This window comes from Falco cherrug, chromosome 14 (assembly GCF_023634085.1).
Source record: "Falco cherrug isolate bFalChe1 chromosome 14, bFalChe1.pri, whole genome shotgun sequence".
NCBI classification, from domain to species: Eukaryota; Metazoa; Chordata; class Aves; order Falconiformes; family Falconidae; genus Falco; species Falco cherrug.
In genome coordinates, this window is record NC_073710.1 from 14,247,333 (window position 1) to 14,319,421 (window position 72,089).

Consider the following 72,089-nt stretch of genomic DNA (forward strand, 5'->3'; position numbering starts at 1 on the left):
TTGCTTGCTTATCTTTTTTGGAATTGAAAAACAAACCCACAAAGAAACTACAGAGCAATGACTTCAAGGATTTGTTTGAGAAGGGACTTTTCTGTGGGTCATACAACAAGGACAAAAGCACTAAGCGAGAGAAAGTCATAGACATGTTCCACTTGATCTTTGGGTAATCTGATACGATATTGTGTGTAAGGGGAACGATTATAACATTGGTGCTGCTGAGCTGCTTGAGTGGATAATGGACTGGCTCAGTTATTAAAGACAAGTGCTTATAAAATAATTCACTTCAGAGCAGAGGGAAAAATACTAACAGTGTGCTATAAAGATCAATACCAGACCACTTCTGTTTGATTTATTTAATCAGTGACCCCAGAGAAACAACATGCAAGGAGAAAGAAAATCTGCTGATTGTAGAAAACCAGGGTCAGGCAGAGAGACAGAAGGAGGGTGGGCTGCCAGCTCCACTGAAGGTGAACGGAGCAGTCGGCTCGGAGGAGCAGAGAAAGCTTAGCACAAATTGCCAAGACAAAAGAGTTAAGGGTAAGGAAACGAGCAAGTACACATCTTGGGCATGTAAAACAAGAAATGAAGTGTTTATAAAACACTGTTTTCAATCATATGATAGAGAGATTGAAGTAATCTTTCTGTTTTGTGACTTAACTTCTTACTGTAGCTCTGTCTGTATCCAAGTGACCAAAGATATGGAGGAGACTGACAACAGTGCTCACAAACAGAAAAAGTTTCTGCGGTTGGGAAAAGGGTACATGCTCCTTCATCACTTATGGGAAGAAAAACCACAAAAACCAACTTACAGCAATAAAGTTGGTTGGTTTTGGTTTTTTTTTTTTTTTTTTAAATCAACAAAATTTCTATTAATGAAGTAATAGAAATTGTTTCTAATACTCTATTATTTAATGCAGTACCAAACCAGACAGCTTGAGGAGATTATATGCATATTTTGTTACAGACTATATACAAACACCTGTCAGGGATGGTGGTGTGACTATAGCTGATCCTTCATTAAGGAATAGATCTGCTAAATCATGTAATGAAGTTCCTTTGAGTCCTAATTCCTATGATTGTATTACACTGATAGAGAAACTACCAAAGACTCATGACTTTGAGCTTAACTCTAGTAAAAACATTATAGTGTAAAAGAGCATGTCTAAAAAAAATTATGGTAAATAAAGAAGTAAATATAAATCACAGGAAATTATATTACTACTCTGATGTTAGTGTTCTATTAAAAACATTTGGAAGGTTGTTATAAAAAACATCAAATATTTAGAATGTGAGTGAAGCAAAGTCATGGAGAATTCAAGAGGCTAACACTGAGGCTAACAGAGCTACCGTAGTTACCATTAAAGACATGCTTATTCAGTGGGTCCACTGGAAAACAAAAGAGAAATACTGGAGTATGAAGAGGAGGTTGTGGATCATATTCACTTCACTGTGCTTTTTTTCTTGACAACGTAACAGAATCTTAAAAACTTATTTTGCTTAACATGTGGACCTGATATAAAGACTTTTTCAAGCAGAAATCCATAATTCATAAAGCTGCTTTTTACACCAATTATACACCATTTTGCACATTTTTTAATTGCATTCACCACAGATGCAGTTTTAGACCAAAAAATATTGAAGTACTCGTTCATACCTACAGAATTAATCAAACACTTGTTTTCAAAGCTCACTGTAAAAATTTAGTAACCCATTAAACACTTTTTTCCCTTAGCAGTTATTTAGCTCATCATCTCACTGTGCTCCACTGAGTAGCTAAAAATAAAAATGCAACCTCTAATGTAGAAATGTCTCAATGTAAAGTCAGGGGCTCAATTCATTACAAATGTTTTGCCAAGGTCTGAAGACAGTTTACACTTTTTAATTTGCAGAGCCGCCAAAGTGTTAATTGTATTCTTAATTCATATTGGATAATTTACATGCGGGTCACACACTTTGTTGTGTGTGTCGGGTTTAATGCCATTATGAAAGTGTCTTCCGAGAAAGACAAGAGCTGAGAACCCGTTCCATTTTGGTCTTATATGCCCAGTAGTCAATTTTTATCTTTAGTTTGAAAGAACACATGAGAAACAAACAGGAAGATACTGGGAAAGCATGAAAAAAGAATATGTAATTTTGGCACTGATGAATTCACAGAAGGGCAAGGCCAAACACATGACCTTTATCATGTACTATTAATATTATTGCATCACTAAAGGTATTCCACAAGCACAACTATGGTGGCTCTCACTAAGCCCTGGAGCATATAGCACAAGCTAGATTCCAAAAGAAAAGCTACCAGAATTTCCAAATGACAGAGCCTGGCATCAAAGCACACCACTCAGCTCAACTGAAACATGTTATATCTCAATGCAAAAATAATAATAAAAAAACACACAGAGGCTGTGGCAGGTTTGAAAATTCAATGTTTCACTTATTTCATGTAAAATACAGTGTAAGGTAAAAACTAATGCCCCAGCGAAATATCAAGAAAAGTAGGTGTTACAGATAGTGTTCAAGGGAATCCTACTAATGCTGGTGATAAAAGTATCTAATCTAATATCAGTATTTTCTCAAATATAGTCACTCAGAGGTTATATAGCAAATCTTTCAATAGGCTATAACAAATGTATTATGTCATTTATACCCATGCTAGATAGTAGTTTTATGGGAATATGAAAAAAAATGTAATAAATTTTAGTCTCAATTTCTGTAAGAATTAATGTATATTGTGTTGTTTCCTGTGGTAAAGTTCATAGCTAGCGCAGAGCACAACAAATCAGATAAGATCATATATGCTTCACATATTCAGAGAAAGTTAACAGCAAACCATCTTATATTGACATCTTTAGTGGTCTGTAATTTCATTTGTCATTTCCATTTTCTTTGTTTATATGCTTAGTATCTTCTAACAGTATGGATAGTCACTAAAAAAACCAAGGAATATTTGAATTAATAACTTAGTGTAGGAATCTCATTTCATGCACTATACCAGAAATGTAAACTCAGTGCCCTCTTTAAACAAGAACAGAAGTGAGAAAGATGCATTTTATTACGAATCCTGCATATAATTAGTCATCTGCCCCCCAAATTACTTCTACTTAAAGTGAGCAATATTTGTTGTATTTTCAAATAATAAAACAGATTTTTCCATCTTTTTGCTCAAAACCAAACACAGTTTAGTCAAGATTAACTGGAATTTCAAAACCTCTAGGATATGATTTTTGAAGTCAGCAATAATTTGCTTTGCAACAGAGCAAAAATATGAACTTTTGTATTCAGCTTCATAAACCGAACTTTCTCTATTATATTGTCTGCTTTCAGGGAATTCCTGAATTCTTGTCAAAAGAAAGCAAAATAAACTTGAAAATCTGTGAAGTATTAGAAGTATCATTCATTTAAAACCAAATTTTCAACACAGGCTGCATAATTATAAATATTGGCAGGGTTCACATGCCCCAAGAAGAAGGAAATCATAACAAAAGTAAAGCTTGTTATACAATGAATCCACTTGATTATAATTACTCAAAATACTCATATCCCTTTGAAAAACTATTATTCTATCCAGCACCACATACCTAGGTAATGTAGATTTTATGGCCAGGGAATATTTTTGTGCATAGTTTTGAGGCGAAGTGCACAGAATGAGCAGTAACTTCACTGTTACAATGAAAGATGAATGTAAGATCTTCCCATTTGCTAAATTCAAGTTCTGCCAACTGAAGTCTAGTCACAACACTATTATTACAAATTCATTACCCTTTTTACAGTTTTGAAGACAAAGGAACCAATTAAATGATGTAGTTTGATTTCTGTGTTTGTTCTGCAGTACTGCTTATTGACAGGACTATAGCACATGTTCAGATATCCACTAGTCTTGAAACTAGATAAAACTTCCTACTTCTAATGAAGCATTAAAAAAAAAAAAAAAAAGTATGACAAGAAACCAAAGAAAGGGATGTAGCCACCCTCATCACAATCCACATGATTCTGGAAAATCTACTCAGAACCACCACTTCAAATGATAACACAGGATAACTGTATTGCAAAATATATGATTCTGTTGTATTCAAGCAGTAAGCACTAAGACATGTAGGCAATGCAATCTGTTTTGTGTATTTTCAAATATGTTGAAAATACAGGAACCATGTATTTTCAAATAAGTTAAATTATTTCTGTACAAATAAGGGATTCTTATATTCAACACATCAAAGTTAGAAATCTAATTCCATTCTATGACCTTCTAAAATCTGTTTTAAATCTTCCCTGACAAAGTGCCTGTGGACCTCCTCTAACTTCTTCAAGATCTTTTGCTGTCTTTTAGAGGTAGGACGGCCTTCTGTGGGGCTACTTTTTCATTAGAATGTGGCCACTTGCACTCTGCCCCCCAAAGATCACCATCATCATGAAGCCTGTTGGTACCTGCCAGCTCACGTGTATCTTGTCACAGATGCGGATGAGATTATGTAATTATACTTCCCATTACATAAATCCAAGTGTGTAATAAAACGAAACCTGGTTAATTTTTGTTTCCAAATTTACTTTATATCCAGTTCAGGGAAGATATTACGTGTGATTCATAAAAAAAAATTGCAATCTAGGCATGAGCTAGCATATTTATAGAATCATACTGCATACCAAATTAGGTACTAAATTCAAGTTTAGACATGGCAATTTCCCTTGTGATGACAATATGTGGTAGTGAATATTAATCCTTAGTCAGACTATACAAATATACTGTGATCATTAAAAATATTAGATAATTTCTGTCACAGAAAGAAAGAAAACTTTCATAAACTTACAGCATGGTAGAGTATCAGAAGAGGGACCATTTGAGAAACACCACCAAAAAATTTTGCTGCTTTAAACTCAGAAAGGAATGCATTGTTTTATTAAAAAAAATAAAATCCTTAAAGCCTCTGTTAATTCTCCAGACAAAACATTCCTTTTTCATTCTTATTTATCTGGCTGTAAAAAAAAAAAAAAAAAGAATGGATTTTTTTTTTTTTTATCTCTATCAAAATAAGAAATCTTTTTTTCATACTAGGTTTTGGGAATCAAATTTTCAATTTTAAATGTAAATACTAGTTAATGTCATTTTATTGTAAAGATATTTTAATGGATTAAACTTACATTCATTTAATTCTATCAAAAGCATCCCATTTAATTCAATTTCTATTAATGGAAAGAATCACTCATGAAAATAGAAGCTGAATAGTATAAGACATGGGTTGCAAACAAAAGTAGTATTGGACAGCTACATAAATTCATATAAAACAGTCCTATTTTTTCCATCAGTCCTGGTTTAAAGATATTTTTCATATATGAATAATGCAGTTCTTTATATAAATACCTATGTTTTCTTCAGAGGAAAACATTTCTACAAGGCTAGAATATTCATCATTTGCTTATGGCTTACTATGATTGATTTCCTGTTTCTCATCTATTAAAATCTCAAATCATTATCAAGCAGAAAACTAAAGAAAATTTTCTGGCACAAATGAAGCAACAGCAGTAGTGAACAAAAAAATAATTCAACAATGATTCATGTATCACTATACCTGGCAAATAATCTGTTTGTTGAAATACATAAACTACTTGGCAAATACTCTATAAAACTGTACCCAACTGGGATCAATCTGCGAGTAATACACAAGGGAGAAGACCAGGAACATCATCCAAAGACAGCTATTCAAAGAGACTTTTTTTTTTTAATGTCAACCTTAATGGGCTTCCGATTAAGCTCTAAAAAATGTATGATAAACCTAGCACACTGTGCTCAAAGGTGAACCTTAAAATGAAATGTATGCTGTGCCAAGAACAACCCAGGAGTTCTTCAACTGGAAGTTTAATACATTACAGAATAAAGAAATTTAGATATAAAAGGGTGCTATGGAGAAGTAATTACTGAAATACAAGCAATCTTTTAAAAGGCAATTGCATTCTGATGACCAACAATAACTAGAGTCAAGAAAAAAAATATATATCAAAACATCTAATTAATGTCTATGCAAATACTATCCATTGTCAATAAAAGCACCAACTGTAGTCAGTCAAATTCTGTGGTAATCGCTAAAGACTTTCTGAAGTCATGGGGACAGAAAATAGACGAACACAAGTGATCTGAATGAAAAACTGAGCTCAGAAGTTACACATTTGATGTGATGGTACATCAAGTATCTACTCTTCCTGTCCTCATTTGTTCTGTTCAATGAATATGGATTAGCAATTAACCACTGCTACACTTGAAGTTACGATGTATTACAGGGATAAATTCAATGTGGATTATACGACGTGAACTTCTTATTGATCAACCTGCAGAAGATGACCTCAATACTACTGCCAGCCTTATACAATTGGCATTACTTGTTTTATTGTTGTTGTATCCAATTGCATTAGATCTATCATTATAGATGTGCTAGTGCTGCTAGGAAGCAATTAGGATTAAAATGGTTGCAGTAATTTCACACATGCTCTTGCCAACAGGCATTCAGTTTTCTTCTGTTCTTCTGCATGGAGTACCTGAGAGGAAAATGGCTGCATCTTATCCAACTGACTTCTTCTGGTACAAAAATCATCGTGCAATTGCAAATAGAGTAAAACTTAGCCGCATACATTGCAGCTTACATAGCTTTGAAATGAGAAATCCTTATTTCAATTAGTTGCGAGTATTCTATAGAAAAATAACAAAACCAAGAAGTTTTCTTTGCTGTGGAAGAATCATGAGCCTATGTAAGATATTGATGTTAGGACAAGCGCAGACCTCTGATCCCATAACTCTGAATGGCACTGAGCCATGCTGTCAAATCAATTAAGACAACCAACCACAAGAAAGGAATTGCAGAAAAATTATACCCAACTTTAAACTCTAGAACACTGAATAACTGGAAAAGGTTTAAACAACACACTAATGTGTTTGTCATGAATACATACCAGGGAAAGCAAGCCACATTTGGCAAAATAGTTCCTTGTCACTGACAAAGCAGACACTAAGGCCCCTACTTCTAAGAAATCTTGAGCAGAGCAGTAAAATTACAAAACCAAAAAAATATGTTGCAATCACAATCTCAACTGGGTAGAAATTATTTACAATGGAAAATAATAAATCAGTTCATCTTTTGGATACTGGGCACCCTTAAGGGGACTAACTCATAACCAAGATCTGTAACGAAACACAAGATGACTACAAGCATCAGAACAAATCCTTGACAAAGCAATCAGAAATTTATAAATAAATGAAGTTACCTATTTCAGAATGAAACTTAAGTGTCAACAATCCTTTGATCCTATCAAAGCTACACTAAGGAAAATATTATCAGTCTGACATTTAGGAAAAGCTGTCCTGTTGCAGTTTTAGCCTCATTTTCAAGAGCACCAGTAGAGCAAGCACAGCAAAGATGATGATAGTAGTAATACAGATTCAAAAGAAATATTCATATGAACAAAGAACTCTATAAAAGTTATGTACAGTGTAGAAAAGGTAAAGTTAGTGCACAGACAATTCATGTGACTCCTAGTTAATAAGGAAAGGGCATTAGTCACAAGTGTCATGAGCAGCCTGAGATCACGCAAGAGGAAACAACTGCCCTCTGAAAGCGAGTACACAGCACAGGCTGGAGTAAGCCTAGCAAGCACACAGCCAGAGCAAAGCCCTGGTAGTCCAAATGCCTAAAGCTTTATTTAAATTTTACCGCTCTAGCAATCTCTGATACTGCTTGTGGCAAGATCATGAAAACAAAACCACCATGATAATATAAACATATGTCAAGGTCTCTAATACTTGGAGAAGAACAAAAGACAACATAATTTGAGTTCCAGGAACTGTCATTAATCCATGTATCTACAACCAAGACACAGTAGAAGAATCTAAAGAGAAAGCCCTACTGTTAGATGAAGTGGTGACTACAGAAGGCCAAGTTCTGCTTTGTGTTTTTTATTATTGCTCCTAATATCAGCAGGTTTAGGTAACATTAGGTAACAAAAAATAATTTAGGTAACAAGCAGGATTTGTAACATGCCATTTAAAAACACAATGCAGTAGAATTAGGCTATACTTTGTAGAATTTTAACAGCATCATATATTTCATTTCAAATGGATTTCCAGTGCAGAATGTAGGAACACCTCCTCAGTAGCATCTCAGTTTATCTACTACCATCCCTTTAGGGTGATCCCTGAAGTGGCTTTTTCAGCAGGTCACTGCACTCTACCTTTAAATACTTGGCTGCACAAACATAAATACTGGATTTTATGTTTATAGAGTAGTATTGAATCTGTGAATATATGGCTCTAAGTAAATGTCAGTCACTGATCAATACCAGTCCATCAGCTATAATAGTACCTTGAAGAAAAACTGTTTAAAAACACCTTCATAAATAAGACTGGAACTGTTGCAATGATGAACCAACCAGTCAGCCAAGAAACTCTTGACCACAGCTGTCTAAAGTACAATTGAATTCAAACAATTTTCCACCAAAACCACTCAAATTCTAAAGCACTGTTCATCAAAGAGCACCTAGAAATCTAGAACTGCCTGAGGTTTCATCTAAATTATTCAAGTATCATAAATTAAACAGCTGGACATGTTTCAACCTGCTCTGAGCTGATTACATAAAATGGCACCATATGGCTACTTGAGCATTCCCAGGCATGTCTCAAAGGTTAGATGCTGACAGTCAGGCAATGCTGATTTGAAATAATGAAATAATCTTCACTGTTTACAGGTCTGCCTTTGGCAAAAGAAGGGTCATGTCAGTTCTCCCTAAATTAAAACCAAAACCATCCTTCGTTCTTTTACAAATAGGGACTTTTTGCAAAATAATAGAGAAAGTAAAAAGGACTAAAGAGATGCAGTAACCAAAGTTAGAATAACATCAGACTACAACATTTATTTTTAATGAAGTAATCAGTTCAACAAATCTAAGATTTTCCAAATGACACTCTACTTTACACTCAGATATTTTAACTGCAACATTTCTTAATATTTAGAATAAAAATAAATGCTGAAACACTGTAGTATTTGTGGAGGCAGAATACAAATTCTTCACTTAGTTATAATAACAAGGTTCATACAAAGAAAGTAAATACATTGGAAGGCAAAATTATTCCCATTCAGGAAACTTGATAGAATATTGAAGGATTCATTTGAAACTGATGCCAAAACGGCACAGAGTAACTGCTCAGAGATGAATTTTGTCTTTAAGCAGCAAAGGTATTTATTTCGTGCAACAATGGGGAGCTAGCCGATTTGCACTGGACAAACTAGCTCCAGAGTTTCCAGTGAAAAAGTCAGGTAATTTATACAGGTTTTGTGAGAGGTTACACAACATCTTTACATACATACTCATTTGATTTTGATACCTAATCATTCCATTCCCAATAGGTGGGATCTAGGTGGAGTAGACCTTTCAGTTTTCTTTGTTCAGCGATTTCCTGACTTGATGGTCTCCTTATCTCCTTCAGGTGCCCACCTTATCTTTTCCAATTATTCAGAGTACAATCCTTTCTCAACACAAACAGAGCATCACCCAGAGCATTGTACCAAACTCATCCAGACTAATGTTTTTATTTTAAGACCTTGTTCTGTTTCAAAACTAGGCACCAAAACTCTATCCCTAACAGAAACCACCGTGCCCCAAAGTCCTTTGATTGTTTTTCTATATTGGACATTAGCCAACTTTTTTAAAACTACAAGCAATCCATGTGATATCACCTTTGAGGTAAATCATTAATAAAAAAAAAAAGGGTGGGGTGGGGGAAGCCCAAGTGTTTCTGGTTATCAGTTTCTTCTCAGATGGAGTTGTTTTTAAATGATCAGTAAGAATAAAACTAATTAACCTGCTGGTAGTTAAGTTATTAGGTCTTCTTTTGCTCCATCTCCTGTATTTTCTTCTACTCTTTTTGACACTGTTTCATGGAAAATAGCAAGGGTGGGAAATTGTGCTGAATTCTTCCATTATAATGAACAGTAGTACATAAGTAGTCACATCAACACAAAAAATTAGGCATAATTTGAATATTATAAGTTATTGCCCTTCTGTGCCCTCATGAAAATATAGTTCAAATAGCGGCATTACTATTACTTTTTCTAATCATACTGAATAATATCTAATCTGGAGATGGAGCAGACTAAAGCACAGAACAGACAAAGAACTCTATGGTGAATTCAAAGGTGGAGCCCATAAGCCATAACCAAAGAAAAATTGATATATGGGGAGCCAAACAGTCAAGTTAAACACTGATTTACTACTCAGTTCTTACACACAAGCAAACAGAATGAAAGCTGGTCTAACTGCCACTAAAATGGAAAAATCTTTGCTTCTGAAGCAGTTTTGCAATGAAATCTTCATGTACTGACAAGATCTATGAGAAAGGTTGAAAACAAAAAAATCTGTGAAGCCAACCTCCTATAATCCTGCATTTAAGAAATCAGGTACAGCTGTTTCCTTCCTGCTAGGTAACCACTATTAGTCTCATCCTGTCAAAACACACTTAACATTCCCTGTTTTACTGCTTAAGATTTGTTCTGTGCTATCAACAGTTTTTACAAAAAAAGCAGTGTCCACGTTGCTTTTAATTTCATTAATGCAGCTGTTAGTAGATAATACTTAAAGTCTACCTGTCTTTAAGAGAAATTAAAGTGTTACCTTAGCAGAAGAAAACCTTCCAACAAATGGAAGCCATATGAATATAAGACTGCTTTTCCAATTTCAAGAGTTTTTTGTGGTGTTTTGGGGGTTTTTTGTTGTTGTTTTTTTCTTTTTTTTTTTTAAGGAAAAAGATTCTACAACTCTTAGCTATAGTAGTCTTCACATTAACAAGGCCTGAACAAATCCCTTCTGGAAGGCTGAACTTATGCCTTATAACTTATGCAGCATAACTAATGCCAAGTTATGCTGCCCAATGGTCAAGAGGAGAAATTGCACAAACAACAAATTCAACTGCCTATTTGCATTTAATTTTGTTTGCACTTTCACATTAATTTTTTAAGTGTTTCTTTAGAAGTAATAAGTCATTCTGCAGAAGCAATTTACAGTCTTTTGGTTGGATGGCCCTACTTTTCTTTTGCTCATGTAAAACGCTCATTAAGGCAAGCTCAAAATTCCTACTAATTGTTAAGGTCTTCACCAGAGGGTTCACCTGTCTTTGGTCAGGATGAGAAGATGGTGGAAAGAGAAAGAATGTATAGATATGACAGAATGACCGCATAATCCTTAATTCCTTAGAAACAAAAGTACAAAAGCAATACTCTAGAACATATGAATAATTATCTCAGCTGTCCCATCATCCTGGTGGAATTCTTTGTGATGGGATTTTATCCACAACTTTCCTCAGTCTTTGGCACTATCCTGTTCCAAAATTTCAACCCTGGAAACTATCAGGCCCCTGTTGGAAGAATAAACCTCCAACCTCAGGTTGTCTTGATTGTTTGGGGTTTTTTTTTTATTGTTTGTTTGGGTTTTTTTTTATTCCATGTAATCTGTCATTTTCTGCCCCTGAACCTACATTTGCATACATTAAAAATTAAGATCAAAAAATTCATAACTTTGCTTCAAAATAAAGAACCCTAGAGCACTGGTTTTATTTAGTGCCTATCAGACAATTTTTGATTAAAAATACATAGACAATCAAAAATTTATTTACTTTACACATAACATTTAAAAAAAATAAAGCTAACCACTATAGATAAGCATTATAAGTTAGTACTTTCCTGGTCACCTTATAAGTATTCTGGAACACTGAATTATTTTAATACTGTGTAATTGCTGTATGTTCAAACAAGGTAATACTAATGACTAATTGACATTCTTACAATTATACCTAATAATCTCTGAAATATCAACATGGAAGTCAACAGGCAGCTGTTACCATGGCATCAAAGCTCTAAACACAACAATACCTGCGTTTAAAGTAAAACAAAAGCTTTTAAAGGTATACGAGTAAAACAAGTCAGTTTTGTTAGGCACAGGTTGCCCAGAACAGCTGTGGCATCTCCAATCTTGGAGCTATTCAAAAGCCATGTAGACATGGTCCTGAGCAACCTGGTCTAGGTGGCCTGCTTGTGCAAGGGAGTTGGACAAGACATCCTCCAGAGGACCCTTCCAACCTCAACCTTTCCTTGATACTCTGAACGATAGCCTTTTCCCCTAAGAGGCAGCTTTCATTCACAGGGGAGGGACAAAAGTGATTATTTCATGCAGCTTATGGGTTTTGAGATGACCCCAGTCTCCGTTACAGTTAGTGGGGAGCATCATAGCTGACAGCTTTCTCTGGAACACGGCGTGATAACCCACCTGGTAGGGCAGGGAGCCTCACCGCCCAGGTTTCACCCATCCCCAGCAGGCTGGCCAGCGAGGAGGCAGGCAGAGTCTGCCCAGAGCCCAGGTCACCACAAGTCCGGTCAAGAAGTCAAACCAGAGGTCAGGAACAACCAGGTTCTGGAGTGACCTGGAGACTTTCTCCATTACAGCTCCCGGGAGAAACCAATAGCCCAGGGCTGAGCTTAGGTAGCCAGGGTGTGGCTGGGGCCCCAGGTGAGGCTGGGCAGGGTCATTAAAGCCACCTGGTGAAATCAAGATTCTACCATGATCATTTTGTGGCTAGAAACACTAAGTACCTTCCTTTCCACAATACTACTCATGTGCAGTATGAATACACGTAATTGCTTTTACCCACCCATTTCAAGTACTGCTAACAAAGGTTATCTAAGGTCAATACATATGCAAAATAAATGATAAAGTTAAATTTAACATCCATGCATGTTTATATACATTTTATTTTTATACAAGTACTCTGTAAACTCTTCAATAATAGTAAACTGTAGTCAGAAGAAAAAAAAACTTGAAGTAGATTATTATATCTATTGGAACAGAGTTTGTACCTAGAATTTCCCAGAGTATACTGAGGTAATTTGCCGAATTTACTGATTTAGAGTTTAGTCTATAGATCACTGCTAGAGTACAGTAAAGTACCTACAGTCAATATACTTTTTACACTATCCATAATCAAGATTTTGAACTTTTTTTACTTTATCTGTGTAGTATAAAATATTTTTAAACTTTACTATGCATTTCCTATGGGGTTTTAGGTCTGGTGTTCATAGGCAAAGAACACACAGTACTGAGGTTCTGCACCAGAAGTGAGAACAGGATTATTGATAAATTAGAAACAAATTTGAGGCAAAAGGTAGACATTTTTCCTAGATATTAAGGATGAGTCCAGTAAGATGTAGGTATTTTATGTTATTTCAGGAAAAATTAGCAGAGTTCCTGTATTTCCCTCTCACAGGTATAATGTAATCCTGATTCTCACCACTTGCAAGCCAGACCGTCTTTGTGCTAAAGATGAATTTGCTGATAAATAAAGATTCAGATACCATGACTTCTTTTTATATTTATTTTTTTTAGCAGCAGACTTGTGTGCTTTCTCAGCTTTTTTTGTCACAGCTGACTTTCATGACTTCGTGATTTTAAAAGTCGATCCACATTTTTCAAGGCAACTGTTCAGACCAGCAACAATGCAGATGAGAGCAGTAGGACTTGTGCCTTGCTTCTTTAAAACATCCTATGCTTTTGAAATATTTTCTGTAGTCAGATCAACATCCACCATTCTCATTCCCCCACAGTCATACTTCATGTTCAACGAATAGTAAGCATATTTTATAGTGCGTCTTTGGTAGGTTGATTAGAGTCATCACTGCAGAACTACACTAATAGTTGATATTTCACATTCCAAACTACAATACATTAAAGAGATTGCATTTTCAAGCAAACAGCCATGCCACTTAGCCAGTATAAATAACAGGCTCTGCTGTGATCTGAACAGTGTGTATTCAGCAAAGGTCCCCCTTTTGGCAGGCTTCCCCTAGCATTTCCAGTAATGCTGAGGGATTTGGGTTTGGTATGTTCAGCTGCGTGCTTTTAAAGAGGAAGTTTCGAGTTAATTTTTCTCTATATTGTAAAGCTGTTACATTAAAAGTTTAAATATAACATATTATAATAGGCTGGATTTATTCATATTTAATCCTTAGTAATATGATTTATTTGCCCCAACAGTACTGAAAGGATTACTCAGCTCTGTGGTTTGGGTCTTTGTGTTATATTTTATTCAAAATCTTAGCAATTAAAAATAGCTCAGGAACACAATTTGGTACATGTTTCCACTTAGCATTAACCCTCAACTTTAGGAAATGTCCCACAAACGTTAGGATCGTATCCTGATTTATATATTGTATATGAAGGAATTTACCATTAATTATCCACTGAAGAACTCTCAGAAATTATGTATTCTGGAAAATGATGTAGTTGAGCAGAAGACTCTCTTATGGGAATGTGTTATTTTTAAGATTGAAGCACAAGTCCTTGTAAAAATTTGAACTTATTTGGCTCCTCGAGTTTCCAATATCTAATGGAGACATGCATGACTGCTCACCCCAATCAAAGGTGTTTTTTTTTTTTTTCTTCTAGGTCAAGAAATAGGAAGTTAAGCCAAGATTTTATGAGTTTTGCAAGTAATCTATTATTCTAGATCAAATTTTTCCATTTCCAGTGGAGTTAAAGTTAACATAGACCACAAAAGTAGAAGACACCACAGAAAATTCAAGATTTCCAGGCCCTATCAATTGTTTTTTACTTAACTCCAAGAAATACCTACAGAATGCAGCTCTGCAAGTTGTACTTACACGGAAGAGAAAACTCCAGATCGTAATTGTGTAACCAGATTTCTCCATTTACACTGAGGTATAAGGCAATAAATATCAATGTGGCTGTGATGTAGAAGGGCATTTGAATAACAGAGTCTATAAAAAGGTGCGTTGGCATTCCTTTAAGAGTGTGATTAGACCTAACCAGAGTAATTCTTTATTGACATTTCTGCAAAATGTTAGTCCAGCTTGTTGTATGTTTCTCAAAGGAAGATAAGAGCCCTGCAGGAAAGCAGGGTGTGCTAAAAGGAAGCAGGAGAGGCTATTTTTTCTCTGTTCTTATTATATAAGAGATATATTACATCTCTTTTTTTACAGGAAGACTGGTCCTTGAAAGAAATTTGAGTCCTATTACAGTAAAAACAATAGTTAAAAGTAATATTTCAGTAAAGCCTTCTGGATTGGTCTCTCAGTTATTCCTCAGTGTTTTTAGCATTGGGATAATAAGGAAGCCCAAATGCTTGATCTGGCATCCATGAAAACAAACAAACAAAAAAAGCCACAGCTGTTTCCTTTTTTGGAGCCATAACTGAAGCTGTACTTACCCTCCAGGGATCACCAAAATATTCTAAGCACAATAATAAAACTTTCTTTAGGAATTATAATTCAGGTGCATATCTGAGATGTCTCAAAACTCCAGTAGGCTGATTATATCTCTTCTTTTTCCTGATTATTTCTAAACAAGCCTTTTTTTTTTTCAATATTAAGTCCTTGTTTAAACAAAATCCAGCAAGACAATCTCACTAATTTCTGTACAGTTGGCAAGATAGAAACAAACTGTGGCTTAAAACCAAGGTACAAATGAAGATAAGGAAAAATTCAGATTTTCAGATCCCATTCATATATCGTGTCACAGCACATTTTGCCATAACACTTCTCATTCTTTTCTAGTCACAGAAAGACTGCAAAATTATAGAATTGTAGGTGGCAGATAAACAAAGTATTATATGGTAAGCAGCTTTGAAAATGGAGGAGACACTTGAATGACTTGTGATTTTCCTGCAACAAAACCATGTACTGTATATTTATCCTATCACCTAGAATAGATAACTAAAATTCTAATTAAAAAACCCAAACTTTAGGAACTACTATTGACTCTGTGTTTGTACAAAATATGGTTACAATAAAGTCTCAACCAGGTTGAAGTGCTCTGAGTGAAAATATCATGTAAATAGTAGCTCTGTACAATACAGTAATATAATAATTGAAAACCTTCATTTAGAAAAATAATAATTTCATTTTAGAACGTGTCCAACATTCAGCACTGTATACATGGAATAAAGGTAAAGAAAAGTACATTTAGAATGAGAGTCATGGATTCCATGCCTAAATTGTATGATTTTCTTGTTACTTGTCCATCCTGTATCTTCATAACTAAAACCTTCCTTGGGCCAAACCAAACTCATGGCTTTTTTTTTCATAGAATCATACAATCATTTACGCTAGAAAGGACATTTAAGATCATCAGCTCCAACCATTAACGCAGGACTGCTAAGACCACCACCAAACCGTGTCGCTGAGCACCACATCTACATGTATTTAAAATACCTCCAGGGATGGTGATTCAGCTACTTCCCTGGGCAGCCTGTTCCAATGCTGGACAACCCTTTCCATGAAGAAATTTTCCATAACATCAAATCTAAACCTCTTCTGGAGCAACTTGAGGTTGTTTCCTCTTGTTCTGTTGCTTGTTGTCAGGGAGAAGAGACGGACCCCCACCTGCCTGCAGCCCCTGTCAGGTATTTGTAGAGAGTGATAAGGTCCCTCTGAGTCTCCTCTTCTCTAGGCTAAACACCCCCCAATTCCCTCAGCTGCTTCTTACAGGACTTGTGCTCCAGACCGTTTCCCAGCTCCGTTCCCCTTCTCTGGACATGTTCCAGCACCTCTATAGCTCCCTTGCACTGAGGGATTCAAAACCAAACACAGTATTTGAGGTGCAGCCTCACCAGGGCAAAATTGCTTCCCTGGTCCTGCTGGCCACACCATATCTGACATGACCCAGGGTGGTGTTGGCCTTCTTGTCCACCCGGGGAACACTCCCGGCTCATGTCGAGCCGACCATCAACCAATACCGCCCCGGTCCTTTTCCAGCAGGCAGCTTCCCAGCCACTCTTCCCCAAGCTTTTAGTAGTTGTTAAAACACTGAAATCTATCATAATTGTAGGAGTTCAGCACCTCTAAGAAGATGCCCAGCATCACCAAGAATGAAGCCTCTAAACCGAGACTGTCTTATCTTAAAGTAACAGAATATGATTTTATTGGATTTTAAGTTTCAGTAAGGCAAAAATTTAATCTCAAACCTTTTTTTTTTTTTTTTTTTTGGCTACACCAGAGGACATATTCCAATTGACATTTAAACAGAATTTCATCTTTAGGAGGTCTTTGTATTTTAAATTGAAAACCCTAATTTCTAAACTCACTATATGACTGAAAAGAAATATTACTTCAATTGTCTTCAGTTTCTGAAATTAATACTGGCAGGCTCAGGATAGCTGCCTGCATGGTCTTATAATATATATAAAAGTCTACTAAAAGGGCAAGAAAAGTTTCATGAAAACCAACAAAGCACATTAGAATGTGTTTATGATGTTTTATGTTAAATTAACGACAGGGATATTTTTAAAACCTCTAAATCATGATGATACAGCTTTTCAGGTGCTATTGCACTTCTACAAAACATATTCAAGCCCTATTGCACTTCTACAAAACATATTCAAGCCATCCCTAAAACCCCTAAAACCATAAAACTAGCCCAGACTGGGAAGAGAAAATGATCCAAAGCTTGCTTTACTCCAGGATATTGTGTACCATCTGGACAAAAATTGCTCTGGTTATCAGCAAGCACCTATACTGCAGTAAGGGGATTAACAGAAAAAGTTCTTCACTTTTGTTCATGAGTTGAAATGATTTTAGAAGTTAAACTTTGATTGAATTTTCTTTAATAAGATTTCTGTTAAATGCTCCAGTTTGCATTTACCCAGGTTAAAAGAAGTTTGCACTTCTTCAGTGTTCATTTAAATGTTTTTGGAAAGATGAGCTGCCCTCCCACAAAGGGAAAAAAACTTCATCTGATTCAAATCTGTCCATGGTGTACACAGGTGCACTTTCCTTCACACCAGTGCTCTCTGAGTCAGGCATCGGAATGGTTACCAGATGCCTGCAAACAGATGTGTTGATGCACATTGCTCCCACATTGGGTTTGTTGGGTTTTTTTTTCCTTTGTGTTTTTACTAATATTTAAGTGATATCAACATTTGCAAACTTGACTTCTTCAGCATAGAAACAAAGGAAAGCTTAGCAAGTGCACCAGTTAATGGAGATGTGTCTGCTTGTTCCTAGCTACATCCACTGTGTGGAAAAGGACCTCAGCTGGCCACTACAGAACAGGAAGGAATTAAATCCGTGTGAGTGTTAGTACAGATGACATGCTTGTAGCTGGACTTACAACTATTTCAATTTAAGTATACAGTACAGATAGTAAAAAAATATATATTAATAGTTATTACAGTCGTTACATTAGTAGAATTTTAATATATTAATAGTAATTTTTATTCTGACTGTAGCAAGGCCTTATGAGGAATATTTGTATGCATAAGAATACAAGAAACTTAGCACTGGAGGAAGTTAAAGTAATGGCTGTAAAATGTGAGTAGTTGATAGAATTGAGTAAAAGTGAGATGGGAAATACAGTAGCCCCAGTGGCTGAAGTAAAACAAAGGCTGCTACCTAAGGAGGCATACCAATAACATCTGGTTACATATTTAATTGAACACATACTCTTTAAAAAGAATTTATCACTAAAACCTGTTTTCAAATTGCCAGAGTGGGGATACCATAAATAAGATCATTAAACAGAAATGTTAAGATCTCAAGGCAAGAGGGCACTAAAAGAGCAAGTACCAACAAAATAGAAGAAAAGTGAGATGGCAGAAATTATGATTTTGTTTGTGGTTTTGTTTTCGTTTTTTTAAAAACTTCAAAAGCTTTTCAAAAAATGCTTTAGCATTATATAGTAGGTACAATTACTTTTTTTTTTTTTTTTTTTTTTTTGAAAGAACATTAGCAGTAGTGGACAAAGGCTGGATGTTTTTTATATCTCAGTGAAAGTAATGAGGTGGTTTTTTTTTTAAAGTTGGTGCTTTTATCTAGAAATCTTAAAGAAAGAAATCTTATGCAATTCAGTGTAAGCTCCACACTTAAAACAGAAAAAAGCAAGTGAAATACAGCACAACACATGGCAATAAACTTTCTCTCCCAGAAGATACCAGCACTGAGTCCCCACTCTGCACAGTATAATCTATACCATTCAGGGTTATTTAGAGTATTATAATCACACAAAATCTGTTTAGAGTTGATGTAACTCAAGTCTCTCTCTGAATGTGTCTCCTACATGTAAAGATTCTTATGTAGAGAAAAGCTAAGTAAAGCCTAATACACCCTCCAATAACTGATTGACCTGACATGTTCTATAGTTTGACATGTGTAATTCACATTTGAGAATTACACAGTAGCAAACCCAGTAATATGCAGCTTTTTCCTTTCCCACCCTTCAAGAATCTGAGGCATAAGTATAACAAGCATTACAAATGGCTCAGTTTTCAGCCCTCTCCTTTCCTCGTATTGGCTGAGATAATATAAAATGTCTCAGTCTCTTTATTTTCTACACAACCTTTATTAAAAATTCCATCTCACATAAAAGAATATCACAATAACCAGACAAAAAATCAACATTCTTTTGTAGATTTTAGAGATCCTTACCAAAGAAAAATGTATTCTGTACCAAGATGTGACACTAAATGAATTGGAAGGAAAAATATTTTGGAGGTGGTATTACCTGGAAATAACTGTACAAAAATTCATGTGGGAAACTTACTAAGTGACCTAATTGATTATCTGGAAAATATCCTGGGATTAGTTGTGCTTTTTCAGATCTCAAGGAAAGAAAAAGGAAACCAAACCTGTAAAATACAGGCAAGTTATTTTAAAAGCTGTGTGAGAAAGACCAAATGGGCAAATAAACTTGTCACATAATTAGAACGAAAGAACAAATGCTGCGTACAATATGCAGACCTTATAAAAATACAGGAAAATATAATGCAAAACACTGGAAAATACAACTGCCAAAATGCTAAACTGCTGCAGAACTTCTACAGCTTCCCACTCATTCTGTTCTTTGTTATTTGAATGACAATAGATAGGCAGCAGAGTGAGATGACTGTTTATCATACAGCTCACCACTGTCGGCATGAGGTTAACGTAAGGGTTCACATATGTCTCAGTGTCAAAGCTATTCCAAATACAGTCGCACTGGCACAGTAAACAGGGAGGGCTTTAGCCCACATTATTGCAAAAGAACATTTCCATTACTGCAGTCTCTGAACAAATTTCTGTCATACCACTTGTTCAACAATGAAAAAAAAAATGCAGCACAATTCTTCCTTAGGTTTCACAGACTAAATGGTAATGTAACAACAACCAAACAACTTACACTTGCACAAGCCTGAAACACTGAACTTTTTTAGTAATGTGTGATGGATAGGCAGGACCGTTTACTGAAGAGTCTGATCATGATTAGACCTGACCTTTAGTGCACTACACAGTTTTGCCCATTGAAATTTTAAGATAATTTTCAAAGTTCTCTCATTACTGCTGCTTCCTTGGGTGACTTATAAACACATTCCAATATATGGTCCTTAATTATATCACAGACTGCAACAGTAATGTTCAGTTAGTTCAAAATCCAGTTTATGAGTTCAGGAAGGAAGAGGCTACAGAAGAACACATTATTACAGTTCTCAGATGTCAATTGTGATATATCAGTGTTAGAATTCAGAAAATGATAACAAGTAGGAAACTAATCTGAAAGAAGAAATGAAGAGTATTGAAACTGAAGGATAGATGCTAACTAATGTAAATTTAAGGAAAACAAAATAATCCCAAACCTCAAGTAGCATAATTCACAAAGCTATGAATGAACAAGCTAATTTTATGCATCTTTTATTTGTTTTGTATTACAAGGGCTTATAGAAAGTTCATATATTTCAACAGCCAATGTAGTATCTTTGTTAAAATGGGAAATCCCTAGCTGTTCATTCTCCAGTGATTGACTACACAAATAATCAAGACATATATTGCAAAACAAAAAAAACTAATGTCAGATTGTAAAAAAAAAGAAATCACATAAACATAACAAACATCATTCTAATAAGTCAGCTGACCAACTAGCTGGTAATTCTGTGCTGAAAAATAAGATTTTAGTGAAGGAATAAGCTCCTAGAAAGACTTAATAATTGTGTTTTATTTCCTTTTTTCACCATCTTGAAAAGATACTCAGGGATTAAACCCACTGTTCCTTCTGTATACTTAAGCCCAGTACTCATTGTTTTCTCCAAAGACTTTGTAATGGCGAGTACAGGTGAAGGGTGTCTTTACAGGGGCATCTTCTACACCCACATAGACCACTGAGCTTCATCAAATGCTAGTTGTGACCAAAAAAAGGACACTGATTTCATCACAGAATGTTGCTTCATGTTTCTCCTACTAGCTTCACAAATCTGAAGGTTACAGGAAACTATAGCAGAAATTCCCCAAAACTCACAATTAAGTCAACCTGATATGAAAGTAGGATAAAAGTATCTGTCTTTTGTTTGAGATGGCAAAAGGCTTCTGTCTTTACTCAGGTTAGAAAAGAAAACAGGACGTGACTAATAATGTCAAACTGAATTGATCAATGAGATATATCTTCTGCTGTCTCAAAGCAGCTCAGTCGTATGGTGTGCTGAGCTTTCCCCAAGGCATCAGGCTCCACAGTTTCTAAGATTTCATTGTCAAAGGAAACAGACTTTCCGCCTTATTACATTCTCTCTTAGTATATCTGAAATACATTTATTTATTGCATTCTACATTTATACATTCTCCTGAATTCGTAATTGATAGAATAAACAGAAAGCATGCTCATTTCTTCCTAATTCTTAACTTGAGCAAAGTCTTAAAACTGAAATCCAAATGCTTAACATGCAGGAGTTCAGTGCTACCTGCTGACAACAAAAAGGGGTCAATTCCCCTTCCCCACTCACCAGAACATACCAGGACTGGTCCAAGGAACATTGCAATTAACCAGAATAAAAGACAAACAGTAGTAAGATAGTATTACTGTCTGTTGGGAAAAATACAACTAACCATAAGTGACCTAGAGAATATTCCTTTGCTGCTGCTGAGGGCTACATTTAAAGACAAAGTTTGGTCTGAGCTAATTAGCACAAACAAGCAAATGCCTCAGATTATTGGCTCCTGTAAATCACATTCTTGATAGGAGCTACATACAATATAGTGTGCTACAAATAGAAATGCTTTTTCATTTCAGTTGTTAGGGTATGTTTTGTTGCATATTGTAAATCACAGCTAGAATTCTACCCTTGCATAGCTCTTGGCACTGATAAAGTAATCCTAAGAAATTATCAGTAAAATTTCAGCAAATGCTAATGGCACAGTGTTCCTAAATTTAAAGAATCCTTGGGTTAAATGAATGTTGCTTGAAGCAACAATTAATTGGGAAGTAAAGGTTGGTAATCATCACATATAACATGTGATGCAGATGTTGAATGATAAGAAAATCAGACAATAATTCCACTCAATCCATGCCATGTGATTTACTGACTGACAGAAGGATATGCAGACCTCAGATTCCCAGGCCAGAGTGGGGAAAAAAAAACCCTACTTGGGCAATCTCCTCTCTCTTGAGATAGTAATTCAACAGCCTTTCATGCCAAGGAAGATTCCAGGTAGCCAACCCGTCCCATCCTTCCAGCCAAAGTGCCTGCTGCTCAGTCCTTTCAGTGCAAATGATCTGCAGCTCCCATCCCCAGCCCCCACAAAGAAGCAAATTTCCTACAGTTTTTACATAATTGGTTTATTAGTGCTGGAGAAGGGACTTAAACCACTGTTCCCACTGAAAATGTTCCTCTTAGAGTAGCAGGAACAAATCTATTTTTTGTCTACAGCAGGTGTTATTCAGAAATCTCAAACAAAAAGGTTTAAAATGCTATAAAAGTAACAATTTCTAAGTTAAGTTTTATATAGTTTTATGCATAAATTATATTAAAATATTTTGCTCCTGCACCTGCCTACTCTTTAGATTAGCATAATTATTCATATCTTAACAAATACATAGGTGGCATTTGGTTATATGAAGAGAAAAATAGGGGCTTTGTCCATCTGTTAAGCATCTGACATGAGGAAAACTGGTTTTTAATTATTAAAAAAAAAGAAAAAGAAAAAAGAAAAAAAAGTTGGGTTTTGTTTTATTTTTTTTTTTAATTCAGAACTCCCAAGAAATAGTAGGTCTTCTTTCTTATTTTCTTAAATGTCATCTAGGAACCACATGGTCTTATTAAGCTAAGATGCATACTATGATGAATATTTATCTAAACCATGTGGTTACAACCACATCTACAGTAATCACCATAGCCAACCACAGTGGCTACGGGCTAACATCATTATGACCGTTATATGATCTTCAGTTGAAAAAGTTTCCTACTGGAAGTATATTTATTTCAAGACATGACTACAATGGGAAGAGGGGACATAATTTCTAGAGACCTTTGGACATGTGTAGCCTCTGTATAAAGGTGACACAATATGCACTGGCTGCAGAAATAAATCAGTTGGTTGTACAGAAATTTTATGCTAGGCAATTAAAAGCTTTTCATATGGATATAAATTCAAATGTATGTTAGAAAGCTCTTCACATTGGCTAGAACTGGCTTCTGGATGTTGTGGACATGGTAACTTTTGCAAAAACACTTTACAGCCATGTGGAAAACTCTCACAGGAGGCTTAGATGCAGAAATGGCAGAAAAATGTATCTCTTCTGCCATCATCTCAGTGTTGGACCAGTATAAGTATTTCTATTTGAATGGTATTTCAACTTCATCACTTTCATGGGAGATTTGTTCAAATCTATCATGAAGTTCAGCCTAGGAAGGGGAATAGATGTTTAAAGTCATGTTACATAACGAACAATGCCTCCGAGGCTGTGGCATGAGGGTATTAATTGATTTGAATGATGGCTTTGTAATACTTTGACATATTTCTGGAAAGTAAAAAAGATTTACAATATGGAGCAAGAAATGCCAAATTACTTCGTGACAACTAAATGTGTAAGTGTGTTTATACAATTTCAAGAACATTTAAAAGGAAAATTTAGGACAGGGGACATTTTAACTCCAGTGCCTTCAACATTACAAATCAGAATTTATCAGAAACATATACTCCTCTGGCTTCTCTTTATTGTTCTTTTTTTTCTGGTATTACAGCCTACTGTTTGGATTGTCAAAGATGTGTTTTAAGAAATGTGTCAAGCTGACACAAAATATTTTATAAGGCTTTACTTTTTCTAGTTACTGTGTATCTTATTTGGGAAGCTTTCTTATGACCCACAGTGAATTTTTAGTTGCTAACTTTTTCATCATCCAGTCTTGTCACATAAAAATTATGCTAAGAACAAAATCTACGTCACAGTTGAGCAATAAATTCTGTAATCATTTCAGCTTTCAGGATGGATCAAACACCTTGATAATTAGTAGTTCTAGCCAATAATAATGCAAAGATTGTTCTTGGAGTTAGTTTACCAATCACTTCATCTTGATTTACATAATATATGTATAACATTAAATATTATACAAGCAGAATAATAAACACCTGACCCAGTCAAGTGTTTTGTTCCACCGATTTGTACTAGTTTGTATCTGAAAATGAGGGTATTCAGAGTCTCTCAGAACTGACATCTAAATCCCCAGAGGCACCTAAAGTAGAAAAATGATTTAAAATCTGACACTTGTTGTTTATAACTTTGCATGCAAGAGTAGGGAGATCTGCAGCAGAAACAAAACTACCATACTATAAGAACAGCTGCATTTCTGGATGGGCATGTATCTATAGGTAATAATCTCATGGCTCAGCCTCTGAACTCAAAGCTCCACGTCACTAACCACTTCTTGTAACCACTATGTACTCCAAAACTACAACTCTAACACAAATAATCTTGAAGTAAATAGAGCATAATCCAATTAAAAAAAAAAAAAAGAAAAAAAAAAGAAAAAACCTATATATCTTTCTTTCATTTCTAATTAAAAAATGGCTTTTTAGCCTAAAAAAAAAGAGGAATTATTTTCTATTTTTTATTTAACGAGAAGCCTTCATTTCTGCTTACCTATGACACTCTGGCTGAAAGAACTAATACCCTGAAGATAGCATGGTATGTTATTTGGGAAGTTCTCATCAGGAAATTGAAACCTGAATTGTTAAAACTCCATTAGACACCATACAAAATGAATGTTCATTAGCATCAAAGTAATTTGACTAAAATAAACAGTTAGTAATTTCCTTTGGTTTCTGCTGTCTTGTGTAATCTTCTAAGCTAGAGCAAACTTTGTAACAAGTCATTCTTTTTGCTGGTCATCTCAGTATTGCTCCTTTATTTTTTCTTCTTTTTTTCTTGTTCCCTGAAAGCCATATCACTGAAATAAGCATTTGTCCCAAGGAGTTGTTTTTAATCACATGATTATGTTAGACATTTTATCATCAAGACCTGAGAAGGCAGCCAACATATTTTGCTGGTATTTTCTATTTTCATCAGCCTCAGATCAAGATTGCCTGCAAAAATTCAGAGCATGCAGGGAAGGGTAGGACTTAATATTCCTTACACTACTAAGATAAAGCTTTAATAACAAAATGTTTAATTAGTTCTCCTCTAAAACCCTTGAAAGTCAGCAAGCAGTGGTTTGCAAGAGATTGGTAACCTAAAGAAATGGTCACAGTGAGTCAACATTCCTGAATTTAAAAAGGCTTTAATTGAGTTGATCTTAAAATTTCAAGTGCAAGATCGCAACTTAGCATATAAGAACTGTATGCATATTTGTAATATGTATTCAGGTGACCACTTAAAAAGATATGTTGAGTTTATAAAGGCAGAGCCATTTGCTAAGGTTAAGCTTCTCTTCTATGAATTCAACTTCTCAAATATCTGCTTGTATCAAAACTAGTCTTTTTTCACAGAATTTAATGTTAAACACAAAAGTTTGCCATCGATTATTTTGCCAAAGCACTAATACAGATATGTAATGGAGAGCACAAAATTAGTTTTGAAATAAAAAGCAACTTGCCCTCCTACACATTTTCCTATTCTTTACCTCTTTTATTACTTACTTTCACTAAGTACTGTACATTGTTCAGCTGGTATTGCTCAGCTGAAGGTATTTTCTTTCCGTAGATTGCATGTTTTCATATAAAACCAGCCCATAAAGATAATTTTAGATCCCAAACAATTATGTTTCTTTTAAAACAAATGAGTGTTGCCTGGCAACAACAGGTATGCTTTGAAGAAAGTAACGTTAACTGGATTCCAAGTGCACTCTTCCTAAAAATATTTTGCTGACCTCTTGAAAATCTGGCAGTATTTATCAAATTGTTCCTGCACACATATGTCATCTTTTCTATAGTTATTTTTTTGTGTGCATACACACAATCATCTTCTTCTATGTTCATGACTTTCACTGTAGTTGAAGTATGCTGTATGTTATGAATCAATGTCAGATAAAAATCGCCAATAGATGTGACAAAGCACATCCAAGGCTTCTCAACCTATAAACCATTTTCAGTTTGTGGCATTGACTAGGGTAAGCAGGAAAGCATGGCAGGGATCTAGGGGAAGACAATGGGAGAGTAGGCTGGCACAATGTTGGGTTCCAGATAGGTAAGAGTAACTAAGAGGGGCTGTGAGAGACCATAAGATCATAGCAGAGTCATGGGCAGGACTGGGGATTTTTTTTCCTGTCTCCCAGTTTTCCAGTACAGCTTCTATCCTTGAGCCCTTCTCATCCCACTCCACAGTCTAGCCAACCCTTTCAGAAGGCTTCCTTTAGGATGCTGAAAGAAGCAGTTTTGTTTCTTCCAGGTCATCATGTTGTAGCCTCTTAGTGGTTTGGGAGGACGCCCCTGAGGATTTTGGGGAGTTTTCCTTGTTTTATCTCAGGAGTAGAGGCAGGATGGTGATTGCTATTCCCACTCCCCAGCCACAGGCAAAGAGCTAATGTTACCTCCTGCAGCCTGCTAGCTGCAGCAGCTCCTCTCATTACCATTAAATTGGCTGTGCTGTAAGAGGTGACAACGCTGGGCCAATCTAACTCTCCTTGTCTGAGGAATGGTGCAGGGAATCATTAACAAAAAATTATTCTTGTTATGGGAAAAATGACAACAGGGGAAAATGTCAGCTGTAAAATGCACCCAGTCACTTAGAGAGATTACCCTAAAAAGGTAACCATCCTTTAAATAAAAGTGAAGAACTGTAAAATTATTTTAATTATCCCATGATGTTTACTTACTTTGTGTAATACTATACATTTAATATTTGATTTAAAATTGAAAAAAGAAGAAAATTACTTAAGTACTTGTTCTCATCAGTTTGTAACCTTCCTGTGCTAGATTTGAATTTTATTTTTTAAAATATAATTTCATGTTTCTTTTGAACCCTATTCTTTTGAATACTATGCAGTTCCATAGGTACCAATATTATAATCATCAATATAATATTTTTTTTCTAGTAATCTATATACAGTGGCACATATGAATCAGTTTTAATGACTAAAAGCCTTACATTAATTCAGACTTGGGATAAAATGTCTCTAGCTGCCTATATAAAGCAGAATGAGAATCCTAAATGATTTAGTACCAGTCATGAAGCTAAGACACAAAACTTTAAAAGCTCACAGGCTTCAAACAGATTTGTTTCTTTTTCTCTCATGATTTTTGCATACTTTTGACTTCGTTGTGTAACTACTGAACCACAGGAAAGAGGGGAAAATATCCCTTCAAATGAAAACAAAAACCTTTAAATACATATATGGTTAATGGTTAAATTTCTTGCTTAAAATCCATATTTTCAACAGCCACCCATTAATAGAAATCTTGAAGCTCTATCTGCTCACATGGGGAAAACGCTTTTGTTTAGAAGTCAATACACCAGAGGAAAATTGGAGAACAACAGCATCATGAAGGAGGTCCATAGGGAAAAATTCTGACAATGCAGTCAATTTTTCAATCACATGTATCTCAAGCTGTATTCCTAAATAAAAACCATCTTATTAATCACTCCTGATTAACATCCAAAACCTGACACACTAATTGTGCTGCAAAAGAATTCTGAAATATCATCTATATTTTTCCTTTGTTATGCTAATCAACATCAAAGAATATGTTACTTACTTCTACCAGTACCACTTGCTAACTGATAATCAATCTGTCCATTTATTTTTTCACTTGGACAAACACAAGAAGACTTTGAAATTCTCTAGCCATTATTTATCAAATCAAAGAGACCCATCTTGTCCTGAGATGAAAGGTAATTCCTTTTCTTGTTCACATTGGAAATTTTCCCTTTTTGAAATACATAACCTGAATTACAGTTCAGAAATAGCATAACATTTGTGGGTTAGTATTCCTGCTTCTTAAACTTTTCTCGAGTTTTTATTATATTTTTTTTTTGTGATTCTTCAATAAAAGTTAAATTCACATTTATGGTGGTTTTCCCTCAGCAGAATTCTTTGAACATCCATTTCATTAATATTATGACAGCACAAAAGTGATACACTCTGTGTATAACATTGGATTAAATTCAAAGTTATTTCTTTAACAGCTGTTTGGTTTTGTAAAAACCGGTATATTTTAAGAAAGTGGTTTTGAGGCAGACAAAATTCTTTTGACTTAATCATTTGGTTAAATTAAACAGCTTAAAAGGGACACACTATAGCATAAGTCCATCTGGTTTAAACACAAAAGAGTTTCCAGAATAAGGTTGAATGATTTCCTAATGGGATGTTATTGTTCATAGCTATAAGCATATAATCTTACAGAGCTAATTGCCTCAGACAGACTTCAATGGATGTTTCTTTAAGGAAAACAGGGAGGATTTTATGTATGTACAGTACGAGTAAATTGCCCAACATTCCTGCTAATAGTTAGTTTTTTTATAGTACTACTCAATTTGGGCTGAAATGTTCCATCTTCTTATTTGAAAAATGTCTATCAAAATTAGTTAATCTGTTTCTGAAAACAAAAGTAAGGAAAATAACTTTTCCCCTTGTTAAAAAACTTACAGTGACCTTTTCTTCCATCACCTGTGTCATTTATAATTTTGAAATTTGGCAGAGGTTACTGTGCATGTCAAGGGTGGACCTTTTGCCGTCCACTTGAAAGTCACCTAAGTTTGACAATTACAGCTTTGAAAACTGCAGCTTGCCTGTGCCCAACACATAATTACTCATTCCCCAAACGTGAATTTCTTTAAGAATTCAAATATTACAACTCTGGATAACTGTAGGTCAAGTTGGATATTTTAACTAAAGAGAAGCAACGTGCTTTTCAACTTCTCCCAGCAAGGGAAAAAAATAATAATATTGAGGGGCTAAGATCAAAGTATCAAAGTATCATAAGTATCAAAGTTATGGGACCAAGTACGGTAGGTATGAAACAGTAAAAAATGGCACAAAGTTCTTTGAAATGAGCAGACTCAGGGTGTCGGAGAGAGGCAAGGACTTGTAACAAATGGAGATTGGAATATTTTTACAAGGAGATATATAAGGTGTACTGGGGCTGAAGAACGAAAAGATGGTTACAAGAGAGGTACATATCAAAATGTACCAATGGAAAAAGACTGAATATGGGAACCAATCAAGAGTAATTAAATCCTATAAGTTAAGGAAAAGAACTGTGGTGGAACAGAGCAGATCAAAAGCTAGGTGGAAATGAGAAATGACCTCGGGGCAGGAAAAGGCCATACTTACAAACAGAATAAGGCTCTCTGTGTAAGGTTAACGGAATGGGAGAAGAAGAGTGGAGAAAACACAGTAGTAGCAGGTTAGAGGACATGAAGCATAAGATAGGAAGCCAAAACTACAACAACAACATCATCTTTGTTTGTTAATGAAAATATTCCATAACAGAGCCTGGAAAATAATCTATTATTACTATCATTTTCCTGTCTGTGAAACCTGTTGTCAGAGAGTTACAAACCACATCAGTGGTGTGTAGGATGAGATCTTACTGTGCTGGTTGCTCGTGATTTGCCAATTCCTTACATGGCCAGCATGGACATAGAATCACAGAATTATTTAGGTTGGAAAAGACCTTTGAGATCATCAGCTCAAACAGTTAACCCAGGACTGCCAAGTCTGTCACTAAACCATGTCACTAGGCACCAACTCTATGTGGTTTTTAAACAGTGAATCAAATACATTATCTTACTGATAATACCCTTGGAAGTCATTGTGTTGTCATATTCCAGCTCATTTTTCTTAAATATAAGAATATAAACACTGAAAATCACTACTCCAGTACAATTAACAAACTTAACATAGAAATGTCATCATTAAAATCTGTGCAACCGATAGCTTGGAAGTGATCTACATTTAGGATTGTAGCATACCACATTACATGTTTTTCCCACTATTTTTCCCCACAGGACTCATGACATATTTTGTTGACTTGCTTAATTAAATTACACTGAAGGATGTTGTTCATAGGACTTCTGCTTCACTTGTTGTAGGAGGTGAAAAAATGAATAATGAATGAGGCAGGAGATTCCAGAATCAGAAAGGCAATTTTACAACCTGTATTAGGGTTACAGAAATTGAATGGCTTCTGACAGAGCTAAGTTGCTTGTGCCGCAGGCAGCTATTCGTGGCTTGTCCAGAGGATCACTAGTTGTTTTGCACTGCCTAGAAGCCAAAGTAGAGGCCTTAGAACTGCATCAAAAAGCAGTGGAAGTCACTGAAAAAACCCTGAAATGAAATACTGTTACGGACTAAATCTGAATATCTGAATACAGTGGCATTTCAGTTAGACTTCCAAAATGTACCAAGCTGACTTCAGTCTCTAAGCACCTCAGGCTTTCATCTATTAATGATGAATGATAGTATCACCTCATCCTCACCTCATCTTAGAAGCTGTTCTAAAAAAACTAGCAGGCTTTTAGAGGTTGTACAGATGATCGTTATAGAAACCCAGAATCACAGAATCCCAATTTCAGGTTGGAAGGGACAACAGGATGCCACCTAGACGATTCCTTCAGCCTATCTAAGATCCACCAAAGGGTAACTCTATCCTGGGGGACTGTTTCATCCAATTGTTGTCACTGCAAACTCGATTATCAGCAAATATTGATATTAGACCCATATTGTCTAAGTGCTATAGATAACACGACACAAACCCCTTTGTATTAATACATATGGAATCTAGTTATACTGGCAATGGATAGTATTGATTTCATTTAAGTAAAATGTAGAAAATCTCCTTATTCCACTTTCCTCATCCTCCAAGATATACTGTCATTACACTGTCTATGGCCTGAAATGGGAGTGTTCTGTTTCAGATGCCTAAATTTCATGAAACTCAGAATATGCATTAGCACAGAGCAAATGCAACTGTTTGTTGCATAAGATAAAAATATCGCTGTATTACTTCAGAAGTACTTGAACAGAGGAATATTTTATTTTGTCAAAAACATCAGGCTATCTAAATATAAACAAAACTATTATTGGCTTTTATGAGTGCAAGTGAGACTCACACCTAATAATCTGAAACCCTATTATGATAAAAAGAACATTAAGATAACACTTTTAAAAAACATTTAAACTTATAACATGCTCCAATTAAGAATCCAAAAGTAAAGAATCTGATTTTATACCAAATGTTTGAAAAGCACCCTCTGTCACTATTAATACAGTCAGTTAATTACCCAGTAAAGCCTTTACTTGTTAGAAGAATCAGACAGCAGAATGGGATGGAAGGAACTTGGGAAACCTCAGGGAAGTAATTAAATAGTGTATTGGGTCTGGCTGAGCCCCATAGCAGCCCTCATAGTGCTGTGCTTTGTATTAGTAGCTAGAAAGGCTAACTAGGAGAGAGACAGGAAAAAATCAGAAGCCTGAGTGAAAATACTTAAATAGTTGTGTAAGTTTCTGGTCTAAAATAAATCCTAGAGGTGTAAATCTAATCAGCTAGAAATGGGGACATAATGATTTCAGGAGGAAAGCTCTGTGCAGACAAGAGAATTTAACAGAAGAATACATAGAAGTAGGAAATGCCATTTAAAAAATACTTTATGATAATTTTGTAAATATTTTGATTAGCTCTACTGGACTATAATACAAGGCTTTTCCTGGATCCTGCTCAGAAACCAGCCATTTTCAGGTGTGGTAATATCAACACCATTTCTTTTTCAGTGATTTATGCATCATATTTATATTGTTTCTTCATTATACATCCAGGTACCTTCTGAATCTTAGTAGAGAACTTATTTTTTTGCCTTTAACTTACAGTCTTCTATTATTTCTACTTCCTTTTGGTAAGAGTTTCTGAGCTTTACTAAACAACATGTTCTTTTCATTCTGTACAGTGATTACACATTTGTTCATTAATTAATGATTAATTGATAAAATAATGCCTATGTTTTCTCTTAGACATATAGGATTTGCCACTATTGCATCTGACCCTTTGAAGCACTGTATAAGCACTATTAATGTAATCTTCTCTCTTACTCTCTGTTACTGTTTTGTCTTGTTTGTTCAAATTCATCACCTTTCAAGCAATTCTACCATGCATGTTATCTCAGCTCCTTTGGGGAAGCTTTTATGGAAGCAAATACCTTGCCACTAATTACATTCTAGTAAATTATTAGATTGTACCCTCCAGTTTATCTTGTAAGGGAAAAAGGGAACTGTGTATATTTTTTTCTAAATTTCATATGTGCGGCAGTTCACCTATTTGACACTGGTTTAATTTACAGTAAGCAGTTAAATTAAAAGAGATGAGGAGCGATAAAGCAGTCTGAATAACCCAATGAACTCTCCAAGCTTGCATGCTCTCAAAAAGATGAAAGACACATGGATTTATTGTCCCTTCCATGAGACCAGGATAAAAGGGAACATGCAATTTCAAAGGGGGTAGTCTAGGGAAGAAGACAAGCTGAATGGGTCCTCAGAAGCTCCTTAGAGTGAAGATTCCAGTAGAACAAAGTAATAAAACCACACAGACACTTCCGTGAACAGTCTGATTTCCCACTTTTTTTAAAAAGTATTCATATTACCTTTATCGGGCATTCTAGGAAATATATATATTAACATTTTCATTATACCTCTTTACCTTGCACTATGTATTTCTGGGTGTACAAGTAAACAGTCATTTTTGTTTTTCCTGATGAAACTGATTATTTATCAGTCTGAGCCACCGCCACAATGTCCTGGAAGAAAAGCCGAAGTCACTGGCCAAACTCATTGAGGCCTGTCAGATTAACATAGTTTGTACAATTTGAGGTTATAACCTAGGAAATGAGTTTGTGTAATCTCTTATAAAGAGAGATGACAGCAGCAAAACCAGTTCCCCTAAGTGTACATCAAAGAAGACCTAACATATAGGTTGCCATTGATATACCATAAGATTGTATAGACACAATTCAGAGTTGTCTAGCTGGGTCAAAAATGTAGCTGGCTTAAGTCTTAAAATGCATTATGAATTTGTTCTGCACTTACATGGCCCTGAGTACTTTAAAAATGAAGCATCTTATTCTGTCCCCCCACTTAATGTCTATTCTTCATATTAGTAAAAACTAGCTTATTCAAAGGAGCATATCCAACTCCTTTCTTACAGGTGAGGGAAAGCACACAGCCATTTTTGTATTGGTTGCAAAAGTTTGTTGAGTACAGAATTCCCACTTACAATCCTTTGTTTAATCTACAGTATTCATGATGTTCATAGGAATCAAACAAAAGCTTCCAACTGTTGCATACTCTTATCCAGAAGATTTGATCTGTCTATAACGTAAAATTCAGACACACATTTTTTTTCTCCTTTCATTTTCATAAGGATTGTCAGCTGCATTTTAAAAATGCTGCTGTGGTTTCTGTTGATGAAAGTATACTTATATATTCCTCTAATTTGTGTTACTGAATATCCAGCATATGTTTTACCTCTAAATATGGCTCCCATTTTGTACCATTGCTTCTGTGGCATGTGGGCTCACTACATAAACTGCATATAATGATCTATTAGTTTAAGATGCTTGTAACAGGAAGACATAAGCACCAGGTATGATCACCTGCTACTTCTCTGACACACGGTTTAACCTCTGCAGCTACCCAGAAATAGTCCATACTCATGCAAATACCTTGAAGATAAAAACAAGCAAAGCAAACCAAAACCTTAGGCTGTGGCAGATTCCCAAAAAGAGTTGCTGAAATGAAACATTTTACACCATCAGAGAAGAGGGCCATCACAGATATATAAGCAGACAGTTGTACTAAATGGAACTCCCTCCCCTCACCCCTGTTTCCAAAATTTTTTGCACACTTAAATGTTGAACCACAGAAAAGCCATTGAAATTCCTAAAGTATCTTGCAGTCCACGAGGCACCTGATGTACAGAATCATGTTCGCTCACCTCTCAGCAGACAGATTAACACTGCCTGTGACAGATGAAACTTCAGAGTAGCTTTTTAAAACTTGTGAGAGAACAACAGAGCAATGCAGAAGGAAGGCTAACTAGCTCAATATTGGTCTCCATAAGGCAGAACAAATGATTGCTACTAGCTGATTAGGGAAAATATTAAAAGATAGTGCAGTTATTACTAATCTCCTCAGTAGAAGGGATTTATTAGATTTTTAGCAATAAAGGGCATAAGTGAGAGGTTCTCAGCTATTCTGAGTAACCAGAATTGCTTTTTTCCAGGAGGGTTAAGGCAAGATGTGACGTGAAACTCATTTCAGCCATTTCTACTTTTGCTGCTTCCACATTCTATTATTAAAAGGCAATCTAATAGAGGCAATATGCACTTATAAATGATTGCACATTATAAATTCTAGGTGAGAAGAATCATAGAAAGACTTTAGTAAACCTCAGCCCAGCAAGAAGTGGTGCAGTATATTTTACTGTGGGGACCATATTACACCTGTTTTCCCATAATTCATGCTGTGTCTGTTCTGCATTTCCTTCTGAGTGCCAGTATCAACCTCCCAATGTTTTCTACTGCTTTATACAGGTATATGAGTCGTTGACATAGCAAATAATGCTGTATCATGGAAATATCATGGGCATTCTGAGTATCTTATGACACCCTCATATGCAGCTTCAAATATACCTGTATACTCAAAAGTCTGTGTAACATACATATAACTAATGTATGTTTTCATGGGAATCAATTATAAAAAATAACATAAGATGGATCATGCATGTCACTGTAGTACTGATGGATTTGGGAATGATTAGTTGCCATAGTGATGACTTGGCTGGGGCATGCTGGGAGAAGTTAGTCAAAGAATAGGGGAGGTTGTGTTTTGCGTGTACAGTTAACTTAATTAATCTTGACATTGTGTAGAATAGAGCAAGAGTCCCTTGAAAGAACTTTTTCTGTGAGGCATTTCTTATGTCCTTGAACACTGGAGTCAGAAGGTAGTTATGCTAAAATGTTTTCTCTTTTTTTACACATTTATACTTAATAGGATGTAATTTCTTTTTCATTTCAAATGCTACATGTAAACTTATAATCATTGAAGCAAATGGCTTTTTTATTGTATAATTCTCACTTCAACAGCTTGTACTGGTTGAATAAGATCAGCCTGTACTTTTCCAGTATGGTTTAGCTAATGGTTTAAGAAACACTTTAAAAAATCAGTGAATACTGTTTTCATTGTATTGTTAGGATAACAAGAACACAGACAAGGCAAATTATTTGCTTTGTTACCCAAAGATACAGGTGTAGAAGAATAGAACACAATAGATTACAGAACAACTGAATATATAGGTATATAAAAAAAAAAGACAAATTGAGATTGCAATTAAATAATCCTTATTTCATGCCTCTATGACATCCATTAGTCTGATATTTTTATTTTCATCACAAAGATCCCACTACAAATGAAAATATTACAAATTATTCTTATATTTTTTCTCATGCATTCATGCAGTGCAGTTCACAGTCCAGTATCTTTGTTAAAAAAGATAAAGGTATCCCCTGATTGAATTCAAAATCTATTAATTCTATATGTTCAAAATACTCTTGAGGATGAGGTGTATTCATGATTAACCCTGTCCCAGATGAAACCAGGACAATGATATAGACTAGACATAGAAAACAGGACATTTTGGCCATTGAAAAACTGTCCAAAGATGCTATAATTTCTTAAAGCAAGATTGCTCATGATTTTTAAGAGCTCATGAATATTTTAAGCACCAGAACTATACTCATATAAGTAACATATTATACTTATTTCTATTAATAAACCTTGAATTATCCACATGACGTACGAGCTTTACATCTCATAAAAGAAAATCCTATGCATATACTACACAGAATTCAAACTGAAGAATGACAAAGAATTCTCACAATGCTCTCTTCACTCCTGACCAAATGGAATTAAAAGGCCCGTATCCCCTTTAAAGGGCAAAATGATAACTTGCTTACAAATTTAAATATCTTAAGATATAGTGTTTGTTTCACTACTTCATTTTCAACTATAACTGAGCCTAAAGAGGTACTCTTGCCTCTTCAACTGAATATTAATTTTACCCTTCAGAAAAAACAATAAAAATATTCTCTATGCTTATCTGTATGACATATAAAGATCCGTGTTGCTTGAAGTCTGTCTTCAGCTGTCTACTAATTAACTCAAGAAAAGCGTAGCATTTCTTTCTTTCAAAATATACTCAACAATTTTCTTAGAGAGATCAGAATGAAATCTGTGCATATGAAAACGTGCTAGAATTTTGTGGAAAATCCAACACCAAGCATATGATTTGGATTTTTCCCATTAGCTTTTACAATGAGAAAAAATAGCAAAAGCACCATAAAATTTACTTTTACAATAAAAAACCCCCAGCTCCTAAGTAACCTCTCTGAGCCACAATTCCTCTCATACTCCCTTCTGATTCCAGAGCAGGTAACAATGCTCATCAATGAGTGCAAACCCTGGCATTTCCTAATGACTTGCATACACAGTCACAGGCCTGCCCACAAATTAGCTCTGCCATCTCCAAGCCTATGTAAAAATTGTTGGTCCTCTTTACTGTACGTGCAGTCTCAGAACTTTACTCCCAACAGCTACAATTTCTGCTGGTGACTACTTGTTGTAACGGCCCTTCTTCCTTTAGTAAGATAAACCACTTCCAACTGAGAGTTTCATCTACATCTATTTCTTCACCACCACTTCTCTTTTTTTTTTCTTTTTTTTTTTTTTTCTTTTTTTCTTAGGGATTATTAGAAAGCATTCAAAAAGAGATTTATAAACATTTATTTCTACTAACTACTTAATCAGCATCTGTTTAATAATTATGCCTAACTTCTGTAATCTATGTCATTTGGACTTTATTTCACGTACATATTTAACACTTTTCTCCTGTCTAACTGCAATTGCTTAGAAATTTCACCATGTTAGTATGATTTTTCCCTTGGATTAAGTATAGTTTTATATTAATGAGTTATTGCATATGATACTAGTTTACTGCAATTAAAATCCATGGAAAATTATCCATTTTACCAATATAGCAATACCTTCTGGAAGCCATACATTAGTTTTTTCTGCATCCTGACTCACAGAAATAAAACATGTGAACCATGAAGCATTCATGAAAGGCACTTCCTGCTTTTCATATATATCTAGTTTTCATATCTGGGACATTTAAATTGGATATATGGGGTTCATTGTATTTTACTTTTTAATATCTACTAACATATTTGCTTCAATTTTCCTTCTACAGAAACAAAGGATATGAGTTAAAATTACTAATAAAACTAAATACATATAAAAATATGCCCAGCTGTGACCCTTAGCTAGAAATTGGTTTGTCTGGCTTCCTCCATCAAAATTTACAACATGTCATCTTTATACATGAAACGAGTGAAAAAGGAAATAAGATAAAGATAAGAAAGTCAAATAAAGGACTGCTTGAGAAACTTAATTTAACTTGGAGATAATTGTATCATCCCTCCATCTTAGAAACAGTAATTTGGCATGCCTAGGGACAGGAAATGCAGACCCAATAATGAAATGAGATGTTAAGATAGAAGATGAGGTTTTGAAAGCTTGTAACTTTAATGCAGAGGGTTTTTTTGTAGAAGTGCTGAACCACATTCTCTTACACCAGCTCTATCTAATCCTCACACAAGTATGTTCTACCAGTAGCTCCTTCCCATACTGTCCTCTTTGTAAGGACAACTTTGTTTAAAGGGGCACAAAGCACCTGGAACAATCTGGTTGACTGCTCTTGCATTGCATTAGCAGCCAAATGGGGGCTACTTGTCACCTCCTCTGAAGCCTTTTACTCTAATGCTTGTTAAACTACCAGTTTGAAAGTTCCATAACTTTTCATTACAAGCCGCGTACAAAATGCTTCTCTCTTAATTGCTGAAACAACATCTTCTAAAAAAAAATAACCCAGACAGACAAAAAAACCCAGCTCTGGACCTGAAGTTTCGTTACCAAACATAACAAAAAATGTCCTATGATGACTGGAAACCCCCAAGTGACTTTAGGAGTGAGGATTATTCCAACAAATTGATTTTTGTTACAACTTTGAAAGAAAGAACCTTGAGATCTAATCTAGGAAGGGTCCAAGGCTTTAGGTACCTGTGGAAGAAAATGCATTTTTGGTGAAAATGTCTGGGCTGAGGATGGCATAGGACAAAAGATATGAAAGTGAGTAGCTTTTTAAGGAACTTGGGTGTACTGACAGTTCCAGACTGCACCCTGAGCATGCAGCAGGTCGGCACTGGGCAGGCTGGGAACTAGCTCGAAGGCACCAAATTGTTCCTGGCTACTCACTCTTGGGGTAGAGATTCTTAACTGAAATTCAAGGTGTTTAAAGTATTTAACACCTGGAAGCATATAAATACATAAAGGAAATAAATTAATACCTAGATATAGATCTTATGATATATTCTATATATATATACACCTAGGAAGGGAAATACATTTTATCTCCCCGTATCCTTTCAGAATATTAACTGCTACCGCATTAATTTCTATTATGTAGCTACAGTAACAGCCACACACAAAGTTAGACTTTACAAGGTTTCAGTCAAACTTATGCTTGCATATATGTAGTAAACCTGAATTTAAATGTTACTGTCTCTTACCAAACTCTGGATGTTTACCTAATTTTTTCCCCTTTTATTTTTCCCAGTTAATTTCAGATGTCCTGTCTTTGGAAACAGGACAGTGATGAAGCTTGACTGTAATACATCAACTCCATAGTGTGAAGGGTACTGAGGCTGCTTGCACCTCACAAAAAGTGATGGCCTTAATGAAGGATTAGATCCATTATATGAGGGGGGGGAGGGGGGGGGGGGAATGATGTGCAAATATACATGTTATTTGGACAATAATTAGTTTAAGTAACTTTTTACATTTTGATGACACATCCCCTATTAGTTGACTTAGCCATTCCAAACAAATATCCAGGAATCAAATATCTGGAGACTTGAAGTCAGTTTCTCTGCCAGAGTGCACTAATGAGATGGGCTAAAAAGACTGACCTTAGCTCTAATTGGACTCAGAATTAAGCTTTTTACATTTTTTTTTTTTGAAGGGTCCCTATGACTAATTCTAATTCAAAGCTGTCTAAGCAATGCATACTCTCAATTACCAGCAGCAAAGGTTACACTAAATGGGTAACTGCTGGTTTAACCATGCGTTATTAGAGTCTGCTAAAATTACATTTTATGAAGTGTCAGTTACTGATATAGCTTGACTCAGGAAATAACTTGGAATCATTCAAAGCTTGTAGGAAAGTAAACTTTATTTTGCTTCATTCCCATTTCTTATTAATAGAAATTGTTTTAGACTCCCTACCTGGGAAGCATTAGGTGTATCTTCAGACGTAATCATCTAAGAATTATTTATTTCTTCAGAATTACCTGAGACCTAAGCCATCGGTATAGCTTTTGTGCAGTGGTGGGTGTACAGCGAGTGTCTTCAATCTTCAACTTAAACTTTTCAGCTTAATGAAAGTTAAGGATTATGCATAGGTATTAAGAGCTTCAATTTGTCCTTTAGTAGCCAAAGCTGGGCAGACATTTGTTTTACAGCTGTTTCCTGAGTTTTGCTTGTGTTCTTTTTCCTAGGATATGGTTAGATAATGCTGAAATGGTGGAATGGTTTGTTATCATCAAAAAGGATGATCCCAAGCCATTGCTCTGCTTCTGCTCCTTTTTCTCTCTGCCTCAGACCCTTGGCATGCACACCCATCTCTCTTCTGGTTGCTTTACTGGTATGGTGTATTGACTCCCAGTCGGGAGCTAAGCACCACGGAACCACTTGGTCACTCCTGTCACTCCTTCTCCTCAGCAGGATGGGGAAAAAACAAGAAAAAGAAAAGTGAGAAAACTTTTGCATCTGACTAGTGATTCGAATCATCTCACTGTAGAGTGAGACAAGCACTGGTCATAGCAACGGCTGAAGAACAGGGAAGGGTAAGATTTTGCTTAAGGCCTTAACTCAGCAGTGTCGTGCACTTGCATCCTTAGCTCAGTTTTGCATTACTTGGGTTTCTTTTCTCCATAGTACCTGTTAATATTGGTATTCTTGTTAGCTTTGATAGAACTTAATCACTGAGGTTTGGGTTTTGACTAAAGGATCACAACTACTCATGCTATGTCCTAGCACAGAGGTCCTCAAACTACAGCCTGTGGGCTGGATATGGCCACCCAGGGTCCTCAATCCGGCCCCTGGTATTTACAGAACCCCCCCGCCCCCTCCTGCTGGGGGTTGGGGGGGGAACCAAGCAGCCGCAGATGACCTCCCGCCACTTCATCAGCGCGCCGGCCCCCTGTTTAAAAAGTTTGAGGATCCCTGTACCTAGCATGTCTTTCATAATGGTATCACAGCCTGGTCTATCAGAACACACAAAAAGAATTAATCATTAAACCCCATACTTCATTACAATTAAATATATTTAACTATTGGGAATGTTTCATGTAAATAATTGTGCCACTTAAAAGCATGCCATTTAAAAAGCAGAGTTATCTATTACATAAGAAAACTTAAATTTGTTTCATATGCTTTCAAGTGATTCAATATCTCAAGTCAAGTCATCAAGTTTCTGCAAATCCTTAATCAGTGACTTTCACACTTAATTAAAGTTTTATGTGACCAGTAAAGTGTCTTAAAGTGATTTCTTTTTTTGCATATTACATTTGCAGTTATTGGACTAAACAAGGTGCATAAACACTTCCAAAATAAGTTTTCTCATTGAGAACAATGATTAACCTAACATGAGCAGAGTTAGCTCATCCTTGCTCAGCTAACCATTAAATTCAATCTCCTAGTCCCCTGGGGGATGAAACACAGAGAAGAGAATGCTAGCCCGTAAGGCAGAATACTTCAAAAAAGAAGGATATGCATTGAAGTGTCAGGTCGTCTGTTGTGATTTCATGTAATAAGTTCACCAGAGCATCCATTGATTATCAATCAGAATTCATCACATTATATTCTTTACGCTGTTCAGCATACCAGTTTCCATTGAAATAATAATAAAAAAAAAGACTTGCATTACATTCACTCTGCTTCTGCAGGCATGCATTAACACAGTTTCAGAGATCCAGTGTTGGTCTTATCTTCCTACTGCAATAGAATTCTCCTTTACACCAGCAAAACTTGCATCAGACCACGCTTGATTGCTCACTAAACTCCAACTATTAAGGCTGTGCACACATGGCCTCACGCTCTGCAGAATTCATGCTGACTCCCTGAAGAGTGAAGTATCTCAGAAAATGGTCACAGCTGGGGCAAGACCCAGTAAAGCAATTTAAAGTACACAAATATGTGACGCTGAAAACCACAGTTCAGCATAGACCTAAGTGTGTAGATTCATAATCTCCATTCACACCTCTTAGTTTGACTTTAAAGTACCTTGGGTAGCTGGACTTCCACTGCTGTTTGCATGTGGAGCTCCACTCAGACTCTGACATCATGCATCATGTCTGAGCTCAGAATGGAATCCAGAAACAAAGCGAAGCTTCTCAAGGGATGTGAGCTGGAGGCAAATTCTGAAACTAGTACACAAATGCCAGCAACCTTCTATTTGAATAGAGTACTGGGCAGAACTCTTTTAATTTATAAATACAGCAAGAAAAGGACATGGTATTCCTCTTTTTGTTATTATCTTAGTCATTAAAAATCATTCCTTATATTGCAGAATTCTGCCTTACTTAGGCTATATACTACCTGATCTATGCAAGTTTGCCCATAATTTTTATATTAGCTATTGAGTAAAAAGCTAAATATCTATTAATTTCATGGATTAACTCAATCCTTCAGGGTAACTGTTTTAGCCTTGTTTAGTGTTGTTATTACTTGCAAACAGTCTATCTGCTCTAAGACTCACTTTAAGTTTAAGAAGAATTTCAGCAAACCTCCACCTTCAGAATCAGTGTCAAATGTATCATGTATTTGAGAATGTAATCTATGTATAAATATATGTACCTTGCAATACATACTCTTACACAAATTTTCTTTTCAAGCTTTACTTAACAGTGGGTTCTTCTATAAACATATGAAACTACTGGGCATCACCATATAACTTCTGTTCACTCATCATTTCTCAACCATACCAATCCAAAGCAGGATTGTATTTGCTTCATGGGGGAAAAAAAAAAAAAAAAAAAGGCAAAAAAAGAGCTGTATTTCTCACAACCTTTTTTTTTAACTCAAAGTGTAACAAGTAGTGAATCTTCACTTGTACACTGACTATGAAAATGTGGGGTTTTGCCATTTTGCTAGTACAGGTATTGCACATACATGTTCCCTGTGCAATGTTTTTTCCTTTTTACCAATTACAAGGCCATAAACTTATAATTTAAGGAATTTTGAATAGAACCTTTTCTACTAAATGCACTGTTACTGTACATTAAGTATGTGCTTCTTCTGTAAATAATTTCCATATTCTTAGGTTTATCTGAATTTTATGTTGGTAAAATTTACAGACAACTTAATGTCTACAAAACACTTTACAGACTTAGACTGCTTAAAGGGGAAAAAAGGCTATACATTGCTGTAAGAGACCAAAATTAAAAAGCAATGTATGAGGAATGGACCAGTACTGAACCAGAATGAACCCATCAGAGAAAACCATACAAAACAGTATGTCAGAATCAAAAAACCTGTGATTTAGGACTTATAAAAAAGAAAGTTGTGCTTTGCCACACATACTTCTTTTTAAACTGTAAGCAATGTGCACTGTGGTACTACTTCTCAGACTGGTCTGCACAAAAAATAAGTACAATAACAAAGCTTGCCAATATAAAACCTATTCACCCTTCATCCACCAAGCCAGTCATTTCACTGACAAAAGCCATCGCACTGGTCAAACAAGACTTCCTCATCATAAACTCATGTTGACTACTCCAAATTACCTTCTTGTCTTTAATAAGATGTCTTAAAACTCTCAGCAAATATGTCCTGGTTATAACTTTGCTGTCTGGTTTTACGGCCAGTTTCATGACATCCACTGGGAAAAAGACAAAGCTGAGGAATTCTAACTTTACCCACAGAAAGTACTGATACATGTTCACATTACCTTCTCCATCAGCAAAATATGAGCTAGGAACGAGACGTTTTCCAGCAGTTATTATATGCTCATGGGTAGAATAAGACCTTCCCATAGAGATGAAGTAAGAACTACAGCAACCACAACTCATTCAGTTTGAAGATTTATTGCTAACCCAAAACTTAAACCAGAGTCAATGGATACCAAGTCTCTTCAGTTAACTTCAAAGGAGGTTGAGCTATGCATGATGTTTCATTGAATTAATGAGAAATATGGTATACCAGTATGATTTTTACATTTACTGAAACCTAAATTCACAGCAAATGTTAGAGATTCCTAGGATCCCTCAAAGTGGAAACAGTCAGTTTTTACAGTTATAAGCTATTCTGCATGAGAGGAGTTGCTCTCCTTCCCTCCTGTTTCATGAGCTGTTCTGCACCGCACAACAGCGAAAGGGGCCGATCCGAACAGGGGAAAAAAGAGTGAGCAAAGCTGTGTAGCCTGGGAGTTAAGGAACACTCCCAAGGAGCGTGTAATGGGGAGTGCATTCACAGATGTGAAAACAAACCCTTGAATCCACATTCCTAACTGAGCACTTTGATTTCTAAAAAGACCGGCTAACACTGGGAAGGAAAGGGAGGGAGGAGACAACAAGAATTGCCTCTCACCTATCTCCAGAAAGTGGCACTTAATCCTCTGTTATTTTTTTAAAGGGAATTAGAAGCCTACCTTCATGAGAGTCTGTGAGCTATGAACTACAACTGAATCTAGTGGATACAAAAGCCAAATCAAACTTAATGAACCCTACATAACCATCTGAGTCTTCTAAGACAGGAGAGTGGTTGATAGGAGCCCCCTGCTCTGTCAGCACTGAAGCATCCCTTCCGTTGGAGGTTTATTTGCCTTCTCAGTGTATCCACCTTTCTGCACGATTTATACGGAGGAGATAAAAAAGGCTGTGTCCTCCAATGAACTTGGGTGTCAGGTGAAAAGCCAAAGGCAGAAGAAACAGAACATCCCTCTTGTTTTTGAAATGTCCTGCTGGCTTGCCCATCTCTCTGTTCTGCACGTTGATCTGCATATACCTCACCCTGAAGTGCAAGATTCTAACCGTAGATGATATAAGTAGTCTCAGCTCAGTATTCAGTGAGAAGGGTTTTGGAACGGTGGTCAGACACCTGAAGTAAGGTGTTGCAAAGCTCTGTGTCATGACACCTAAGGGCCTTTGAGTCTCTGGGTTAAGTTGCTAAGGCTAAATCAGAGCCTCAAACAGTCGTTTTTCTTGTTAGTGCTTAAGGCTGGCTCCAGGAAAAACCTTGATAAACTATGAAAGCCTTCACTCAAGAATGGAACAAAATGTCTCAGGCCAGGGGATTATCATCAATATATCTACAGGGAGCATAAAAATACCCATAATCCAAGCATAATTATCCATCTCCTTTTCTCTCTAAAAAACAAATGGCACATCTGAAGTGATATATTTCTAACTGCTCTGAGCTGGCCCAGGAACTACCAGATAGGCTTCCACGTAGTGTGCTGCAGTCAGCCGCTAACAGCCGAGCTCCTCGGGCTTCTCAAAAGCACGGGCAGCCGTACCCCTGTGCTACCTGCAAAGCTGGCAGCCAGCAGACTGCGTGCTCATTCGGACAGGTTAGTCATCCAACAGTTCAAAGTGTCAGCTTTATATGCATTATGTACCAGTTCTTCAAAACTGTTGCAATTTGTGTCATAAAGATGATAATATTTGAGTAGCACACAGGATTTTTTGTATGTTTTCAGACTATAGCATCAATCCACAAGCTGGCATTTCGTAAACTATCACTAAACTTTTCCAAATTGGACTGTACTTAGAAGGCTTGCATAAACATTTCTTCATTACATACACCTCTGACTAATCCTATAACAAAGATTTTCTTGACCTGCTTTGTATGTGGAACACAGCTATGCAGAATAAAATTTTAAAATTAGGAAAGAATAACTTACGCAAAAAAGTAGTAAAAGGTATTATTTCCTGAAAAGTTGTAAAATATGTATAGCAAATTAAAAATTCCCTCAAGGATCTAGACTTTTGATGTAACTGAATACTTCATTATCAATTACTAAATGTATTTTTAAATCTTCTGATAATTTATAAACATGATACAACACACAATCATAAGATTTTAAAGATCCCCTCATTTTCCTAAGAAAAATAATTAAGAACAAAATAAAATAAAAATTTGCTAATATTTCTCATTAGTTTATCAAAATTAGTTTTTATTCATCGACTGTTTAAGAAAGAGGCTTCATAATGAATACTGCACACTGTATGGAGAAAGAAATTAAGTAAAATGATTCTATTAAAAAAAATCCTGAATATCTATTAAGCCATTGCATAAAAAGGACAGCTTTCATGTTAAACACCTCCTTCTGGTTGAGCCCCACTTTATAAGACACATGAACTCACCATGCCAGTTAACCATGTGATACGCAGTAAATCCAGGCATGAAGGCAGCCTCAGTTTTAACCTACCAGTGGACCAAATATTTTTTTTAATACTTTAAGAATGACACTTAGCCATGCTGGTCATCTAAGCCTAGGACTTTAAAAGCACAACACATCAAGAAACATAAGCTTTAGAACCTGAAAGGAATTTCAGTGATTCTAGAAACCTTACTAAACACCTATGTGTGTAATCAGGTACCTAAAAACTTGAAAATCTGATCAAGACTGACTGGTTTAAATTTTACTTTTCTTTTTTATTTTTTTTAATAATATAAAGAAAGTGTAAGCATGAATATTCCAAGATATTTTAAAACCTGGAGTTTCTGTTAGCACAAAAGAAAACACAAAAAGTCTGCTGTTTTCCTCCCCCAAACGTGAAGATGGACATTTGCATGACCACTCAAAAACCACTTTTATAATTGAGAAATAAGCAGAAAGAAGCTTTAAGACAAAAGATTATATTTTGGGCAGATCTCTCAGGCAAAAATATTGGTCAAATTTGTGAGCAAATCATACAGCTGAACTTAGCAGTATGTTAAATGCCTCATTTCAGTTGTAACTACAGACCCACTATCCTTTATTTTAGTAACAGTTCAGAGTGTTGAGTCATAGAGCCTGCTTGGACGTGCAAGACATGCAATTGAGTTTGTGATGGAAAATGACTAAATGTAGCAAAAGCAATGCAACGTGTGCTGCTAGCTGACCTTTGTCAGCAATGCCAGAGGCTTTTTTTCATATGCTACTGCTAGCTGTCATTATTAACAGTGACCATGAATTTTTGTCTGTCACAGTAATCAAACCACAGAAGTTTCTGAGGAAGTCCGCACAGAGAGGATCACTGGTGCTTGACCTCATCAAGCTGTTTTCTTTGTTATTAGAAAAGGCAGGTGAGAAAATGAGTAAATGACACCCTTAAGATTTTTAATAATGGAAATTCATTATTGGACTTTGAGATCGGCAAATAGTATATTGTATTGATCAAGAAGACATAGGATATTGAGGAAAAAATGTTGTTTTGTTCTCCTTCCCTTTCACTTAGACAAATTAAATTCTACCATGTCACACCAAATTTTGTTGAGTATTGATTTTTCTCAATCTTTGCTTGACATTTCAGGTGACTAAAAAACGTTCAATGTGGTATCTGGAACAACAAAAAAAAAAGAGCAGAGCAATGCTACTATATGCGATCTTCAAACTGCAACGCATCCATAATATACAAAAGATGACAAGCAAGATGGATATTAAGGCATTTTCCTTTTGCATTATTATGTAGTTTGCCTCAAATATGCTGTTAAACAGTCAGAGAGCATATCACAAGGGGCAGCTTCTTCATAACAACTGCAAAATGGCTTGTCCACCTAAGGGTATAAACTTTTTTTTTTTTTTTTTTTTCCAAAAAATGCAGTAGGAGCTCCCTCTACTGATGTTTTTCAGCTTTCCAAGCTTTCTGGCTTTGGCAAGTGTAACACACCCAAACATTTGGATTACATGCACATCGAGTGTTTTAATTTTCTTTGCTACATAGAACAACAATAATCATTTAGTGCAAAATACATCTAATACAGGCATTACTGGTTCACATAAATATATTAATGCATTTATATTACGTATTTGTGATTCACCAATAGAATTAAGAAAAAAATACCCCTGCTTTAATAAAGTGTGTCTAGAGGTTTGTCATATTGTAAGATACATGAGCTTTGAGAGGTCAGTGGAAGCTGTACTGAGCTGGATTTGACCTCTTAGCAAAAAGGTACAAGTCATAAGAACCTTTGTCAGAAGATTGCTGTACAGGGACCCTCTTCAATTTATAAAAATTCGGGCATCTTCTTAGCACTTTCAGTTGTGGTATCTTAAAAAGAACAAAAAGATATTTAGGGTGGGCTACAGTGTTTTTAAGATAGTTTTGGAAAACATGTTTAACTAATTAAAGAGGATCAGCCCAACTTTGTTCGCCGTTACTCAGGTGCATCATACATCCAATCTTTGTTAGCTCACCTTCATCCAGCAAGCACTAGGCTATGATGATTTGGACTGTAGGAGGTGACATGCCTCAGGATTTATTTTTGGTTTCATTCCTCAGTAGAAGCTTAAGATAAGATTACAGTATGAGTAATGTGTCTCTTAGGAAAATGCGGTGTTCCACATTGAAATGCCCATACAGTTTTCCTATGGAGTCAATTTTGTTTCTGAAAACTTTTCAGAAAGCATGTAGCTGCCCAACTTATCCAATATAAATTATTTTACTTAAACGGGAACTTAACAAGTGCAAAAGAAGATGATTTTCAAGGACCTAAGGTCTACAAATGCTCATAATATCACTGTCAGAACTTTCAGATGATGAGCTCACTCTTACTTTGTCTTCTTTTGATTTTTTTAATTATTGATACAGAGCAGGGTTACTCAAATGGAGAGCTAGTCCAGATACAGACAACATGTCCATTTTAAATAGAGTGTATTAATTTCTCATATGTACAATGTCTTTACGTTCCCCCAGAAGATACTGTATTTCTTTCCCTTCTCCCACCCTCAAAACAAGCAGTCGTAACAGACCATTGTAATCCTTAGCAAGGAAAATTCTGTGCAGTTCCTGAGTAGCCCAACACTGCTTCCTGCTAAAGGGACACTGGTAAAAATTAGCTAGACAGCTCCAGTCTAGGATGAGCCATTACTTCAATATTCCCAATTCATAATCTGAAATTTTATTCTTCTTTCTGTCTTTTTAGTATGTATCCAGAAATTTCATTTTTTTTTTTGTTCCAGTGTGGTAGCTATTTCAACTGGCCATCCCATCAACTGATGGATTTTTTGTTCATTTTACATAATCTGGGAAATTTAAATGCCTTCTAGGGCATTTTAACCATCTTTGAAACCACAAAAAATAGAACCCCCAAAATGGTAAAGATGAAAAGGAGATTGAAAATTGTCAGATATGTTGGATTAGATTTCAGTATTGTCATTACCAGAAACTAGATATCCCAGGACTGTACTAATATAATTTTCTTATGATAGCAAATCTGTACCTATCAATTAAATTAAAAATGTAATGCCTCAACTACTTCAGGATGTTATTCACAGACACCGTTAAGGTAAAGCTATCAACATCTGCTGAAAACACCAAAAAGAACATAAAATTGTTATTATGACTGTAACCACTTGAAAGTACAAACAGCATATCAAAAGCCAAAGAAGTTAATAGCTAACAATCACTATTCAATCATGGGTTTAGATGTTAACATTACATATGACAGAACAGGGCTTTGAAAGACAGCTATTAATTACATGCTAGTGTTGGTCACAACAGCTGTTTACTACTCAGGATTTACAGACCAATTAGACCAGAGTTTGGTCTTGATACCTGATCTACGGTTCAGTTGTAAAGGTGGAATTTTTCACTCACTTCACCAGATTCAGGTCTTGTTACATTTGAAAAAGCCATTTTGGTACAGAGAGAAGTGGAGATAAGTATAGGAAGATGGGCAGACTTCAACAGCTAACAAATTGGTTTCATCGTTACTCATTTTTTGTGTTCATAGCAATACGTTCATACCAAGATGTCTTCAAATTCCCTATGAACCCTGTAAGGTATCATTAAAAAAAATCTCAATTAAAGACAGCCCTTGGTTGAATGAAGAGAGGCAACATAGTTCAAGCAATATTATGCAAGAGAGAAACCAAGAAAAATCTGTGTTGAAATGCAACTCTGAGCTATTTGCCACAAGACATTCAATTTTTACGAGTTAAAATGTGATATAAGTCATTGAATTTGAGGTCCTTTCACATCAACTGAGAATGTTGCCTTTGGTTTTATGTGAATTAGACTCTTCTGATCAATGTTAAGATTTTATAAATCAAGGTAGAGGTTTATAGAACTACTGACTTTGAAAATTATCATGTAAAATAAAATATCGTTATTTAGAAAATTGCTATTTCCTACTTCTTAGTCCTCTCCATTTTGCCAATGTTATTTTCAATGACATCCAGAAAGCTGAATGTGATCAGGACAGTGTTTGTCCTTCTGTTTCCATACAATTCTTTTAAAGTAGAAGTCAGATAAGTCACATATATATTTCAATGCTTTACACCTCAGGGTGAAACTTCAGGCTGTCATCTAGGGCTTAGTGATAAAAGAAGGACTGATTAAAAGAGACTGACACTACAGAGCTGATAGAGTTGAAGGACTCTAGGGGCTTCCATGCTATTAAAAATCAGTCATGATTTTCTTTCAAGAGGACTGCTTCAAACAATGAGATTTAAATATTAATTCAAACCAACATTTGTTGCCTCTCTGCTCTGTGTATTTTTGGATGCCTCATTACAAAAATAATTTGATTGTCATCTGTATCTGTCACACAAAAATCTAAAAAAAAATATTGTCTGTATTGTTGAAGTTTTAGGCATATCAGTATATTAAGAAACAATTTTGTATTAAATTCTACCCCAGCAGATTCCAGCTGAAAATGGAATGATTACTATGGTAGCTTATCCACAAGAAAACATGATTTAAAGTCTAATTTGGATGCAACAATTTAATATTTACACTCACGCCAACTATACAATTTAACAGCAGGTTTCCTGCTTAAAATTCAGGAATTACTGTATTCAGTAAAATATTAATACACTGCACTTACATAGTGCCTCAATTACAGGATCTTAAAATGCTTTTTAAGCATTAATTCAGATTCACATCATCCCTGTGAGGAAGGGACTTGTAAGGAGCGTTATCCTTGCTCTTTAAAGTAGCTGAGGTAAGAAACAGCGAAGTTACACTCTTGGCCAAAGGGCATACAGCAAGTCAGTAGCAGAACCAGGAAGAGAATTTAGGAGTTCTGGTTCCTACTGCTCTTCTTTCAACATTAAATTACACTTTTTAAAAAAACTTTCCCTGCCATTACCAGCTATGACCTTAGGTAAGAGCACATATCCTTCGTTATCTTTGACAAGAGTTTGTGTGAATATTGGTCCATTGTATTCAATATATTGAATGAGCTGAAGTCTGCATGAATACAGTAACCTTGGTAATTGTATGAAATCTGACATAAAAAAGCTTTCAATATAATGCTAAATCACTTACAATTTACATATAACTTCTAAGTATTATTTAGTTTAATAATGTCCAATAATGCTACTCTTAAAATTACTGGCATGTATAGCTAGATTGGTACTTCACAGACAGGGACTAAAGTCTGAATCGTACAGGCTTACTTCAGTCCGTGAATAATCACACCCAGAGCCCCAGCCTGGTTAACCTGAAAGAGAACTGAAACTTCTCACCAGGTAAATAAGGGTAAAATATCATGTCCCTAAATTAATAGCCTAAAAGAAATGTTGAGTCAACTAAATTCTTTGAAATCCTGTCATTCCTATCCCAAATATGCTGCCAATATGCAGTGCTGAGTTACAGTATTGCCGGAGTGGAGTACCAAGGAAGAATAACAATGAGAAAATTAAAAAGAAGCCACAACACCTATGCAGGGAAAGATTTTAACACAACACAAAATGAACTAATAAGAAGTTCTCATTGGAGTGAAAAGAATGGGAGTATGCAATTTTCAAAGACGCTATCTGCATCACAACTGTGCCATAAACTTTTCCTTTGGATAGGACTCTACTGTAAAAACGTTAGTTGCTAGGAGTAAATTTTCTTAGCATCAGTTATTCTTTGCTAGGAGCCTGTTTCATTGATTTTCAAAGATAATTTACCAATACAGAACAAGGGCAAAATCATTCCCTTTGCCAAAAGAGTCTGTACAATCTTGTTCACTATGATACTGCGCCTTCTAAAAATGCTGCTACTATTGGAGGGTTTTGACTTTCAGTGTGTTTTCTTTTGTCATTTCATAAAATGTGTAATGCTACTTTATATCTTTGGTTTCTCTATGTGTCTTCCTCTGTCTGTCGCGTTCTATAAAACACTTTCATGCATTGTTTAGCTGAAGTCAAGGGCTGTGGATAGCAGGTAAGTAGTTCTCCCATTGACTGCTAGGCAATTCAAAGAATTTCATAATAACAGAACAAAACAGAATGGGAACAGTGAAAATCTGATCATAGCTAAGAAGTGTAAAAGGCGAGACTTCTACTTTTTTGTGTCTTGAAACGTAATTATTTTTTAGCACTGGTACAGTTGCATCAGTACTACCAACACCATAAACTGCAGTATTATCTGAACATATGTGTTTTTAATGACCTTATCATCAAAGCTTGCTACGATTCAATCACTGAAAAATACATACTTTTCTAATACAGAGCCAGTTTGAAGTAAAATTTAATTTAAAATAAATACTCTATGAATGCAAAAAGATCACAGTCTCACAGATATGAATTATTGCGTCTCCTGCTGATAAAGCTGATGAAGAAATAGGAAAGAAGATAAATAGATGGAAGGAGTCTGGCCCCCAAATTGCACTGGCTTCCTTAATCTGCCAGACAGTTTTCAAAGGATTTTTCCTCTTTTCTGGGTAATAGGAGGAACTACTGAAAAGTAATCCTTTCTAGTAGAACTGCTGTCGGGGGGACGGGGGGATGAGGGGACGGGGGAGGGAGAGAAGCTGACCCTCTTTATCTTTTTTATGAAAAGATAAATTACAAAAAGTAGATCTTCTCAAATGTATTGCTTAAAGAAAAGCCATATTCCCTTTCTGCTCTTGCAAGGACTTGTCTATAAGGGAACAGGTGGCGTGCTATTCTGAATCCTGCTTTTTAGTGTGGATTATAGTTGGATATTCCTGGCACCACCAGGACTTTAACATGGACAGGCTGCTGAAGAGCTGGAAATACAATAAGCTGGAGAGTTCTGCAATAGCTTTTCTGTTACAGTTTTGTAACATTATGCCAATTGCTGAATTCATTTTTTTCTAGAACTGATTTAAGTTTTTAGAGTATATGTTGAGAGCAAGAAACTACCTAAGTTTTAGTCAAACAATATATATATGTGTGTGTATACAGCATATATAAGGATATATCTATGCCATCTTTGAATAATAAGCCAGAACTGAAGTCTTAAAAAAAAATAATTAAACAAATAATAAAAAAAGGCCACAATGTCAGAGTCTTCCTTTTGTTAACATGAAGTGTGAAACTCAGAGCTTGAAAGCTCCTAAGCAGAGGAGAGAATGTTATCCTCAGTCATTCATCTGTAATTGTGCAGTTCTGTGTTCACATGATACTCATTTTGCCCAGTTTTATAGGTCCAAAAAGATGTTTAGCAAAGCCTGAGCTAAGAAATTGGCTGTAAGATATTAAGTCTGAGGATGGTATGACAGAGAACGTAACTTCCGTAATTCTGATAGGGTCATACCATCAATGAGTAACAACATAGACTGTAAAAGCCTGAGAAGTCTGTTAGGACCAGCTGAGAATGCACTTTAAAAAAAAAGGCTTTAGGAGATGCATAATGAAATGACATCCAGTGGCAAATTTAACCAGCGTTCTTCATCTTTGCAGTTACTGCATTCACATTTTAAATCTTGCAAAATCAATGCTGATGACGAAACAATTTTGATGGTTTGGTTAAACAATTCTTCCCAGACTGGACTTGCAGGCTGGAACTGTTTTCAAGAAATACTATGTATTGCTATTAATTCAAAAATGTTTCCATATATTATCAGTAGCAAAAAAAAAAAAAAAAAAAAAAAAAAAAGGAATTAATTAATTAGTTAATCAAGATCAATGTCAAAAATTTGTATGCTGAACAATTTTTAGTTTAAGAAATGTTCTTAGTGGAACTAAATGTATAATATTTTCTGTATCTTTACTGGTTTTTATCTTGATTTATTCTCACAAAAAGCACCAGGATAGGTAATTTCTAGGGGAGGTGAACTGGAAATAGGACAAGATTAACAACGACAGACTGCTCACCATGCAGTACAAAAACTGTAACATAGTAAGAACAATGAAGTACTTTTCAGAAGCAACCATCACATAAGATATGGAAAGGAAAACTAATTAAGAACAGCTAAGTCTACAACAAAATCCAAATTTTTAGTAACTGAAACTTAACTAGCTTTTTCCTTCTTGAATAATAAAGTTATTTTTTCATAGTATCTTCAAAAAAACTTATTTAGTTCACTTTCAGAGCTGCCCTAAAGAAACAGCAAATGGTACACAAGATAACACTAGAAAGGAGTATTGTCATGTAAGAGGAGGATGATTGCATCTACTAACGTCAAAGAAGAGAAGACACATTGTTAGGACAGACCAATTATTAATAAGCAGCCCAAAAAGAAGAATTAATGAGATCAAAATAATGTATGAAAAGATTTTAGCATTAGAAAGCAAGGAACTAGCTTATTTATTTTAGAAAATAATTTCTAGTGCTTTAGAGGATTAAAACATCTGAGTAGTAGTAACGTGATATAGCATGAAAACTAACACGCAGAGTAAGAAATATTGTCCTCTAATTTACATATTAAGAGAAGAAATTAACCCATCAACTTTTTCCACAAGTGCATCTGAAAACTGTCTGTTTGAAAACATAGTCAGCTACTTGAATAAACAATCAAATGTGGCTAATTCCTAAAAAAGTAACTCCAAGTGAAGTGCTCATGTTGCTGAAGTAAAGGGCTGCAATACAACTAGCTTCCTGAGCGTGATGAAGTATGGATGGCTGCTCACTTCAGAGCATCCACTGTCTTCAGTGGGTTTACATCTTAAACAACTTTTTCCTCTGAGATTATGTAAGCATATTCGCTTTATACTTTGCTAGCTTTGCATGTACTCTATCCTGTTCAAGTCTGACCAAAGCAAATACAATTCTGTAATTTGGATGCATATCTGTTAAATATAAGTAAAATAGGTATGTAGACACAGAAACAAAAATCCCTAAGATCTTGTTTGAGAGCCACTTAAAATCCTCTGACAATATTATATTTGTTACTTTATAGTTACCACCACAAACTGGTAGAAATGTAAAAATTTGAATTTTTGAGTTATGAATTAGGTGAATGAATATTTATAATCACTCATTGTGTGTGAAACAATGAGAAATTGAATTAAGTATTAAAACTGGACATATTATTTCTAGTAATGTCTCATATTTTGGATGTCAGCGTCTCTCATTTGATGAAGGTAGATTGATCTTACAGTAAACACCAAAGGAGAATTTAGTAGGTGTTGTCACATTTTTTAGAAGTAATTTTACTTTTATTATTTGGAAATCTCTAAAGTTCAAGAATAAAAATAAAATCTACATACTATATTACAGTATTTGTTATGCTGGACACAGCTATAGGACATAGCTTACTATCTTTACCTAGAGGATTTTTATATTGCTCTCTAAATTGCAATAAGAATCGGTTGCATGAAAACATATATGCAGTTATATTCATGCTTTTAACTTCAAGGGTTTTCCACCAAACAGAGAAAAAGAACCATTTTTTTTTTTTTGGTCAGTAAATTAGATATAGAAATAGACACAGTAGGCATAAAATAGTTCCCTATAGAAATTCTTCAGTAAAAGTTAATTTTTAATTTATGTTTATAATCTCTCTATATTAAAAACTGCCTGAAATAAATTTCTTAATTCAATACTCCAGTACTTAGCTTTTTTTTTTTCCCTTTTTAAAAAAAAATAACCTGAAGTGCCAGGATCACTGAGGCAGGGGTATGCTGAGTCAATGTTTTTGAGGTTTTATTTTGATGTGTAGATACCTGAGAAGAGTGCATGTACAAACATTCAAAACCCACCTCTGCAGCTAGACTTGTTGTGGTTGAGAAGCACTGCTCTCACACGTTTTCTGAACTATGAAAAGATTGGCATAGCGGCATTCAGTCTGCGTGGTTAGTAACATGAAATTAATATCGAGTTTGAAGTTCTGGCTTTCTATGTGTTAAGCTGCATCAATAACTGGTAGTGAGAAAGAACAGCAACAACCTCAGGTGTTGTCAGGTACATATGTAAGTGTAGTTACTGCTGCAGGTGATTCTGTACCTCAGCTACACAGCCTGTTAATTAACCGCTTATAAATGAGCTGTGCTTCTCCATCCCTTAGTGATGGAAATACTCAAGGAGTTTATGCTTAGCAGACCACTAGCTCTTCTGGATGACCTTGTGAGAGAGGTTGTGTGTGAATTGGGGGAGATTTAACAGCAGTGTAAACATATGTTCCAGCTAAGAAATGGAAACCCACACCTGGCAGCTGCAAGCATTTTAAGCCACCTCCTCCAGTGTGTTTTGGTACAAGCTCCAAAAGGTTAGCTTTAGCTAGTTTAACCAAGCTGATTCTACTTCCTTTCAGCTATAAGCTGATGCTGTCCAGTAAAGAAATGGTTTTTGCTTGTTTCTCCACTGGGAGGTGAGCTGGCAATCTAGATAGAAGTCTTGCCAAGTCAGATACGTGCCTGGCCATGCACTATAATCCTGTGCACATCAGGGAAGTACTGAATTATCATTTTTACTTTGTTTTCCCTCCTCTGTACATTTTGTAATTTAAAGGAAGCTTCTGATTTGTTGTTAAGCAGACTTTTATGACTTTATTTGTTTTCACCATGGGAAATGGGGAGAAGGATGCAGAGAAGTTGAATTAGCTGAGAAATTACATTTACAGAACCCAATACAACAACCATTACATGTTTTACCTCACTGCCTCCTGAAATATATATATGATCCTAATTCTAAACTAAGCTGTGGGTCAAGAAGTTTACCTATATCTGCTAATCTCTAGGAAACATGTAACTTACTCTGTAGTCAATAGTTAGCAGTTGGCAGGAGCATACCCTTTGGTTTGGAATTGATTTTGCATTTGTTCAAGGATGACATGCATGCTGACAAGTGAGACCAGATAATTCAGATTTATCAGTTCTGACTTGCTGAATAACCATGTCAGATAGATGACGGATGGCTCCCAAACTGGCAATAAGACACAAGTCGGTAAAGGTGATAAACAAAAAAATTAGCCTTCTCTGTGCTGAATAGGCTAATATTCCAAAATGCCAAATGGCTTTAACCCAATATTTTCTCAAACATGTTAAGATTAAAACATCAGTAAAACATCCATCAGAACTACAGGAACTGCTAGACAAGAAGCACTGATGTGCACATGCTATGGAGGAGTGGGGGCTTAAATAAGCTTGGAGTACTCATGTAGTCTGATATTAGTGGCCAGAAGAGAAGACCTCACACATATAACTCCCACCATTCCCCCCAGCCATTGCCAGCAGCGGTAATAAAAGCAAAGTTTATTTCTGACCTTTGGTATGACAACGGCTGATTTTGTCTGAAATGGCAGTCTGTCATCAATGACACGTATGACCGATAGTGCAACAGATACTTCAGCTGCAGCTGGGGCCAGAGGGCATTTTGGGACGAAGGACATGGCTGCATAATCTTGGGCTGTATGCCCTTTTGGAGCAGAACATGAGTCTGAATAGAAGCCTGTGGCTTCCAGGAGTTGCTAGAGCATGAGGAATTCCCAGCAGGCAGGATGTTGCAGAACCAATTATGTTACGCTAAGGGATACTTCACTAGCTGGAATCGAGTTCACCAAGACTGCCTGAGCATGTCAGGCCCTGAGGAATATGGTCCAAATTGTGGAAATCATAGAAATGTATCATTATGCATATATTTTATTAATTTCCTCAGCCATCATTGCCCATGCAGTGGTTGTAATTAACAGACGCGGTAGTAACATTTACAGAAAGCATATTTACAGAAAGCATCTTAAAGAGGAAGCTTAGGGAAAATAATAACAAAAAACCCTCAACATTCAGCTGTCATCTCTCTGTTTGTGTAGTAAAAATACATAAAACATCAAAAGTTTAAGAGGTAAAAAACTATTCTGTAGCAATGTACATATTACTTTCTGAAAAAGGATGTACTTAAATTCTGAACTATTCAAGCACACTTATTTTCAAAATTCAGTTGAAGTTTTCATGAAGGGTTGGAGGTTTTTTTGGCATATTATCAGTTTCATCCTCTTCTATAGGATAGGAATATCTTACAATTTGACTCATGGCACACCAACTTAGAAGCAGAAACTGAAGAAGCATATAAAAATCTCAGGGTTTACTACTGTGTAAAAGACTGAATTGGCTGATTCTTTGATTAAGTTTTCCTGCCTTAAAACTTAAAATACCTATCTCTAGCAGTCTATTAATACAATATTGCAATCACTGAACATGTTCATGACCTCTGAAACGTGGCATTTAATGTTTAATTACTAGCTCAGGAATAGCTGACCTAAGACTAGCAAGAGAAGATAAGAGTCAAGAAAGATTTCATATTTTACATTATAAGTACAATTCAGAAATGGTTATTGAATATTGTAGGCCAATTTCTTTCTTATTCATATCTATAAACAACCGCTCCTTAAACATCATAAAGAGCAATTTTGGTATAAAACAGATTTTACCATAAAATAAGTAAAAAGCTATCTAAAACGCACCATCATTTGGATATTTTGCTCTTGAAATTCTTATTATTTTATTGGTTAAAAAAAAAAAAAAAGGGGGGGGGGGGGGAGTAACTCCAGATTAAAAAACAGACCTTCCTCATGCAGGTAGATTTTGACCACCTAGAGAGACAGACATGTAAACAAATATAGAAATAAATCATTGACCACTAAAACAGGTCCAGGGAAGGTAACCACTTCTCCCCAAAATACATATTCTTACTTGTAACTGTCACTGATCCTAATCCATGTATACCTTAAAGCCACCAATACATTTGTAAGTACAATAAAGTAAATATTGCAAAAGTGATTTAGACAATAATATTTTCAGTGTATTGTTAGGGCCAAATACACACTATCAGGCAAAGTAACATCTAGAGTACCTTTTTATTGTTTATTGATAACGAGATATTAAGACTCTTATATAATAGCAACAAACTATCCATATTTTTTTAAGTTTAGTACAAACACACATTGCTAAAGATGGAAACACCCCAATATGGGATAATACAACAGTATTCTGCCCCTGAGCTGGAAGTCTGGGGCAAAGAGGAGCAGAGTGAAGTCCCCACAGTCCAGGAGGACACGGCCAGTGACCTGCTGCTCCACTTAGACACGCACAAGTCCATGGGGACGGACGGGACCCACCCGAGGGCACTGAGGGAGCTGGCGGAGAAGCTCACCAAGCCTCTCTCCATCATTTATCAGCAGCCCTGGCTACCCGGGGGGGGCCCAGCTGACTGGACATCAGCCCACGTGATGCCCATCTCACAAGAAGGGCAGGAAGGAGGATCTGGGGAACTACAGGCCTGTCAGCCTGACCTCAGTGACAGAGGGAGGTTTCTGGAGCAGCTCATCCTGAGCGCCTTTACACAGCACATACAGGACAACTGAGGGATCAGGCCCAACCAGCGTGGGTTTATGAAAGACAGGTCCTGCTGGATAAATCTTATCTCCTTCAACAACAAGATGACCTTCCTAGTGTGTGAGTGAAAGGCTTACGTGGACGTTGTCTACTTGGACCTTAAAACATTTGACACAGTCTCCCACAGCATTCTCCTGTAGAAACTGGCTGCTTGCGGCTTGGACAGGTGCACTCTACACTGGAATAAAAGGTGGCTGGCTGAAACCAAAGAGTGGTAGTGCATGAAGTTACATGCAGCTGGCAACTGGTCACAAGTGGTGTTCCCCAGGGCTCGCTATTGGGGCCAGTCCTGTTTAATGTCTTTATCAGAGATCTGGATAAGGGGATTGAGTGCACCCTCAGTAAGTCTGCAGATGACACCAAGTTCAGCACAAGTGTTGATCTGTTTGAGGGCAGGAAGACTCTGCAGAGGGATCTGGACAGGTTCGACCAATGGGCTGAGGCCAGTTGTATGACGTTCAACAAGGAGAAGTGCCAGCTCCTGCACTTGGGTCACAACCCCATGCAACTCTACAGGCTTGGGGAAGCGTGGCTTGAAACGTGCCTGGCAGAAAAGGACCTGGGGGTGTTGGTCAGCAGCCAGCTGAACGTGAGCCAGCAGTATGCCCAGGTGGCCAAGAAGACCAAGAGCATCCTGGCTTGTATCCAAACCAGTGTGGCCAGCAGGACAAGGGAAGTGATTGTCCCTCTGTGCTCAGCACTGGTGAGGCTGCAACTTGAATACTGTATTCAGCTTTGGGCCCTTCACTTCAAGAGGGACGTTGATGTGCTGGAGCGTGTCCAGAGAAGGGCAATGAGGCTGATGAAGGGTGTGGAGTACATCTTATGAGGAGTGGCTGAGGGAACTGGGTTTTTTTAGCCTGGAGTAAAGGAGGTTCAGGGGGGACTTTGTTCCTCTTTACAACTACCTGAAAAGTGTAGGTGGGGGTAGCTCTTTTCTCCCAGATAATAAGCAACAGGATGAGAGGAAACAGCCCCACGTTACATCAGGGGAGGTTTAGACTGCATAGTAGGAAAATTTTCTTCACTGAAAGGGTGGTCAAGCATTGGAACAGGCTGCCCGGAGTGGTGGTGGAACCATCATCCCTGGAACCATTTAAAAAACATGTAGATGCAGTACTTAAGTACATGGTTTATTGGTCAAGTTGGCAGTCCTGGATTAACAGTTGGAGCTCATGATCTTAATGGTCTTTTCCAACTGAAATGATTCCATGATTCTATGATTCTAATCTAACTAGGCCTTTCTATATTTTCACAGTAGACATTATAGTATCTGAGTCAAGCAGATCAAAGTAGCAAGCCTTGTTTTAAACCCCCTTGTGACAAAAGCTTTAAGCTGAGAAAGATTTAAAGACATTAGTGTAGCTTTAAACTGTAGTAGAATATTCAATTCATAAGTGATGTCCTTGAACAAATTAAAAACCCAGAAGCAGCTGTCATTTTTAAAATGTATTTTAAGAGTACTGCAAACTTCTGGATGCAGTTAATGGGTGAGGTTTGGCTTCTTCATTCTCACTATGGGTGCTTAGATGCCTGTCTACCCCCACTTGAGAACTTAAGTGCCTGTCTCAAAGACTATACTGAAGTATGCTATACATTATTTTAGCACACTGAATCACTGTAATATTCTTACAGTTCATACCAGTAATGCTTCTCCAGAGACTAGACAAAAGAATTTCTAATATTTATTGATTCTGAAAGAGTATTACTTGGGGATCTACTACTAGCACTAAAAGCGAGGTAGAGCGCTTCCAACATCCATTAACATCAACTGTTTGGACTGGCAGAAGGAAGAACAACAACATAAAAAAGATGGGGCTGAAGCGTTACCAACTGCCTGAAACCACCTGTTAGTCTCCAGAGCAGCTAGAAACAGGAATTCCATTGTAATAGCATACCCTCTTTCTGCAAAATTTCATGACGACCACTCCACAGGTCCTGGAACACAGATGAGACCTTGAAAAAAGACTTGAAAGAGCATGCTTCTATGTGGCAGCAGAGGGAAAGGAAGAGTGACTGCTCAGAGACACTTGTTTCTTTTTATATAGGTTTGACATTGTGGCTTCCTTAAAAAGAGGCCTGAAAAAAAGCTATGGCTTTTAACACAGTTCCATCGGAGCCTCATGGTCCTGCACATACAGAATCTCCTTGTGAATGATCAGTCATCCGATCTCCCTCGAGCTCACCTGTGTTTCAGTGATAATAACTCGTATTACCACTTGGTACAGAAATCAGACATTTTCAGATTCCTTGCTGTTAAATTTTCTCCATGCCGTTGTTCACCAGAACCTGACTTTGCTGACATTTAAAATGCAGTGTGAAACATCACTTCTTGGTCAAACATTTGCTTGATGCTATGGCTGCACTTAATTATTTATTGTGGTTGTTTCAGATGATGCAAGGTCTGGGAATACTTATCCTGCCTATTGTCAGTTTGCTGTTTGCTGTTTTAGGTTTTTCCCCAGGAGCACTGTGATGACATTAGGAAGGGAACATAAAACAAACCAGTAAACAAGCTACTGCAAACTGTGATAAATATGCTGCATTTGCACAAACACACAAAAAAGCCTCAGGTTTGTTTGCTTGCTTTTAAATTATTCTAAGTGGAAATGATTTTTCTTCATATATATAAGTCAACATCTTTACCAGCACAGGGCAATTAAGGTGAGAAAACTGTTCGACTCTGACTTGTACCCCACAGTTCTGTCTGTTGAGTCACCACTTACCCATTACACATTGTTGCAACAAGAAGTTTGTTAGGAAGGTTTCTCATTAAAAAGATGATTCACATGGACCTGCTTAGTTTGAGATCTAACGAGAGTGTGATCAGAGTTGGTCTAGCTGTGGTTAAAACAGTGCTGAAAGCAGCCTATCACTTCTAATAAATGAAGATGCAACCTACTGCAATATGGTAACAATAAAGAAACTAAAATGCAAGAGAAGAAAGCACTAACATATACAACAGGACTCACTAAACATTCATCAGGTAGAGCCTGAGATGGAAAGTATTTGATATCAGCACTAAAACATGCTGACACTGAATTCTCTCCTGCTCTCTACAGTCACTTTTGAGAACTCTATACACAATGTCTCATCGGATTTGTCTTTCATGTGCTCTTAATACTAACAATAGAATTATGGCATTGTCTTTTACACTGCCTAATCTGTACAATGGTAATTTGAATGCATTTATTCCCTACCTATTGTTTTAGGTGACAGGTGCCAACCCCCACTCCCAGCCTACAGTGTCATTCCAAGGTACCTAATAAAAAATTCCATATTCACTCAGCTTAACAAAAGGAAAAATTCTGGAGAGTGATAATTCTGTTAGCTTTTATTGTTTTTGTCAAAGGTCTCCATATTTCTGTACTAGATCAATGATCTTGATTTAGCGCACTGCCATAAATATTCAGTTCAGAACTGGTGAGGACATTAAAGCATTCAATCTTTAGACATCTTAGTTCTGCATGAAGACAGACAACAAGGACAGACACTGCATACAAATGGGAAGTCCACTTTACCAGGTTTTATTTATATGTCTTTGAGGCAAGTTGTCAACAAAAAGGACTTTTTAATACCCAGAAATTGCCAAAAGAAGACTTAACTTTACATGGCACGGCCAATTCAGGATATCAAATAAAAAAATTAGAATACAGGTAACCTCTACTTATTGTCTCTATCCCTCGTCAGAACTAAGTATGTTATTCTGTACTGATTTTTACTACAAAAAATTGCTTTAGAAAAATGGATACAGCAAGCTAATGAAAAAAAGAGAAAATTTCCAGGTACTACTGGAACAGATGATTATGTGACATGTTTATTTATATCTTAAAATTTTTGTTTGTTTGTTTTAAAAAAAGCAAACCACAAACAAAGAAAAGGAAAAGCAATCAGAAGCATTCCTATTCACTAAAAAGCAGTGGAGTAAAAAATTCAGGTTGACACCTCTGAAGTACAAAGTTGGAAAGTTTGCTTCTGGAAATTTAAGTTAGCCTCTTTGCATTTTAGGTGAGTGGAACTTCCAATGAATTTTCTGGTTATCATCATGAGCTTTCTTAAGAGGTATTAATATGTGTCACAAATTATGTGTGTTTCAAACGTGTTGAATTTACCCCTTTAAACAGAGAGAGGACTATAGTATCTGATTTTTGTACTTTAACTGCAAAAAACCCCCAACCAACCAACACATAGGAAACTGACTTTTAGAATAAAAAATGAGGAGTGCTCTTTCATTTTTCAGTCAATGGATGACTACACTGAAGACAAGGTATGGTAACTAGTGGCACAGAGCCACAATCTAATTGAAATGCAAATGGCGCTGCAGAGTGCCAGGGAATGTTTGGCTTACTGTAAGAAAACTAACCTTGAGAATTCAATTTCCTTTGTCCAAGAAACACCATCACTAATCTAATAGTGTAGATCATTTACAATTAGTGATCAATCAGGCAAATTTACATATTCATTACAAAAATTAGCAACTATTAAAAAAATCTACAGATCCATGCCTCTAATTTAGTATTAGTACAGTGGGACTCTTTCATCTGTATTCTTATGGAAAACTAACAAATCTATGTATGTAAACAATTTTCTGTTATTTGCACATCATGTTGCTGTTTAGATATAACAAAAACCTTTCACATTTTGAATTCTGAAACTTTCTTAACCTTATATTTTTCCAGAATTTTTTAAAACATGAACAAATCTTGCGAGAACATCACTTCGGTTTCTCCTTTGGAGAAAAGGAGGCTGAGGGGCTACTTCATTGCTCTCCGCAGCTTCCTGAGGTGGGGAACTGGAGAGTGAGGTGCTGAGCTCTTCTCCCTGGGACCCAGTGACAGGACACGTGGGAATGGCTCAAAGCTGTGTCAGGAGAGGTTCAGACCTGACACTAGGAACCACTTCCTTACTGAGAAGGTAGTCAAGCACTGGACAACACACTTAACATGCTTTAACCTTTGGTCAGCCCTGAAGTGATCAGGGGGTTGGCCTAGATGATCATTGTAGTTCCCTTCCAACTGGAATTCAATTCTGTTCTATTCTACTACTGGCTAACCTCTGGAAACATTATATGGAAGATGCATCTAATTCAAAAGGACTTTGTGTTCAAAGATGCAAAGCAGTAACCTTTTATTCCCAGTCAATGTCTCCTAGTGTTCAAAGGATTTCTAGAGTAAGATTGTATATATGATTATGCATTCCAGAAATGAGCCATGATTATGTTAACAGGTAACTATAATGTCTCTGAGAAAACAACTAATACTAAGTCTTCGCTCAGAATTCTACTGAAATTTTAGTGTGAATATTTTTGATGTGTTGTACTAATTTTCTGACTTATCTGAATGATGAAAACTTGTAAAAATTATATTTTAGCATAATTATAACTGACTTAATAGTCACCAAATTAACTCTTCATGACGTTAATGTACTTGTTTTAAAATTATGGTATTCAACTCATGGTAATAACAATAAAAAAGAACATCCTCAAACAAAGGTAAGAACTGCTTGAAGGGGACAAATGCTTGCATTTTCAGCTAGTTAAAAAAAGAGATAAAATGCAGAAATAGTTATTAGCTAATGAAATTGTGTTTCAGCTTTAAAAAATTCCAAAGCTTTAGCTTAAAAGCAGACGTACATATATATGCTTGTGATATGGGTGCTTGAGAAATAACAACTTCATAAAATCTATTTTTTCAATAGAAAAAAATCTCTCTTATAAATAGAGTGCAGCTTAAATTTTTTTGACAAAAATTCTACATTAAGTGAAAAAAGTCATGAGGTAACACAATATGTTGGATTTTTTGTTCACTGTTCAGGAGTTTCATGAAACTATTCATGTAAGAATGCAGAAGAACAAGAAAAGGTCTGGCAGAAATGAACATATATACATTTATAAAGCATAACTTAAATTGTTTTAGAGTAAAACTAATTACACAGGGGCTTTTTAGTATCTAAATACTTATCATAATAATGGTCTGGATTCTGTAAGCACTACTTATTTAATTTCACAGGAGTAACTATTACAAGTATAAAATTGTATATAAAGTCAAAGACTGCAGTATTGAAGGCAATATATTTTAACAAGATGTTTCAAAGTATGGCCTTGCTGCAGTGTTCTAAAAAAATTATGTCAGGACTTGATAATACTTGGCAATAAATGCCTATTCCAGATGTTCAAAACTTAGGATCCTTGGACTCCTAAAAGATTACACTTACCCATAAAACAGAAGATTTAAGCCTGCCTCCTTTTTGAATTTTAAGCTACTGAGGTCTAGAGGTTGTCAATCTTTTCTTGAGAAAAATATTCTCAGATGTTTTCTTTGGTTATTTTTTCAGGAACTATGCTTTGGAAGGAGGAAACTCAGTGTTTTAGTAGTGCAGAATATCTAGGACCAATCACTGAGGAAGACCTTCACTGCACCGAACAAAACATAAATAAGTGGGAAAAGCAACAATCCCATTCCAAGACTTTCTAAATCAATATATCTAGAAGGATACAATGGACAATCAGAGCAGAAGCAGGCTGAGAGACAGGGAGTACAAATACCATTACTAGTGCTTAGCAGAAATAATTTCCTAAGTGAGTAGCATATGTCAGTATTTTTTTCTACTCTACCAATCATTCTGTAAATGTTGGAATGTTTTTTGAAAGCAGATTTTGACAGACGTTTGTGTAGGTGTAAAAATGCACAAGTTTCTACTTTTCCAAATCACATCCAGAGCAATAAAAATTACCAAGAGGGTAACCCTGAATGTTAAATCCAACCAACCAGTCAAACAAAACAAACTTACTAAAATGTAATCAGTAAGAAAATTTCTGGGGTTTTGCATCTTGCTTCAGTTAAGCACTGATGTTAACACAGTTGTGTTTTTAACAGTCTCTAGGATGTCCGTTGAACAGTCTTCCCTTAACATGTTGATGTACAAAGTGTACGTACTGAGTTTGTAATGGATGACACAATATAAATTGACATATATAACCTACAGTACTTCAAAGAACTGCAGCACAAAGCACATCGACGTGTCTAATAATCATAAGTGACAGATGGTTGCAGGGGGTTTTTATGCTTAACAACTGAGTGAAGACACAGCATTTATCTTTTATTAAACTGTTGGATTTTAGAATTGCCTTTAATTACAGGGGAAGGTAGGATATTAAAAAGAAATATATTTTGCTGGATCATTTCCCCTTCACAGTCCTTACCTGCTAGGTGTGCTTTAAGAAAGCCTATCACACTGATCCCTTGAGATGCGAAGGGTCAAAGAAGCATAGCCTTATGTAAGACTTAAATAAGAGGCAAATATACAATATCATATATTGAGGATTTTTTGGAAGAGTCAAAATTCCAGGCCTCAGCATTTGGCACTACAGTCAAAGGCAAAGACTTTCTGGTACATAGGTGTTACTTGTGAGGGAAATTTCAAGACTGTAGAGTTCTATTGATTCAATTACAGTAAAAAAAAAAAAAAGTAAAGGATTGTCAGCATTTTAGTGCTGAAAAAGGATATAGCATTTAGTGAATGATAACTTTTGCTACAGCGACACAGGAAAGGAAAAATTCTATAGATCAATTACATTATAAAAGGTTTTTATCATAACTATCTTATTTATAATGGCATGCCTAACTTCTTAGTCCAGGCAGATGCTGGTCTAGTTAATTCCATTGTGATTTGCTAATATCTAAAGAGGTTCCATAGGAAAAGGGTTCATGTTGGTCTTTACCATTCCCTTACTCTCTACCAAAAGTAGCTGCTGTGAGGAGCACAAAGGTGTATTTTTCTAATAGGTAGTGTTTTACATTTTTAAAACTAGTTGAATATTGGCATTGTGGTATAAACTTTGACTTTGGACTCAAAAGAATTCTACACTAATACATTATACAGCCTTCCACATTTCAGAAGAGGTAATTATTTGTTTAATAACAGGATAGCAACAGATCTTTCTAGTAGTGAATGAAATACATGAAACCATAAAGTTGTAGAATGACATCAAGGGAATTCAATGTCCTTGTATTATTTGTTCCAAGGCAGTATCCTTCATAACACTGATGTCAAAAAAAGCAACAGAAACCCCAACTTGAGCTGGTTCTGGCTGAAAAAAACATGATGATTATTTTGTCTTCTTTGCAAAACTCCTTTTTTTTATCTCTTGGGTTTTGAACAAGGAATTTTTGTCATCTCCCCATGCCATGCAGACACAACTGCAATAGCTACAGAATTTCAAAAGCTTTAATACCAAGAAGACAAAATTATTTCTTCACTGTAATTTGCATCTAGGTGTGGCAAACTAACTGATTTCCAGGAATAAATTTTGCTGAAGGACACTGAAAACCAGCAAAATTTACAGGATGAAAGCTCCCCAGTTTTGCTCTGTAATTTCCACTTTTTTTTTTTTTTTTTTTTTTTTTTTTTTCAAGAAAAGAGTATGTCAGGAGCAGGCTGTGAAAGGTCTACCCTAATTGGGTGGGTCACATGACATGGTACATTTAACATATTCTATGCCTCTTGTGAAACTTAGGCAGGATCATATACATCTCACTATTTTTCAGTGATATTTGAGTGTCCTACACTTAAGTCCCATCACTGAATCTCTCATTTACTCACCTTTCTTCCTCATTTACTCACCTTTCTGTCCTGCACAGTTAATGAGTGTTATAATATGATGTTACTTAGAGACAAAACATGAAGAAATGGTACCAAATGTCATTTTTAGATTATAAAGGATTTGGGAGACAGAAAAAAACCCAAACACCAAAACAAAAAAAATCATAATATTTATGGATTTTTCCATAGCATAAAATATAGCACTATAGCTGATTTTTTTTTAGTCTTGTAACTGTCATCTCACTGCTTCCCAGAATATCTTCCAGAATCAAGAAAAGCCCATCTGATTCAGTTTTCTTTTCTGTCTGCTGTTTTTTGACCATTGCTTTCTTTTCCTGACATAATTTAGTCAGTTCCAATAGTAAAGATCATAAACTTATCCAAAACAAAGCAAATATATTTTACATTTATGAAGTAAGATTTTTTGAGAAGATCGGGCTTTATGAGTTGAAATACAAATCAGCTAATGCAATTGGTTCGCTTTTGGGGAATTTAGAATTTCAGTAAGTGATAAAGATTTGTTAACACCACCACAATTTTAATGGTTTATTTCCTTTTGCTTTCTATTTTATGGTTGATGGTATTGTATTTTAGTTGCTTGCTTGACATGCTGACATCTCAGTAGGGGTTCATGGGGAAGTTTTATAACATTTTAAATAATTAATAATTATTAATTGACTGCATTATATCAAGCTCTTATAATATTCTTTATATCTTCTTTGTATAGCAATGCTTTTACAAGGTGAGAGCTTAGCTTATATTTTACAATTTTTAAAGATATTTATTTTTTCCACACCAGATATGAAATACTTTTGGAGGTTTTGTTTTGTAATGTGCTATCCTTTGTACTGCAGAAAGACATCAAATACATCAGAGACATTTTTATACTACACTATTTTTAATGAAAATGACATACTGGAAAAATATGATGTGTTATAATTTAGGAAAACCAAATTTTGTCATCCTTAAAAAAAACCCCTATTGATACTGACTAAGTCTGTGGGACTGTACTTCAGGTTATTCTTATTACAGTGGTCACAAAAGTTTAACTTTTACTGGTGTTCGTGAAACATAGCCTGATCTAAACACACTGAAGTCAGCAAGTCTTGATACTGAGAGAATGGCAGTCTGATGGGGCAACTAGAGTAAGGCAATACTGTACTTGAAGCTAAATATGTTGTGATGTGCCAGACCCTTGACCCATTGTATGTAAGTATTTGAATAAACTGCATTCACATATTCAGCCTCGTGACTTAAATTGTTAAGGTGCTTTCATGCTTTCGGATGAAGCATTTGTTACAAACACAAAGTTACAGTGGTATTATATTTAACTTATGAGTGAAGAAAACCCAGCGTTTTGTTAAACAACCAGAAAGAATGTTAATTTATTTTTAAATATCATTTTTCCTATACGTACAGAAGGTAGCTGACTAAGAAGGATTGTCAATTACCATACATACACCCTCACCCTGTCCCGTAAGACCTTGAAATCTTTTTAAGCACATGACTAAACTATCGTATAAAGGCAGCTAGTAATTACTATTTCTTGCAAACTAAAACAGGTAAAGTGACAGTAAACTCTATCTTGCTTTTTTTCTGGGTGATGTTTACTATTTTACTAGGGAATAATCTAATTTTTCTTCCTTTCAGATGTCTTTATAAGGTACAACACATGCATGGAATATTTCAGGTGTCAAATTCATTTTTGGAATTGATAAAATTATTGGCTGCTAAAATTTCCAAAATTTTCTTAAACCTACATATTACGGTTTTCCTGTAAAACCCACTATATTATAATTCCTCACACTTCTGAAACTCAAAGATTAATGTACTAGAGACTTAAAAACTAAACACATGGTTATTCTTCTCATCAAGGTCTCTGCTGTCTTCTTTGTCTTCATCTTTCACAAGGGGGACACAGTGCCTTTTCTGAGTTGCTTGTATTGCTACTGTATTTCAAAATAAACCACTGTTTTCTAGACCCACCTCCAATTCTCTATACCAAACTATGTCTTTGTTAATGTATCTTTGTTTCTTAATTAAGGCTTTTTATTAAAGGAGATGCAGGAATAAATTTTAACACCTGAAAGTTCTGTAGAGCTGCATTCAATTCAGAAAAAAAAAAAAATAAATCACTGAATCACAGAAAAAATTAAGTTGGGAGAGACCTGAGGATGTCTCTAGTCCAACCTCTTGCCCAAAGCAAGGCTAACTTCAAAGTCCGGCCAGGTTGCTCAGGGCTTAGTTCCATCTAGTTCTGAAAATCTCCATGGATGGGGACCCAGCAGCCTCCTTGGTTAATCTGTTCTGGTACTTAACCACTGTGATAATAGAATTTTTTTTTTCTTTACACCAATTGCAATGTCCCTTACTGCAACTTGTGGTTGGAGCCTCCTGCCTTTTACCATACACATTTTCTTATGCAGATTAGAAAAAACCAGCTCCCTCTGCCTTTCCTCAAACACTGCCTCCCCCAGTCTCCAAACCATCCTCCTGCCTCCTTGCTAGATGCACTGAGCTTCTGGCATAAATGTTCTGAATCATGACATGCATGCAGGCAAGCAGGTGTTTTCAATTCAGATTTAAATTGACTATTAGTATGTACTTTTGGTAACCTATTTACTTAGTTCTATTCAAATAGAATATAATAGCCTTTTTCCTGCCTCCATGAATGTCCTCCTTCCTCCCCAAGTAAAACTGTCAAAATCACATTCTGTACCTCAAGTGAAATGTACTTTTAAATAGTAAACATGGTACTATTTATATACTTTGGCATACTATCACAGATACAGTAAAACGTAACATATTTCAAATGAATGTCACCTTTATATACTAAGAGAGTAGAAACAGAGATTTACATTTACCAAGCATGAGCTCCAGCACATGAGCTGATGAACACTGTACAAGACCTATGCACAAAAAGTGAGATCACTCTAAGACCTTCAGGAACTGTTATCTAAAATTATCAAATTCCACTTCTGTTTTTTTAATTATTATTATTTTATTATTATTTTATTTTTACTTTGAATTTTTGCATACAAAGAGTCATGAAGACAAATCCTTCTCTCTTAAGGGATGCTATCACACACCTGACCTTTCTCTTTGAGGACCTGTCATTTCTGTTGTTGTTAGGAGTTACTTGTCTTTTATGGGTTTTTGTTTGTTTTGCAATATTACGTGCAACTTCAGCATCTGAATTCTAGATATAGTCTTTGTTCCAAGTTATTTAACAGTGGCATTTCCATTCCTGATAGTCTCTCTAGTCCCAACTAATTTTTCACTTGACACATTGTGTACATAACCAAGTATCAACTATGTATAAAGTGTGAACGTAGTTAGTGTTTTCACTAGGTAAGTATACTAAATGTGCATCTAATCCAGAGATAAAACTGAAAGCTCTACCACAAATTATTTATCATCCAAAGGCAGGAAATCAAGCCAAGGACTAAAAAAAATGTGATCTACCTTTCCCAGCAGGATCCCCACCAGAGTGCAAGCACAGGAGAGAAGTTCTTCAGCTGTTTCTTCCCTTGTGCTTCTTTAAAAGAAGGAAGCTGCAGATGAGGGAACAAGAAGTCTAGGAAACACTTTTAAAATACTTTACCAAGAAAATGAAGCACTGAAGAAGAACTCTTAAGAAGCATTTAGTGCAAGCAAAATCTATAAAGTAAGCGACATGAGGCCATTTCATGTGAATTTGATGACAGAGATACATTTCCTGCAGGAAAAAGGAATGCAGTTAGTTATGTGTGCACTAGATATGAAGAAACAGTTAGGCTGTTAAAAGAAATGGAAACCCAGATATTACATAAGAAGTTAAAAACAAAGATGAAACTTCAACTCTTATGACTAAGACAACAACAGAGGAGCATTTAATAAGAGTTTTTCAGATATTCATGAATATGTGATGTATGTGCTAGGGATCTACTCAGGCATGCCATGGTTTTCCTTTAATATAACCTCCCTTTAGATTTTGTGTTAAGAGAACTTTTCCTTGACTATTTCCCTTCTTGCAACACTCAAGTGCCTGTCTTTATCAGTATTTTCTTTTTCAGCAACACAAGTGACAAAATTCTGACTTTGCTCAACTGCGTCACTGATTTCCAAATGGAAAAATATTTTGTTCACTATTTCTATTTTTAAACAATGCTGCTGATACAGGCTGAATCATTTGAGAGAGTGGACACTGAGCAGAGCACTTGTTTTAAGTGATAATTTTTCAAATTGTATCATTAGAAATAAAACAATCCATAAAAGGTATCACATGTACACTTATGTTTATTTGCAACATTCAGAAAATTCATGAAGGCCTTTGTTCAGAAAGCGATTATATACATAATACTCTGCTTATAAATATAAAGCGGAAAAAAAAGCTGAGCAAATGCTGTTTCAGGATAGTTTCTGCATTTC